Consider the following 67,903-nt stretch of genomic DNA (forward strand, 5'->3'; position numbering starts at 1 on the left):
TCTGCTATCTTTGTCCCAGAAGGATACCTGCCAGATGTCAGTTTGAGCTCTTCTTTATGAGGTGACTCTTTGGATGTACAGGGGTCAGGGAGCTGCTTGAGGAGACAGTCTGTCCTTTATAGGAGCTCAAGTGCTGAGCTGTGAACTCCGTTGTTCATTCAGAGCTGCTGGGAGGTACATTTAAGTCTGCTGCAGCAGAACTCATAACCGCCCCCGGCTTTTTTTCCCAGGTGCTCTGTCCCGGGGAGTTAGGGCTTTATTTATGAGTTTCTGTTGTGCTGCTACCTTTTTTCAGGGCTGCCCTGCCCAGCGAGGAGGCAGCCTCATCACTGTCTGCCTGCAGAGGCTTTGCTGAGCTGCTGTGGGCTCTGCCCAGCTGCCATGTGAACTTCCCTGCAGTTCTGTTTATACGGGTGTAATTAGAACTGCCTCGGCAATGGCGGCCCACCTCTGTAATGGTGGACCACCTCTGTAGTGGTGGACTGCCTCGATAATGGCAGACGCCCCTCCCCCAAAGAGCTGGACCATCCTGGGTTCAGCTGTGCTTGCTGTGAAACTCTCAATCCAGAGCATTTCAGATTGCTGTTTTTTGTGGGGGTGGGACCAGCCAAGCCTGATCACCTGGCTCCCTGCCTCAGAGCCCTTTTTTTGTTGTTGTTGAACAGGCGACTCTGTTTCCCAGGTGTTCCAGTCACCTGTTAAAAAGGCACCGGGATCTGTGTGATTTCCCATGTGGCGACCCACTGTGCTGCGCTGAGATTCGTGGTGCTTTTTTGCCCGGGAATCTCCTGGCCTGGCTCCCTGTTTCAGTCCCCTTTTTTATCAGTTGGGTGGGCAACTCTGTCTCCCAGGAGCTCCAATTGCCAGCTAAAATGACGCCTGGACCCGTGTATTTTGTGCAGAGAACCACCGCACTGGCCAGAACAGCTGTGCTGGTGACTATTGGGGCTCCTCTTCCTGGGAATCTCCTGGTCTGTGGGCAATAAAAATCCATCTGGAAATGTGGCGTCCACTCACCCTCCGCACTTTTGCTGGGAGCTGCAGTACTGAGCTGCTCCTAATTGGCCATCTTAAAAAATATATGTTCTTTAACTTTTATTTCACTGACTTTAAGGGAACAGGTGATTTTTGATTGCATGAATGAATTGTATAGTAGTGAAGTTAGATTTCAGTGTCCAGGCCACTCAAATAGTGTACATTGTACCCTACTACATTATGTAGTTTTAAAAAAATCTCTCACCCCCCCTCCCACCATCCCCCATTCTGAGTCTCCAATGTCCATTATACCTCTCTGCATGCCTTTGCATAACCATAGCTTAGCTCCCAATTATAACTAAGAGCATATGGTATTTGGTTTTCGATTCCTGAATTACTTTACTTAGAATAATGGCCTCCATCTCCATCCACGTTGCTTCAAAAGACATTATTTCATTCTTTTTTATGGCTGAGTAATATTCCTTGGTGTATATATACTACATTTTCTTAATTCATTCTTCAGCTGCTGGGGAATTAGGTTGGTTCTACATCTGGCAATTGTGAATTTTGCTGCAATAAACATACATAATGCAGCTGTTTTTTAAATACAATTTTCCTTTGGGTAGATACCCAGTAGTGAGATTGCTGGATCAAATGGTAGATTTAGTTCTTTAGAAATCTCCATACTATTTCCACTAGAGGTGTTACTAATTTATATTTTCACCAGCAGTATATAAATTTTCCTTTTTTTCACATCTATGCCAATATCTATTGTTTTTTTATTTTTTGATAATAGCCGTTCTTCCTGGGATAAGGTGATATCTCATTGTGGTTTTAATTTGCATGTCCCTGATGATTAGTGATGTTGAGCATTTTTTTCATGTTTGTTGGCCATTGTATACCTTCTTTTGAGAAATGTTTATTGATGTAATTAGCCCACTTTTTAATGGGATTATTTTATTTGTTTCTTGCAGATTAGTTGGAGTTCCTTGTAGCTTCTGGATATCAGTCTTTTGTCAGATGCGTAGCTTGCAAATATTTTCTTCCATTCTGTGGGTTGTCTGTTTACTCTGATTATTTTTTGCTGAGCAGAAGCTTTTTAGTGTAATTAGGTCCCATTTATTTTTTGTTGCATTTGCTTTTGGTGTCTTAGTCATAAATTCTTTGCCTAGACTAATATTCAGAAGAGTTTTTCCTAGGTTTTCTTGTAGCATTTTTATGGTTTCATGCCTTATATTTAAGTCTTAAATTCATCTTGGGTTCATTTTTGTATATGGCAAGGGATAGGGATTCAATTTTATTCTTCTACCTGTGACTATCCAGTTTTCCTGGCACCATTTATTGAATAAGGTGTTCTTTTCCCAATTTTTGTTATATACGCTTTGTCAAAGGTCTGTTGGTTGTATTTGGCTTTACTTCTGGGTTCTCTACTCTGTTTCTTTGCTCTATGTGTGTACTTTTATACCAGTATCATGCTGTTTTGGTTACTATAGTAGCCTTGTAGTATAATTTGAAGTCAAGTAATGTGATGGCTCCAGATTTGTTTTTTTGTTTAAGATTGCTTTGGCTATTTGTACTTTTTTGGTTCCATGTGAATTTTAGGATTCTTTTGTCTAATTCTGTGAAAAATGATGTTGGTATTTTGATATGAATTGCATTGAATCTGTAGACTGATTTTGGCAGCATGGTCATTTTCATGATATCGATTCCTCTAATGCATGAGTGTGGGATGTATTTCTGTTCGTTTGCATTGTCTATGATTTCTTTCAGAAGTGTTTTGCACTTCTCCTTGTAGAGATCTTTTACTTCCTTGGTTAAGTGTATTCCTAGGTATTTTTTTTTTCCAGCTATGGTCAAAGGGATTGAGTTCTTGATTCTTAGTCATTGTTGATGTGTTACTGATTTGTGTACTTTGATTTTGCAACCTGTGACTTTACTGAATGTATATATCAAATCTAGGAATCTTTTGAAGGAGTGTGTAGGATTTTCTAGATATATAATCATATCATTGGCAAACAGAGATAATTTAACTTCCTCTTTTCCAATCTGAATGCCCTTTATTTCATTCTCTTGCCTGAGTGCACTGGATATGGCTTTCCGTATGCTCTTATTTTTAAGAGAGACATTACTCAAAATGAAATATTACTTGGATTGGAAATTGGAAGAAGTACTCTGAAAGTATTATTTTTTACATAGTCAAATTTGGTAGTTTAATTTTATTATTTCTGGATTTTATGGTCATCATTCATAGCATACGTTTGTAAAAGTAAAAAAAAAGTTATTTTCTTCCAACATAAAGTTATTAATTAGTGCATTCATTATTTGCTAGGAGTTCTATAGAAATCATGAGTAACTTTTGGGCTTTTCTGCATATAAAAGTATAAATATCATATTGTATAATAATTCAAGTAATTATCCTTATTTAGGAATGTTTAATGTACTTCTTTTTTCTCTTCACAGATTCTGTCAAATTTTAAGAGCAAATGCACCTTACAGCTCATGGAAGAAAAAACACAAATCAAGACATTTTTGGGTTCCAAGTTGCCAAAGTATGGAACAAAATCTGTAGGAAGTACATTGCAGCCAATGCCAAATGGGACACCTGTTAATTTATTAGGAACTTCCAAGAATAGTAACATCAAAAGTTACATCAAAAATAATGGCTCTGATTGTTTATCATCTCATTCATTTAATTGGAGAAAAGCAAATAAATACCAGCTTTGTGCACAATGTGCCGAAGAGCCTAACAATACTCAAAATTCACATAAAATAATTGATCCCGAAAAACATGTTACTACTCAAAGACTGTTTGATAAAAATGGGATAAAGGAAAGTTTGAAAAGTGCTTCGTTATTCACATCAAAGTTAGCAAAGCCATCCACTATGTTAGTGTCATCTACAGAGGAGTTAAACCAAAAGTCTTTTTCTGGACCATCTAATTTGGGTAAATTTACCAAAGGCACATTATTAGGAAGGACTTCATATTCTTTGGTCAATACTCCAAAATCACAGTTGAATGGATTTTATGGAAACCAGTCAGCTAGCAGCATGCAAAGTCCTAGAGCAAAGTCCTGTGCCACCAGAAGCAGTTCTGGTGAAAGCTTAACTCAATCCCTAGACAGTAGTAAATCTATTAATTGTGAAGAAATGGTAAGTAAGGTCACAAAGTTTTTCACATTCCATTCAGAATTCATTCCTTCCACCTTCATCTATAACCAGATCACATTCCTTTAATAGAGCTGTGGATCTTACAAAGCTTTATCAAAACCAACAGCTATCCATTAGAGTGCCTCTACAGTCAAGTATGCTAATAAGAAATTCCCAGCAGTCAGAAGTACTCAATGGGAATGAACATTTCAGGTATGGATTTAATAGGCTTTATACTGTTGGTGGAAAGAAGTTGGCTTTACCAAATGGTCCAGGTGTAACTTCTACTTTAGGCTATAGAATGGTTCGTGTCTCTCTCCTGAAATCTAGCCGATCTCCATTTTCTGGGACTATCACAGTTGATAGAAATAAAAATTCACTTGCTAACACATATGTAGAGGAAGATGCTACAGTTTTGGCTAGGGACAGAGGTACCAATAAGGACCAAGAAGTGATTGAAAAGGAAAGTTACAGAACAAAAAACCGGACCATGAAACATGATACTAAAATGAGATACCTGAGTGATGATGTGGATGACATTTCCTTGTCTTCTTTGTCATTTTCTGACAAGAATGATTTAAGTGAAGACTTTATTGATGATTTTATAGATACAGAAGACTCTAACAGAACTAGAATAAGTCCAGAGGAAATGTCTCTCAAAGAAGAGAAATGTGAAAGTGTGCCACCACAGGATATATTCCCCCAAGGAAAACGAAAAAGCCCTCAGTAAAACCAATGAATGGATAGATATAAGTGTCTCTGGTAAATATTACTAACTTTAAGTTTCTTTGCTTTCTTTTAGATAATATAACTGAACTTACATTTAGGATTATCTTCAGACAGATTTCAAGATACTCTCAGTTTTATGGAGGGATGGATCTAGACAAAATTGGAGTGGGGTAACATTTATTTTCTTTGTGACCTTTGCTCCATACCCCATTTTTTCGCTGTATCTAAAACAACATTAATAAAACCACTCTTAATCTTTGTTGTTCTTTGGATGTTACACACAGGCTTATTCCTGCTTAGTATAGAGAGTACATCTAAATAACTTTCCCCCTACTTACCTCAACCAGTGGTATGACATTCATCAAACCATCTCTTCTCTTAGGGTAGCATATCATTGCTATTTGTTAAGAGTAAAGCTGTACCAAAGGGTAAAATCAGATAATATAGGTTATGTCTAATCTGATTTTTTTATCCTAAAAAGTTTTTGTTGTTTAGCAATTTTTGTAGATACACATCCAGAGGGAGATTTATTTATTTTTTAAACTGAAGAAAGTGAAATAATATCTGTTAAACATTTCCCCTTATGTTTGGTTATCCTGTTACTAAATGCTGGAGAAAATGTATTTGGTGTTTGTATGCCCATATGCTTGAAAATAGAACAAACTGAAGGGATTGGATATAAACATGTGGTATGTCCAATCCCTTCAGTTTGTCCCCTGGTATAATCAGATCAATGCATAGAGATGCATGTACAAACCCATGATTGTCTGTAGGTCTTCTAAAAGTGACTGCCCAAACAAGTTTATTTCCTTATAGGGATGCAATTATGAGTACCCTACATTATTTAATCTATGAAGTTAAATAGTGTACACAGAGGAAAAGGAGTTTCCTGGCCAGTGTTTAAAAATAAATGTCTTGGGAAACTAGGAACATGAGGCTTTATTTACATTTTTGGAAATATTACAGAAGTGAAAGATGACTTAAATAAATTTTCTTTTTGTCTGTTAGAAAATATTTCAGTAGGGGCCGGGCGCGGTGGCTCACGCCTATAATTCCAGCACTTTAGGAGGCCGAGGCGGGTGGATCACGAGGTCAAGAGATCGAGACCATCCTGGTCAACATGGTGAAACCCCGTCTCTACTAAAACTACAAAAAATCAGCTGGGCATGGTGGCGCGTGCCTGTAATCCCAGCTACTGAGGAGGCTGAGGCAGGAGAATTGCCTGAACCCAGGAGGCGGAGGTTGCTGTGAGCCGAGATCGCGCCATTGCACTCCAGCCTGGGTAACAAGAGCGAAACTCCGTCTCAAAAAAAAAAAAAAGAAAAGAAAATGCTACAGTTATTAGTGCTTTTTTTTGTTTGTTTTTTTGTTTTTTTTGAGACGGAGTTTCGCTCTTGTTACCCAGGCTGGAGTGCAATGGCGTGATCTCGGCTCACCGAAACCTCCGCCTCCTGGGTTCAGGCAATTCTCCTGCCTCAGCCTCCCGAGCAGCTAGGACTACAGGCACGCGCCACCATGCCCAGCTAATTTTTTGTATTTTTACTAGAGACGGGGTTTCACCATGTTGACCAGGATGGTCTCGATCTCTTGACCTCGTGATCCACCCGCCTCGGCCTCCCAAAGTACTGGGATTACAGGCGTGAGCCACCGCGCCCGGCCTAGTGCTTTTTTTTGAGCCAGCTTTTTTGCTATATCAAATTATTCACACTTATATTTTTAGGACATGAGAAACAATTGTATTTTTGTGAATCAATCATTTTTTTCTCTCTCTCTTTAAATGAAATGAAGACAGGAGTGAATGTACAAAACATATTTCCGGGAGTAATTTGGTTTCATCGGATACAGACCATGGAGCTGGTTCTTCATTTGAACTCTCTCCATCTGATAGCTCTGATGGAACATACACATGGGATGAAGAAGGCTTGGAACCCACTGGAAATGTCCATCTGGTTGGGAGCTATTAGACCTCTGAAATGAACAGCATAGTATGTATGGATTTATATACTCTTGGAACTTTTTTTTTTTTTTTTTTTGAGACGGAGTTTCACTCATGTTACCCAGGCTGGAGTGCAATGGCGCGTTCTCGGCTCACCGCAACCTCCGCCTCCTGGGTTCAGGCAATTCTCCTGTCTCAGCCTCCTGAGTAGCTGGGATTACAGGCAGGCACCACCATGCCCAGCTAATTTTTTGTATTTTTAGTAGAGACGGGGTTTCACCATGTTGACCAGGATGGTCTCGATCTCTTGACCTTGTGATCCACCCGCCTCGGCCTCCCAAAGTGCTGGGATTACAGGCTTGAGCCACCGCGCCCGGCTGGAACATTTTGTTTACCCTATTATAGAGATACTTGTGCTATGATTGATTTTTTAAAAAGTTCTTGAGTTAACTTTATTGCTTTGAGAAATGGGAATTCATGTTTCTTAAGAGCCTACAAAATATCTGACCCTAGTAGGAAATAAAGCATGAGAATATACATTTGACTTAAATATACTCAACATGTTTACATATATATTCATCATATGTACATACATATGTACATTCTGTATTAGTAGGTTAATCTATGCCAGTGGTTCTGAAAGATAGTGGGGAGGAAGTCAGTGACTAGAAGTGGTTTTGGTTGTCATATTGATGAGTGCTTCTTGGTATCTAGTGGGTAGATGGCAGGGATGTTGTTTAAAATCCCACAGTGCACAGGACAGAGACCACAGTGAAATATTTATCTAGCCTAAGATGGCAGTAGTGCTGCTGTTGAGAAACCTTGGCCTGTGCTCTACTGAGGTAACACGGAAGTGCCAACTCTCAGTGGGATAACACAATACAGGTTTGTTTTTTACTCTTAGAAGGTCTGTGGTGAGTCTGGACAGCTTTCTAGGGCAGCTGCCTTTAGTGATCTAAGCTGCTTTGATTTTGGGGCTTGATCATCTTTTGAGGTCCCTTCTTGTCACTATGGCAGAGGAAGAGAGTGCCAGAGGGTCTCACACATGTAATTACTTGCATTGGCCTGCAAGTAACACTTGGCACTTACATTCATGATCTGTTGACCAGAACTAATCATGTGGTCCCACCTAAGTACTAAAGGGACAGGAAGTATAATCTTCCTGTGTGCCCGGAAGGCAAGGGAACCAGGTATGGGCAAGTGTTAGAAGACCTACCTTGAATTTATATGTGCATATTTTAAGAAACACAGCAAGTAATGTGGATAATATGCCATATAGGTAAAGTATAATTGTATGTTTAAAGTGACTCATTGCAATTATTCAGCATATAAAATATGATTTTCCAGTAGTTGTATGGGAAAATTGGTAGTCTTGGTGGATATATTAATTTCCAAGTGGATTTCAGGCAGTATAATTTTCTATACTCCTATAAACCTTTTATTAAAAAAAAAAAAATCATTGTTACCAGAGGCTTAAATAGCACAAAGCTTTTTTTTAACCTCGATCAACACCTTGTATACAAACATTTAATTTAGAGAGAGTATCTTCATCTCATTAGATAAAGGAGGTTCAGAAAAGTTAACAGTTTAAGACCTTTATCTTACTAGGACTTTTAGGCAAACATGATTGACGTGCAAATGAACACGGTGTCCAGCAGAGAGCAGCAATAAACCACTTAGTACCCGACAGTTTTTAGAGGCTAACAATCTTGTTTATTGTTTAATCACAAAATAGCTTTCTCTAAAAGAGTTCAGAATGCATCTGGATTGACTGTTAGTCCTTAAGATCCACGAGTCTCCTCCTCGTTCAGTAGGTTTATGTACATGGTATGAGAAACAACAAAAACGTTCATTCTGTGTTTTGGAACAAGACGGTGTTTCTGATCTAAGGAGAAGACAAAGTCTGAGAAGGGGTAGAGAATTCATGGCAAAAGTTGAGAACAGTGTGTTGAATTCTCCTACAGTGATATTGGAGTTACCATTTTTGCTTTGAAGCTCTGTGAATTTTTTGTTTTGTAGAAATTTTAGGCTTATTTTGTTAGGTGTGTACCTGTTCAGAATTTTTTGGTTTTTTTGTAAATTGGACTTTCCATCATTATTTAGTGATCTTCTCTATCTCTAATTACGCTTTTTGTTTTCATACTTTTTTCCCAAATATTAATATACCTTACCAGTTTTATTTGTATTTTTCCCTTCTTTTACTATCAACCTTTTTGATATATAGCAAATAGTTTATTTTGTTAACATTTTCAATTTGTCTTTTTCTTTTGACTAGTGAGTTTAAGTTTTTAATTTTGCATTTATTGATATACTTGGACTTTATTCTGCCATTTTATTATTTTTATTTAAATTGTCCTTTTTTTCTATTTTTTCCCCCTAAAGTAGTTTAAAATAGTATCTCTAACTTAACCCAAAGACCTTTAGCATATTCTCACTTTTCTTCGTCTCTACAACACTGCTTCTTCCAGTCCAGGTCAAGACAAGGAGTTTTCACTAGCATGTACATCAACTGTGTCACTTATGACACAGTTTAGTTCCACCCACTATTTATTTCTGCTGACATTGTTTTTATAATGTCTTCCTTTTTAAAAGAAACAGTGCCTTCCTGTTCCTTTCAGTCATTCTCTTACTCTGCAAGAACTTTATATACATGAAACCATAAACATGTACTAGTTTATGTCTGGCTTCTTTTCATTAATATTATGTATTTGTGAGCTGTAGTTTCTTTATTCTTATTGTATCATATTTCTTTGTGTGAAAATACTACAACTTATCTTATTGTTCATGGGCATTTAGGTTGGTTCCAGTTTCTGGCTATTAGAGTATGCACTATTATGAAGATTTTGATGTATGTTTTTATTGATGAACATTTACTTTATTTTTGTTGGGCAAATGTGTAGGAGAGAGATTCCTAGGTTATAGGCTATGCTGATGTATAAAGATGCTGTCAGTTTTTCAAAGTGATTGTGCCTGTTTAAACTCCTCATTGGCAGTTAATGAACATTCCAGAAATTTCACCACCTTCTCTATACTTGGTGCTTTCTGCCTTTTTGCATTTTTGATATTCTGGAGTGGGCATAATAGTATTGCATTGAGATTTTGTCTTATTTTTTTGATAACTACTCACAGAGCACCTTCACATATGTTTACTGGGCCATATGTCTTCTCTTGGGTTATTTGTATTTTTTCTTAATGATTTGTAAAAATTCTTCATATTTTTGGATATAAATCTTTTATTTTGTGTCAATATGTAGATGTTTGTATGCATGCGTGTATTTACATTTTATGTATGTAGATTATATTCTCTACTGTGAGTTGCTTTTGAAATCTCCTAATAGTGTCTATTGATGATGTAGCTTACCAATTTTGATATCCAATTATATGGGTTTTCCCTTTATTGTTACCAATTTTTTAAACTGTTTGTGAAGCGTTTTCACACCTTAATATCATGAATATATGTTTCAGTGTTTTACTCTAAAAGCATAAAAGCTAGGTGCTGCTGTTACAGAAATGAAAGCAGACATCATCTCCTTTCGAATGACTCACAGAAGCAGCCATTCCTGATTCATAGGCAGGTCTCTTGACTCCAAGAGCTCATTTTTGCAAGCTTTACTTAATGTCGTGTAAATCCCCCTATTCTCCAGGTCTTATTTCTTTCTAGCTCTCCTTAATACATACAGCCTCTCAAGGCAATCAATTCCATGTCCATGGCTTCAGTTGCTTTCTCTATTCTCTGAGGACAATAAAATTTTAAATGTAAAATATTAGCCTTATTTTATGTAAGATCCCTCATTTGCTATAACCACAGATTCAGAGTTACTCCATGAAAGTAATAAAAAAATGGTGATATACTTAGCATGCAAATTTTAGGAAATTTCCCCAGTTACTCTTAATGGTCTGATTTAGTACGTGTGTTATTTTTAAAAACATATGTTGGGATGTCACAAATGGACTTAGCCTACAGAGATTTAAATTCAACTTTGACCAGAGAGTTCCATTTTAATGTGACACTGAGCGTAAAAAACTGTCTTTTCCTCCTTACCTATTTCTCTTCCTACATTCTCTGCCAGGAGAAAGGTATAACTCTGTACCCAGTCTTCCCCAGCAGAGCCCGAGCAGCCCTGTTTTCCCCTCTGCTTCCCTGCTTTCACATCTCATGACCAAGTACTTCCTATTCTGTCTCCCCAATAATCACAATTTTTTTTCCTCCACTTTTGTCACTGCCACTGCCTTTAGCATCAGTCTTCCTTTAGATAGTCTCTTAATTGGTCTTGTTGCTTCCTTCAGTCCTTCCTTATTATACAGACCATTACACAAACATCTGACAGAGACTTCTCACCTTTGTATGGTTCAATGACTAAAATTTTCAGAATAAAATTAAAACCACCCCAGCGTCGAATTTGGGGTCAGGTAGAGGTGGGTTTGTAACTCAGGTTCATACACTGTCCCGTAGTGTGATCTCAGAAAACTGAACTTCTTAAGCCTTTGTTTGTGTATCTGCCTACCTTCATTGAGAGTTGGGACTGTTTAACACATATGGTGTCTGGCATGTAGAAGGGATTTACTTCATCAATGTTGAATGAAGAGGAGGCATTTTAAAATTTACATTTAAAAAAAGTTTTTTAAAAAAATATGCCAATCTATAATGTCACTTCCCCTCCAAGCTTGACTTCTACCTGTACTTTCTGATGTGCTTTGGTCTTGTCCCCACCCAAATCTCATCTTGAATTGTAACCCCCATAATCCCCACATGTTGAGGGAGGGACTCAGTGGGAGGTAATTGGATCATGGGGGCAGTTTCCCCCATGCTGTTCTTGTGATAGTGAGTGAGTTCTCATGAGATCTGATGGTTTTCTATGTGCTTGACCATTGCTTCTTCACATGCTCACATTCTTTGGCCTGCCACCATGTAAGAAGTAACTGCTTCCTTTTCTGCTATGATTCTAAGTTTCCTTAGGCCTCCACAGCCATGTGGAATGTGTCAATTAAACTTCTTTCCTTTATAAATTACCAAACTTCAGGTATTTCTTTATAGCAGTGTGAAAATGGTATAATGCACTTTCTGATAATCATGCCTGAGGAACTGGGGAATTCATACTACCTGAGACCAAGTAATGGCCCCGCCTGGGCAGTCATGTGACCTTGGGGAGATAACTTACTTTCTCTATCTCAATGTCTTCTCTAAAACTTGTGAGATTGTTTCTGAGGGTTAAATGAACATAGCCCACTTGGAACACTATCAGGTACATACTGCTTGCCAGATGTTCAGTGTTCATTTTTATTGAGTTAGGACTGTGGTAACCCACTTTACGGCTCTTGATTTTGTATAAGAAAATCATGCTTAGTGCTTTGTTAGTAAAAGAGAGAAAACCTGAAAGTCCCTGCCATGGAAGGAAGAAACAGGGGAGAAAAGGAAGTTGGTAAGTTTCAGCATTTTAGAGCTTGGGGGGACAAGTTAGCTTTCTATTTTATGGAGAAGGAGGTGGAGGCAGGATGGGTCCTAAGGTGTCATTCAAGACACACAGCTGTAACTCTTTTTTTTTTTGAGACAGAGTCTCACTCCATCACCAGGTGCCAGGCTGGAGTGCAGTGGCACGATCTCAGCTCACTGCAACCTCTGCCTCCTGGGTTCAAGCAATTCTCCTGCCTCAGCCTCCTGAGTAGCTGGGACTACAGGTGCGCGCCACCACGCCGAGCTAATTTTTTTGTATTTTTGGTAGAGACGGGGTTTCACCATGTTGGCCAGGATGGCCTTGGTCTCTTGACCTCGTGATCCGCCCACCTCGGCCTCCTGAAGTGCTGGGATTATAGGCATGAGCCACCACGCCCAGCCCACACAGCCATAACTCTTTAGTGAGAGCAGAGCTAGGGCCCCAGGGATTACTGTGGTCAAGTTGTAGACAAAAACTACCACTCACTGGAAGACAGGAGAGGAGTACTTCATTACAAAAGCAGTGAACAGTTCAGGTGTATCTACATTGAGTCAGCAAATAAAAGTTCAACTTGGTTGCTCATGGTACCCACTCTGTTAACTGAGACTTTGTATAGAACTCATAGAGGAAGATGGCTTCCAGTAATGAACCACCCTGTTTTTAGGACTAAAATGCTTAGGAAGCTGGTGGGTGGTGAATGAAAATCTTAGTCCCACTAGCACTGCAGGAGGGGCCAGGAGAGCTATGACATCATAAGCCACAGGGTGGGGCAGCCCAGGCCACGGGGGAGGGGCGGCAGCCAGGGTGGGCCATTGTGAGGTGTGGGGTGGGGCATTGTGAGTCACATGCCTGGGCTTCCACTTGGGCCAGTGGGTTTCAGTCTGTAGGTGACTGCAGAAGGAGGAATAGCTCCTTTTGTACTCTCTTCAGGCAGTTGTTGTATCTCAGCGTTTGTTGGGTTCACAACCTATTAAATTAGCCAGCTGTTTCTCACCCTCCCAGACAAGTCAACTAAGGGGAGGCGGCAGGGTGCGGGCCTTGGCCCGAGCCCCGGCTGGGGCCGGGCTGTGGGGTGGGCAGGCGAGCAGCAGCAAGACCATCTCTGCAAGTGCAGCATAGCCTCTGCCTAGGGCAGCAGCAGTGTGTGGCCAACATTGTGAGCAGAGGCACAGGAGGCGGCAGACAGGAGTAGAGGTGCCCCATGGGGAACATACTGACCTGTTGTGTGTGCTGTGGGGCCAGCCCCGATTCGGACCAGGACGAGGGGTCAGCATGTACTCCTGAGTTTGAAATCTGTGAGGCAGCAGCTGAGGACACGACGGCAGCAGCACCCATCGCTGCTCCTGTAGAGCCTGCCGAGTTGACTGTTGAAGCTGGTGAGGGCCTTAATGCGCACCACATCTGTGACGGGGAGATGCCTGAAGGTAAGGAGGTGATGATGCCATCTGCCCTGGCCACCCCTCTGGCTGCTGCTGTCTTCAAGGACCCCTGGGAGGTGTCCCCTACCTCAGGTTCCTTTTTGCCTGTAGCCAGCCTCTCCAGGGCTGGTCAGAAACAAAGGCTGGCTCTGCCTTGCGTTCCTTTTTCCACCGCTTAGTCTTTCTCCACGGAGTCCAATTTCTTTTCTCCTCTCCTCCCAAACACCCAGTTCTTGCTCCCCCATCTCTCAGGCTTGCCTGGGACCATTTATTTATGTCTCTTCTTGTCTGTAGCTCTGTTTATTATTCTGTAGGACTTTGTTGAGGCTTTTTTGGAATATTCTCTTCCTTTTTTCAACAAAAACTCAATACCCCAACTTTCCAGTACCCTTCTCATTCTTTTTTTGTACCTATCCTGATGGTACCTAAGTGAAGGAACCAGGTAAGTGCCTTATTATTTCCTTTGTTAAAGTAGCTAAATCTCGGGACAATTCATACTGAAATATTTGGGGATTTCTTCTTTGAAATCAACATGAAGGTTGCCATGGGAGAGATGATAGGATATTCTTAATGGGTTGCTTTAAGTCACCTTGATAGGTGCTTATTATTTTCTAACTGTAATTTGAACACAAAAGGAAAGAAAATGGAGGGTGCTTAAAATAATTGTGAAAGGTACGAAATGTCGTTGCCAGGGCTACAGAAAAATGGGTGGTTTTTTTCCCCACAAGGAGTTTACCCATGAGGCTCTGATGACTTTAAAATTCTTACTTTAACACAAAATGTGTCTCTAGATTTATTCTGGTGACTTAACAGACTTTATTTACCTCCTTGTTCTAAAAGAGAGAGGTAGGGATGGTTCATGGTCAAAACTTTCAAAAGACATGAAATGTCAATGTAGACTTTTAACGTGTAACATAAAGATTGAAGGTTAAATTGCCAGACCTTGTCTGTGGAAGAGTGTTTGCTGCCATGGCTCCCCCTTTGTCCTTCCCCCACCTGACAATAGCATATTGTTCAAAGATAAGAAAGTAAAGCATAAGAAGCTGGAAGTCATCATTCTCAGCAAACTAACACAGGAACGAAAACCAAACTTCACATGTTCTCTCTCATAAGTGGTAGTTGAACAATGAGAACACATGGACACGGGGAGGGGAACATCACACACTAGGGAGTTCAAGGTGGGGTGGAGTGTAAGGGGATGGAGAGCATTAGGACAAATACCTAATGCATGTGGGGTTTAAAACCTAGATGATGTGTTTATGGGTGCCGCAAACCACCATGACACATGTATACGTATGTAAACCTGCACGTTCTGCACATGTATCTCAGAACTTAAAGTGAAAAACAAACAAACAAAAAACAATTTTGGTTGGGCTCTTAGGTTTTTTCAGAGGTAGAATAATTAAGACTCATGATGAGTGTGACTTGCTAACTTGGAGTACTATACTCACTTTTCAAGATGTTTAAGAATTTTGAATAAACAAATATATGAATTGATTAATCCTTTATACACAAAATGTGTAAGTACTTGTGTAAACTAAGCCTGCGAGTGATTTTACACACCAGTTCATAGATGGGTAGTGTTGGAGGAGAACCCAAAAAAGGCTCTTTATTGTTATTCTTTAGGATTACAATGCAGTTTATACATGTCTAATTTGGCTCCTTCCAATACAAAGAAGGCTTGTGTATGTTCTCCATATGTATTGCTAATGAAGAAATGAAGGCAGAGATCTCACATGAGTATGTAAGACAACTGCTTAACAGAACTAAGGTTCTGTGTCTTCAGAATGACATGGAAGTGACAAATATGCTGAATTTACTTTAAAATTTTTTTTCAAACTCCAGAATACATCTTATATTTTGCCTATAAAATAGGCCTCTCTTTTAAAATGTATTGCCATCTTGATTTATTTTATGCAAGGTTGATTTTACACAACTCAAAGGGAACATTTAATCTTTTTTTTTTTTTTTTTTTTTTTTTAAATAAAAAAGAATCTCACTATGTTAATCATGCTGGCCTAAATTCCTGACTTGGGTTGGAGGGATTTTCTTATCTCATCCCCCTGAGTAGCTGAGAGTACAGGCATGCGCCACCTTGTCTGGCTTCATCTTATGTCTATACATTCATTTCAATGGATAAGAATAAAAGTAGAGGTAGTGAAATGGCCTCCTTGTAGAATAAATGAGCTGATAAATTGTTATAATGATCACATCTTTTTTCTTTTCTCTCTATATAGATATGGCTTTGGAGTCTAACCCTTCTGATCATCCAGAATCAAAGAGATCTCAATCAGATGGTGAGACAACATTGTTCTTTCCACCATGAAAAAGAGTGAAAACTCTTGTTTGATGAGGTGTATCATAGAAAGTGTTTAGCAAAACTCATATTGGTTTAAATTTTTAAAATTTTCACATATTCACTTGTGTTATTTTAACATGTGATATACTTTCCTTTAGTTGTTATCATGTTAGTGAAAACATGTAAACTTTTTGTTTATACATTTTACCATCTTTTTATCAACACAATTTGTCATGTAATGGAGGAGTCTTAGATTTATCTTTATGTATAATTCTTTGTCCCTTTTCCCAATGGATAAAAGTGGAGGTAGTGAAATGGCTTCCTTGTCAAATAAATGAGTTGATAAATTGTTATAAGTGATTACATCTTTTTTCTTTTCTCTCGGTATAGATGGGTCATTGGAGTCCAATCCTTCAGAAGCAAATCCTTGCCAAGCAGATGGTGAGACAACACTGTTTTTTCTGCCAAAAAAAAGAGTGAAAACTCTTGTTTGATCAGATGTATTATAAAAAGTGTTTAGAAAAACTCATATTATCCCACATAGGTGGAGGTCTCTTTCCCCTCTTGGATTTCTCCTCTGGGGTCCCTCTTCCACATACTCTGTCTTGTGTAAGCTTTCTCTCTTCTCCTGTTTCTCTCTCTCTAAATAAATAAATCACTTTTCTGCAACAAACAAACAAAAAGAAAACCTCATATTAGTTTAATACCAGAATGACGATTTGCTTCTTACATCGGAATGGCACCACGCCATTCATAAGGAATCCACCGCCATTACCCAAACACCTCTCACTAGGCCCTGTCCTCAACATTAAGGGTCCCATTTTAACATGAAATTTGGAGAGAGAGACATATCCAAACCATATCAGAGTTGTATTTCCCAGTTCCTTCCAGAGACATGGGCTTCTCACACCTGGAGAGCATGGAAGCAGAAAAAAGAAAAGCTATTCCATGTCCCTCACACTTCAGTGATAGGAATGTTTGCCTCCAAGGCCCTTCCAGCATTAAAAGCAGAGGCAGTGTAGGAAACAAAGCATGGCCGAAGGCCCTCTTGGACCTTTTATTATTCTGGCCTTTTTTTTTTTTTTTTTTTTTTTTGCTGTGGTCACCATGTCCAAATTAGGTTTTTCTACTTATTTTAAGATTTAAATTTGGCTGGGTGCGGTGGCTCACACCCGTAATCCCAGCACTTTGGGAGGCGGATGTGGGTGGATCATGAGGTCAGGGGTTTGAGACCAGCCTGACCAAAATGCTGAAACTCCATCTCTTCTGAAAATACAAAAACTAGCCGAGCATGGTGGGGTGCACCTCTAATCCCAACTACTCAGAGGCTGAGGCAGGAGAATCGTTTGAATCCTGAAGGCAGAGGTTGCAGTGAACCAAGGTCATACCATTGCACTCCAGCCTGGGTGACAGAGCGAGACTCCTCCATATCAAAAAAAAAAAAAAAAGAACAAACAAACAAACAAAAGATTAAATTTAAGATAGGTTACTTTTCAGTTGTGTAAAGACCCTGTTTTTGTTTGTTTTGTTTGTAGCGACATATTAGTAGATGACCACTATGTGTGGTTGGAGATGCTTACAGGGATTCTGGTGCATCTAGAGATAGGTGCCTGGCCAGGAAGTAGTTCTTAGAGCTGTTAGCTCTTAGATTTTGGTAATTAAGCCATGTGTAAATGCAGAGTAGGAGAATACTAACGGATCATGGCTCATATATGCAACAAATTTTTTTATTAGCTAAATTTTTCATCTGGGCTAATTTTTGTGCCCTTTTGTACATGAGTATTATTTCACTTGTATGTAATAAAAACAGAAAGTAAACTAGGTCAAAAAGTAAATCTAAGTTTTTACCTTTTACTTTATGAGATTTATCATGCCAGATAGTTTAAATTGTAAATTGTTGAAATTAATTTTTTTAAATGGAATTCTGTGTGATTGTACCTAGGAGTAGTCAGTAAGATGTTAACAACTACTTTTATTTTATATTATTTGTGTCAGAAGTGACCGTTGTTTTTTTTTTCTTTTATTCTTAGCAGAAGAAATAGGAGAAAACAGTGGTATAAACCATGTAAGTAAACAGTCAAAAAGTTGAGAAATTGATAGTTTGATGTAAAAGTATGTCTCTCTTCATTCCTTTAAATTATAATGGGGACCCAGTGGTGTTAGTATGGACCTTGTTTTGTGGATTTTCTGAATCTCTTCTACTTTCCTATCAAATTTATCCCAAAAAGTCTTCAGTTTAGTGTGCCCGCCTTTTAAGGATTGCTGACACTTAAGTTAAATTTCAATAGTCGGTTGTGGTATAAAGATCTGCTTTAAATATTTAATCTTATTTTTAATGAAATAACCAAAATAGGAGAGCTAAGTTAATTGTCAGCATGGTCTATTGACTTTCTGTCAGAGCAGGTGAAAGCATACCTTCCTTGCTACACCATGACCTTATTTTTCTCCCTCTGTTTCTTTCAATTGTAGCACACTTTTTAATTAAGTCAGTAATACTGACAAGATTATGACTATCCAAATATTATTCACTGCTGAGTTGTATGTTGTTTTCACTGTGTCTCTGCATTACATATTCCTTCATCCTTTCTCTGAAACAGTTCTGAAATCTGAGCACTTCTGCACTTCTTCTGGATCATCTTTTTTTTCCTAGCCTATGCTGGTTTATCCAGCCAAATACAGTAAGTAGCCTCTGGATGGTCTGTCACTTTATTTGAAAAATAATTTTAATAGTTATTGTTAAATTATATTTTACATATAATTTACATTTCACATCCATTACTTTTTAGCATGAAGCTAATTTTCTGACTATATTCATTTGCCTGTTTTCTAACAGCTGATCCCTCCCCCAAGCATTGTAGCATTTATCACATGCCTTTCAAAGATATTTTCCGTCTGCTAAAACATATCTGTTCCTCTTTGTTCTTGGCGGGTGGTGGGCAACTTTCTTTGGCCTTTTGTCATACTTCTTCAATATAGAGTGGCTTTCCCTAGATATGCTTGATGTCTTAGACTATCTGTGCTATCTCTTGAAAATCTTTTGGGATCTCACGTAACTGTCACCTTGTGTGGGATCGCCTGAGTCCTAGATTCTGTGTTTCCTTCTGTCCTGTTATCCTCTCTAGTTGTACTTAAGCACACTTTCCTGGGCAGAGATGTTCAGAGATTTGACCAGTCTTAAAATCCTTCTTCCTTGATAGAGAGGAAACTTCTAGGTTGAATCTAAATTTTATTGTTCTGAAGATATTCTGCAATTGTGCTCTCATCACAGTGTTCTTGAATCTATTGCCATTGCGTGGCACATTATTTATAACCTGGTTTTATGTATTTTTGGAAGCTTTTTCGGAGCTTTTCTGTCTCTGAGATTCTGAAATTTCATAATAACAGCTTGGTGGGGGATCTTTTCATTATACTGAGGCTACTAAGTCTGCAGACTATCTCTTTTTGAGAATGTTTTTTATTTTCTCTGTTACTTTTTTTCTGATAGTCTTGTTACTCAGACACTAGACTGCTTAGACCAGTAGACCTGCATTGGTTTCCAATTTTTCTCCTTCAATTTTTTTCAGTTTGTCTTTTTATTCTACTTCTGGGATATGCTATATCTGTTGAACTTTATATATCTTTTAAAATGTTAAACTTTTTAACATTTTTAAAAAGTTTTGCTCTTGATTTTGACTGGTCCCATGAATTTTGTGTGTGTGTGTTGTTTAGATCTCTCTTGTTGGAGGCTTTTCTCTAATGTGTGGTGGTCCCTGGCTTGCTTGCTTTATTTGGAAGCAGGACTTCTGTTAACTGATTACACTCAGTGTGAGGTTGTGGAAGAAACTAGCTTCTCATTTGGAGGACCTCAGTGTATTGTCTGGGGATCTTTATTCGAGACAGTTCAGTTTCTTGAGAAGATTCTCCCAAGTTTCTGCCTGGCTACTTGCTTTCCAAAAGCAGAGTTAGGGAAGAAATTTGGAGTTCCATTTTTGGTGTATAGTTTTCTTCATATCTCAGGTTTAATCTATGGTAGTTGGGAGCCAGAAAATCTCAGATTTGGTATATCCAGGGAACACACATCTAAGTTTCTTATCAGATGGGAGAACAAGTGGACGTGGGTCTCTAACCACAGATTTTCAACTGATCTTACTGGCTTTGTTTAACATTTTGCACTACTTTTCAAAGTGCTATTTGCCTCTAAGTTCACAGCCCGCCTTTAGTTCTGCAAGACAAACTCCTCGCTTCTGTTCCAGTCGCTTTCTCTTTTTATTGAGACGGAGTCTTGGTTTGTCACCTGGGCTGGAGTGCAGTGGTGAGATCTCAGCTCACTGCAACCTCTGCCTCCTGGGTTCAAGCAATTCTCTGCCTCAGCCTCCTGAGTAGCTGGGTTTGCAGGCACCTGCCATCACACCCAGCTGATTGGTGTATTTTCAGTAGTGATGGGGTTTCACCATCTTGGCCAGGCTGGTCTTGAATTCCTCGGCCTCCCAAAGTGGTAGGATTATAGGCGTGAGCTGCCCCGCCCAGCCTCCAGTCACTTTCTGTAGGCATCATAGTTGTGCTTCTGTGTTATTTGCCACTCCTTTATCTACTTTTTATGTCTCAGCATTTATTAAAAATTTTCTCTTGTCAACCTTCTCTCCTGGTCCTGTGTGTAACCTTTATTTTGTGGCTGAGATGTCTAGAGGTAGAGGAAATAAATCTGTGATCAATCTATTATATTTAATCCAAATTTAGGACCTATATTTAAGTGTAAATCAAAGTTTAATTTCAATATCATTAATGATATTAACCCAGACAATTTTTTAGTGATGTATCTGTAATAAGCATATTACAGTTCTCTTCTAAGGTCTTGTTTGATATTTTCATTCAAACTTTATACACTGTCATATTATCCCATTACTTCACAACATAGATGGAGCTGTTTTCATGAATGCTCACATTGTTAGAAATATTTAAGTTAATTAAGATTTGTTTATTTTTAGCCTGGTCAACATAGCAAGACCTCATCTCTACAAAATGGTCAAATAAATTAGCCAGACATGGTGGCATAAGCCTTTAGTTTTACCTACTCAGGCGGCTGAGGCAGAGGATTGCCTGAGCTCAGGAGTTTGAGGCTGCAGTTAACCATCATTGCACCACTGCCCTCCAGCCTGGGCAACAAAGTGAGACCCTGTCTCAGAAAAAGGAAAAAAATTATAAATAGTTTAAAAACATGCCTAGAATTTGTCCTGCCAAATTCATTATTTATAAAGAGAATTCATAAAATCCTTGTTAGGTTTGTTGACAGGTACCATATTAAGAGCAGCATTTTCTAACCCATATCTCAATATCATCTCTGGAAGTTAAGAGCCTCCAGTGGTTTTTCTATAGAGTGCACGTGATACCACACTTAGGCAGTTCATGGAGTGTAAGAAATATCTTAGTGCTTTGTCATTTGACATTTTAACCGAGAAAAAGAAAATACGCTTTGATAAGTTTACCTTACCCTTCCCTTCCTCTTTAGATATCTACTGAGCATTTTGCTTCCAAATTCAATTCATGCTCAACAATTTTTCTGGATGACAGCACAGCCAGCCGCCCTCATTTTACAATGACACTAAAATCGTGAGTACAACTATACTTGCCAAAGGACAAATTAAAATTATTTCAGCCATTTGGTTGTCCTCGTCAATCAGTTTAAGAAATTGGAGTGAACTGTATATTGATACCAGATTCTAAATGTTAAGTATCAATTTCTCTTTTCATCTTCTACATCATGGTGGAAGGAAAAATCTGTTAGCAAATAAGCAATTTCAGAAAAAGTGTTGCTATTTATTTGATGCCTTTATGCCTTAAGACAATGTTGAATGCAATGAGATGGATAGGTTCCCTTTATTGAATGCTTTTTTGTGTGAAAAATTAGTTTTTCAATGCGTTGCAGGCCTAAGTCAATGTGTGCTACTTTGGACATTGGTCTTAGAAGAAGGAACAACTTTTTCTCCTCTGGCACCACAGTGTGTCTGCATTTGAATTTCTCCCATTGTGCATGAGCACCTCATGGGCCACAAAGATGCACTTTGAGAGCACTCTGAGATGAAGTTTATTTTTTAAAAGGGACAACCACCACCACCACCACCACAGGGGCTGTCCAGTGTACATTATTATCATCTCCTTGGTTATCAGTGTTGATTTTTAGAGTGCAGTTTGGAAAGTGCTAATTTAGAATATTAATGTCTTTATATTTAAGTTTACTTTTCATTCCAGAAATGTAACTAGCTAGCTTATAAACAATTTTGTTTTGAATGCACTAGCCTTTTTAGCTAATTCAATTGTCAGTAACTTTTACTTTAATTAAAAATGGCAGGTTTACACTCATAATAATGTCACTTTCCTCCCTCCCTTATAACAATAGTTGAGATGAAATTGTGTTTCAGCAAAAATTGGAATCAAACTCTGTCTCAGGGGCTGAGCTTTGGGACCTATTGAGTAATCGCTACATGTCTGTAGTCAGCCAAGTCTCTTCAATCTTTTTTCTTTTTCTTTTCTTCTTCTTCTTTTTTTTTTTTTTTATGAGACAGAGTTTTGCTCTTGTCTTATTGCCCAGACTGGAGTGCGATGGCACCATCTTGACTCACCACAGCCTCCACCTCCCAGGTTCAAGCAATTCTGCTTTAGCCTTCCAAGTAGCTAAGATTACAGTCATGCACCACCACACCCAGCTGATTTTGTGTATATATATACATATATATATACACATACATACATATATACATATATATATGTGTGTGTGTGTGTATATATATATATATATATATATTTTTTTTTTTTTTTTTGTAGAGTTGAAGTTTCTCCATGTTTGTCAGGCTGGTCTCGAACTCTCAACCTCGGGGTGATCTGCCCACCTCTGCCTCCAAAAGTGCTGGGATTACAGGCATTAGCCACTGCACCTGGCTGTCTCTTAAATCTTTGAGCATAGAAACAAACAAACTACTTTGCCTAGAGTCCCTGGCTGCTTTTGAATTCAAATGATTTTTATGTGTTAGCATAGAATTCAAAAGTAGCTTTGAAGATAGTCTTGTTCAAACAAGTTTCATGCTTTTTTCCTCATTCTTCTAATTTTTAGAAGTCTACTTTCGGAAGTAAAGTAAGTTTTAATTTTCCATCAGCAAGTTGGAGAAATGATCATTTGGTGTATTCACCCTTGGTGAAATAGAGGTTTATTGAGCAAATTAATAGGGCAAATTGGCTTCAAGAAAATATTTTGAAAACTTTTCATCACAAGTTAGTAGTGCACTGTTATCAATGGGATAGGTGGAACTCATTGGGATCACTTTTGCAATGTTTTTCTTCAAAATACATGTCTGCAAATACATGTATCCTCCAATCTCCACTTTCCCTCTATCTCCAGGCACTGAGAAGCCTTTTAGGAAAACATAGCATCTTTATGTGAAGAAAAGCATCCCAGAAGATTCTGATTTTCACCCCAAGGCGATCATTTCAAATTTTGCTGCACATTGAAATCACCTGGGAAACTTTTAACAACAACCCTGATGCCCAAAGTTATACCCAATGTTAATTACTGAAAATGAGGCAGTTATTAAAGGTTCTTAGGTGATTTTAATGTGCAGCAAAATTTGAGAACCACTACCTGATTTGAGTTTAGGGCAAGAAAGTGCTGCTATTTGGTGGGACCTTGGGCAAGTCAGTTTTAAGATTTGTTTCCCTGACCTGTAAAATGAGTGTTGGATTAAATGTCATGTAAGGTCATTGGTCCTTTCCAGCATATAACTTCAAATTCTATGATTTTAAAATTATTTCAGAGATGAAAACTACTTGAAGCACTATAGACGTATCCATCTTAACTGCTAATGTTACAGGCTTTTAAAAAAGTGCTAATATTGTATCAACCTATTACTAAAATTGAGATTTGCCTTCCCTCAGTTATTTCGAGCCTCATTGTAGATACTGAGGGCAAATGGAAGCACATAACTTATGTAAGAGAACCTCTTGTTTTCTGATACACAGCAACAGTGGGTAACTTAGGAATACAGTTACATATATCGGAAGAGTTGTATCTGTTCATAAATATTTCAGTTAAACTAATTGAAGATACCTGCCATTGATATTACACTGCCTTGTTAGCACTGCTTATTTTAGGATTGCTGTAACTATCATTGATGTCATGTGAGCTTATGTTTACCAACACATTTTCTAATAATTATGCAAAAGCAATTTCAAATAATTTTATTTGTTATAAAGCACTTTCATTATGTTATGCATTTTTTGGGAAATAATTTAAAAAATGGGTGAGTAGGAGATAGTGAACTAAACTAAAATGCAGGGCCTAACATCTTAAAAAAGAAACCACTACTGTATGGTGAAATTTAAACATATGTACACATAGATATAAATTGCATGAGGCAGGGTGTGGTGGCTCAAGCTGTAATCCCAGCACTTTGGGAGACTGAGGCAGGCAGATTGCTTGAGGCCAGGAGTTTGAGACCAACCTGACCATCACGGCAAAACACCGTCCCCACTAAAAATACAAAAATTAGCTGGGCATAGTGGCACAAACCTGTAGTCTCAGCTACTTGGGAGGCTGAGGCATGAGAATTGCTTGAACTCGGCAGGTGGAGGTTGTGGTGAGCCAAGATTGCTCTGGACAACAGAGCAAGACTCTGGGTCAAACAATAAATAAATACATAAAATAAATTGCATGTGATGAAGGGTTTTGTGGGTAGAAGAACATATAACAGGGAAATATGTTATTATTTATATATTATAATCATCAACAGAAACACATTTTCTAACAGTGTATTGTATTGTCTTGCATTTTTGTTCTCATATTTTTGCTAAAACCCAAAAAATGAAAACAAGAAAGTGCCCTTATGGTACTGTTCTGAACTAGAAGGTTTAAATTTCAGGACTGTTAGGAGAGTTTCTGCCACATCCTTTTAAAAAGACATCTTCAGACCTAACAAATGATAACATCTATTGTTATGAATGTTTTTCCTTCCACAGTATCGCTTTGGAGATACATTATCATATAAAGACAAGGTGAGCTTTTTAAAAAACTGTCTTGTTATTCTGGCTAATTACTTTGCGAGCTATCAAGCTCTTTAGGTCACAGTTCTAGACATCATGGGCTCCACTGGGCCTAGGAAAATATCCAAGCAAATTATTTGTGTTTTCCTTGGTCCTTAAGACTTTTAATTCTTAAATGATTGGGAATCTCAAAGAGTATGTGTTTATATTGATTATATTGATATTTACTGTCATAGAACTATAAAATTGAGATTTTTTTTTTCAAAATCTATTTTTAGTTTAGATATCTTGATATCTGTTGATATCTTGATCTAGATAACGCTTTGTCATGAGGACTGTCCTGTGCATTGCAGAAAGTTTAGCAGCACTGATGGCCTGTACCAAGTAGATGTCAGTACTAACCCATGACCCAGGTTGTGACAACAGAAAATACTCCTTGAGAACAATATTGTTAACATAATATTTTTAATGAGAAAATACCTTTTCTGCAACAAAAAATTGAATAAAAAGTGTGTCATGTATTTATATTATTGAAAACCTCTAATGTTGTGCTTAATAGAAGACAACTGGATTCTCTAGGTCTTTCTTTGCAATTTGCTTTAAAGAAGCAATAAGATGGCCAGGTGTGGTGGGAGGCACCTGTAATCCCAGCACTTTGTGGGAGGCCAAGGCAGGCAGATCATTTGAGGTCAAACGGTTGAGACCAGCCTGACCACCATGGTGAAACCCATCTCTACTAAAAATACAAAAAAAATAGCTGGGCATGATAGTGCATGCCTGTAGTAAAAAAGGGGGAAGCAATGACATGACCTAATCTCATGCAAATATGTAGTTGGTAAAAGGTGCATTTTTAAAGCTTTGAGACAGTTGTGGGTGTTTAATAATAAGTTAAAACTTCACAAGTGCTACTTTTTAAAATTAGTTGCAGTGGTATTATACATATTAATAAATTTATTTTATCAGTACTCACTAATCTGTCTTGCATAGTAAATGGATCTTTTCCCCCATACTTGCATTTATAATATTATGCATTCGTTATTTGGAATATATTGGTTTATGTTTTATTGTGTCAAAACTTACTTTTAACCACCAATATTATTTTAAAAGTCTTTAAGTGTTGAAAAGCTGTCAAGCCTACAGTAGAAGGAACAAGATTTTCAAAGTCCTCAGGAAAGCTTAATTTATCAATGGGAACAAATGTTTATTTTCCTTGAAGTGACAACCTCAGTTAATTTATTTTTGAGAATGATAGTTGTCCTTTTTTTTTACACTGAGTCTCACTCTGTCAATTGGCTGTAGTACATTGGCATGATCTCAGCTGAAGCAATTCTCTCACTTCAGACTCCTGTGTAGCTGGGACCACGGATGTGTGGCACCACGCCTGGCTAATTTTTGTGTATTTTTGGTAGAGACAGAGTTTCACCATGCTGCCCAGGCTACTGTTGAACTTCTGAAGGAGCTCAAGCGATCTGCCTGCTTTGGCCTCCCAAAGTGTTTGGATTTTACAGGTGTGAGCCATTGCACCAGCACAGTACTTTTTTTTTGAGACAGAGTTTCGCTCTCATTACCCAGGCTGGAGTGCAATGGCACGATCTCTGCTCACTGCAACCTCCGCCTGCTGGGTTCAAGCAATTCTGCTGCCTCAGCCTCTCGAGTAGCTGGGACTACAGGTGTGCGCCACCATGCCCAGCTAATTTTTTGTATTTTTAGTAGAGACAGGGTTTCACCATGTTGACCAGGATGGTCTCGATCTCTTGATCTCGTGATCAACCTGCCTCAGCCTCTCAAAGTGCTGGGATTACAGGCATGAGCCACTGCACGTGGCCCACAGTAGTACTTTTAAATAAAAATGATTTTCTGTGACAAAAGTGATTGTTCAGCTCACAATTAAATCATGATTTTTTAAAAAACACAACTGTACTGCAGCGAGCAGAAGTGCTTCTTGTTAGCTTTCCACTGATTCAGAATATTAAAGAGACATGTCAAGATTCAGTAACACCATTAATTTTTACCGCCTCAACAAAGACATTCTTAAGTACTTTAGGCTGTTTTTTAACTGTAAGGGAGAATAAAGAATAGAATTACTACTAGTGTAATTGGTACCCCTGACTTGATTTAGGCTGAGAAACCAGCAGCTTTATCCACTTTTGCTTTTATACATGGCAAGTGTCTATGAAAAAGCAGTCAGTGTCTTTGCATTACTTTCTTAATTTAAAATCAACTTTCTCAGGTTAAATTAGTATGATTATCAGAACAGTGTCCAACAGACATGGTGGCTCAGGCCTGTAGTCCCAGCACTTTGGGAGGTCAGGCAGGTGGATCACCTGAGGTCAGGAGTTCAAGATCAGCCTTGCTAGCGTAGTGAAACCCCATTTCTACTAAAAATACAAAAATTAGCTGAGCATGGTGGTAGTTGCCTATAATCCCAGCTACTCAGGAGGCTGAGGCAGGAGAATCACCTGAACCTGGGAGGCAGAGGCTGCAGTAAGCCAAGATCCCACCATTGCACTCCAGCCTGGGCAACAAGGGTGAAACTCCATCTCAGAAAAAAAAAAAAACAACAGTGTTGACCTCTTAGGCCTTCTCAGAAAGGGTCTTTGGGACCCCCAAAGGTCCACAGAGCACATTTGGAGAACCACTGGTTTATCACACAGGCACAATACATTAGTTTTACAAAGTTTAAAGTTAATCAAAGACTAGCCTCTTTTAAAATAAAAAGGCAGATGAGTTTTTAATTCAAATAACAGAAAATAAATAAATACTTCATGAAAGCATACTACAGAAGACTAAAAAGAAAGGAAGCTAGGAAATCAGAATCACATTTACATTTATTAAAGTTCTAAAGACTTTATTGTCCACCACTACTGCTTTGTAAAATATTCTTGTGTTTCAATGTGTGGTTAAGAAGAATGAAAATATGTTTGGTTTATTGCCATTGCCTGTTAGGGAGGGTCAATACCTATAGGCAGTTCTGACTGGTTATTGTGAAAAAGACTTCACAGTACAGGACATGATGTGCTGAGGAAGAAGAGGTTGGGAAACCTTCTGTAGGGCAAGATCCGGGAGAAGAATTTGTAAAAACTGTTTGCTTTGGTGAAGTAAACACCAAAGCACATAGGAGGCATTATTATACTAAACAGATATTATACTAAGATATTAACAGTTTTTGAAGTAATGCACATTCTTATTTTATAGAGATGCAGATAGAACTTTGGACATATTTGATGAACGTTTGTATCCATTTACCGTAAGTGACACTTTGATTGAGGTTGTATTTTTATCATAGACTTGTATTTGTTTCATGCTGAAGTCAAAGCCATCTTTAAATCTTCCCCATTTCATGTTGCATTTAGTCATCTTAGGCGTTGTAAAAAAAAATGTGTTGGAATAAGAACTGATCTGCAGCTCTGTTTAGTTAGTGAGCTAGTACGAGTAAATATACTATCCAAATAACAGAAAATGTATCTTTTGAAAGACAGTTATTAGTAGCATCAAGCAATATGAGCATATGTAAAGACTTTTAACACAGAAGCATGACTTTTATGAAGAGAGTTAAAAATAATTTAAGTTTAAATCAATTTACATAGTATAAAAATTTAAAAATGTACTTTCTCAAGTACATAATAGCCACATGTGGCTAGTGACTATTGTATATAACAGTGTAGGCTTAGACCCTTATGGTTACAGGAAGCTGTATTTTCTCAAAGTTTATTGAAGAGAATGACATACAATCAGTAAGACATTAAAGCCTAAGAGTAGCTTACATTTGGATAGAATTATGTGGGGCAAAGAGTAAAAAAGAATTAAAAAGTTCTGAACTTTAGCTCATATTATTTTTAAGTGACTATTGATGAGTATTAAATCATTACAGTATTTTAAGATCCCACAGAAAGACATCTCACCAATCAAAATTATTGTAAATTATACATGGGCATAAATGTGAACACTGCTGTCTTAAGGGCACTTCAGGTTGTCTCTTCAATGGATACTTATATTGCATCCTTTCTTTTTTCAGCAAGAAGAGGTTCTGGAAGAGTACTTTATTTATGATCCTACACCCAAAATGATTTTCGAATTTATGCGGACGCTGTTTAATGCCAAAAGTCTAGGGGCCGACATAGCAATCTTAAGTTTGGTAAGATACTTTCTATTTATAAAGCATCTTTAGAAATTGGTCTTATAGAGCAGCCTGGCCAATATGGTTAAACCCTGTTCTCTACCAAAAATACAAAAATTAGCCAGGCATGTTGGCACGCCCCTGTAGTCCCAGCCACTCTGGAGACTGAGGCAGGAGAATTGCTTGAACTCAGGAGGCAGAGGTTGCAGTGACCTCAGATCAAGTCAGTGTACTCTCCAACCTAGGCAACAGAGCAGGGCTTTACTTTCAAAAAAAAAAAAAAAAAATTGATCTTGTAAACGGAGTAGTATGGTCCTGTTTTTTTTTTTTTTTTTTTTTTTTTTTTTTTGGGGACGGAGTTTCGCTCTTGTTACCCAGGCTGGAGTGCAATGGCGCGATCTCGGCTCACCGCAACCTCCGCCTCCTGGGTTCAGGCAATTCTCCTGCCTCAGCCTCCTGAGTAGCTGGGACTACAGGCACGCGCCACCATGCCCAGCTGATTTTTTTGTATTTTTTTTTAGTAGAGACGGGGTTTCACCATGTTGACCAGGATGGTCTCGATCTCTTGACCTCGTGATCCACCCGCCTCGGCCTCCCAAAGTGCTGGGATTACAGGCTTGAGCCACCGCGCCCGGCTAGTATGGTCCTGTTTTTAAATGAAAGTAGGTTTCTGAAATTATCTCAGAACTTTAAGAGAAACTTATGAAAGCAAATACACACATTTGAGTCGAATTATCATTATGGCTTAAAATGTTGTCTTGCGTTTCTCATTACAGAACAATTGCTATTAAAGGCAGCAGGAGGGATTTCTGATTTCTTCCCCCACACTTCAGTGCACACATGCACACACAGTATGCACAAATCCAAGGCATGTGGAGGGCTTGGAATGGGGAGCAGTAACAAAACCATCTGGTTGATGGGCAGGAATGAGTGCCATTGTAGGTCTAAGCTGAGTCCCAGGGTGTATTCCCAGGCAATTCTCATGTATGTTGTGATTGGGAGCTACTGCCCTCAGTTCATTGTTCCTTGGATGTGTTAATCTACCCTGCTGGGCAGAGTAGGTAGCAGAAATATTTGGGCTATGGTTGTGATATGGCCCCTTGCTTAACCTGATGAAACAAAGTCTCTGCAGAACATAAGAATAAAATGCATTTACTTTCCGGTCAAAACCAGAAGTATTCTGGTTTTTCATAAGAGTTCTTATCACAGCACTTAAACTGAGTTAAATCAAAGACCAGTGCTCTGTTTTGCAGGTATACATAAAAAGACTTGTAAAGTATGCTTATATCAGCATCTGTCCAGCCAACTGGAAGAGGATTATCTTCGGAGCCATTCTTCTTGTCCTCAGGGTTGCGTGCAATGAGGCTGTATGCAATGAGGACTTCTGCAAGCTCTTTGAGAACATTACAGTTGAAGACATGTGAGTTTGTACAGTTTCTGTGAACTTTTGAACCATTTTTGAATACTTTATTTGCTCCCTTAAACTTAAACACTTGAAGAAATACTTTGAAAGATTACATTATGCAGATAATAAGAATGGGCATAAATACGACATACTCTTTCTCCGCAGCTTTAGAAGAACAGTTCATATTTTTCACTATTCATTGGTAGGTCTTGGTAAATTGCTGTTGTAATAATCTCATAAATGGAAAAGTATTTTTCTGGTGAATGTTTTTGGCAAATATCTTACCAGTGTACTATGAGAAACATAATAGTACAGTAAATTTTCTTATGGCTTTTTACAAGCTATCTGCAAGTTCCAGTCTCTTTGTGAGAAGCACATGTCTGGCCTTCGAAATGATTGTTTGCCCATTGACAGATCTGGGGCCTCTGCATTGTGAAGTATAGCTTCACCCTGAGTCATACATTGTGTATTTGTGTTTGCTGGTGTTCTCCCGCTTTTCTCTGAAGATCCATTTTATAGAAACCTTGAGATACAGAATAGCCACAGCTCCCTGTGCCCCTGTCCTCTCCCCATTAGGAGTGTTGCATCACAGGGCTGATGAGTTAGAAGTTCCAGTGTTCCCCTCAGGCAGTCTGAGAAACATTGCTGGGGCATCACCCAGTGCTCACCACACTCAGGAGGTTCCTGGGGCATTAATGCAACCACAGCAGCACTTGGGGGTCCCCGAGTTACCTATGAGAATGCAAGAAATCTTGCTGAGTCATGGGATTGCTCACAAGTGGCAACATGGCACTGAAACAGGAGCTTCATGGGTCTTTCTTTCAGTCTGGCCTCATGACTGCTGTGAAGGAAAGGGTCTTGGGGCTGGCTGGTAGGGTGAGCCAGGGAGGCATTTCCAGCACAGGCTCTCACAGTGTCCACTAAACAGCGAGAATGGCTTTGTGCATGACACTTAGGAAAATCTGAAGGAACACCTCTTGATGACATAGAAGTATATGAAGCATATGAAGATGAAGATCCTCAGGCAATGGCAAGAGGTTTTTGTTTTTTGTTTGTTTGTTTGTTTTTGCATTTGCCTATTACTCCAGATAAGACTGTTTTCAGGGTGTATGCAGTCACAAATAGAAGTCTCTGCCAATTGTGCTCCCCATAGGAATAACAACTTTAGCAACTATCTAAATAAAAAAGCACCTCCATAAGAACTGACAATTATTTAAGTGTTCGTATGACGTGGTTTTATGTCATATCACTGAAAGAGGCACTGAACAGCATAGAAAAGACAGTCTTGAATTGTTGATGCCACCACTGTGAACCTGTGGCAGGGAGAGAGGCTACATGCTTCGGGAAGGGAGAGCCCAGCAGCTGTGGGACTTTGCCTGAGCTCAGTGCTGCCTCGTCATAGCAGAAAGCAAAACAAAGCTGAACCCACCCAGTGCCCAGTCACAGAAAAAACATTTAGACTAGCCCCAACCATAGGGGAATTGTTCATCCCTATGGTTGGAACTTGAGTTGTGAAAGCCTGGCTGCTGTGGGATAAAATAGTCTGGGGTCCTTAATAAACCTGAAAGGCTGTCTAGGTCCCAAGGACCGCAACTCTTAGGCAAGTCCGAGTGCTGTGCTGCTCTTGGAGCCAGCGTGTTTGGGGGCCCACCCCTCCTCCAACCCTGAGCAGTGCAGCTAGTAGTTTTGACAAAGACTTCTTTCTTCCACTTGAGGGGAGGAAATAGGAAAGAGAACTTTGTCTTGCAACTTGGATACTCACTCAGCCACAGTAGGAGAGGGCACTGGTCAGAGTCATGAGACCCCCATTTCAGGTCCCAGCTTCAGGATAACATCTCCAGACAAACTCTGGGCCAGAAGGGAACCTGCTACCTTAGAGGGAAGGACTCAGTAATGGCAGGATTCATCACTTTCTAATGAAAGAGCCCTTGGGCCCTGAAGAATCATCGTTGGTGAGCAGGCAGTACATGCTATGGGCCTGGAGTGAGACTGAGAGATATGTTGGCTTCAGGTGCAACCCAGCACATTCCCAGCTGTAGTGGCTATGAGGAGAGACCCCCTCTGCTTGATAAATGCTGAGGGAAGAGTAAAGAGGATTTTTCTTGAGCTTAGATGCCAGCTCAGCTAAAGTGAGAAGAGCACCAAGTGAGCTGTAGGAGTCCATGATCCAGGCCTTGGCCCTTTGATGGCATCTCTGGACCTACCCTGGGCCAGAGGGGAGCCCACTGCCCTGAAGAGTGAGTTCCAGGGCAGGCAGCACTCACAAGCTCACTGAGAGCCCTTGGGCATTAAATGAACATCAGTGGTGACCTAACACTGATCCCCATGGGACTGCTACGATGTTTTGAGTGGGAACAGACTACTCTGCCTGGGGAAAAGAGAGGGAAGAGTGGAAAGGGATTTGTCTGGTGGATTCAGTACCAGCTCAGCCATGGTAGAACAGAATACCAGGTAGAGACTCCCATTTCAGGTCCCATTCAGACCCCCACCTCAGGTGGAGTCTAAGGTTTATGACTCCACCCCTGGCTCCCAGACAGCACCTCTGAACCCATCCAGGGACCAGGGGAACTTAACTGCACTTAAGGAAAGGTCAGAGGCCTGGCTGGCTTCACTACCTGCTGATTGTAGAGCCCTGGAGCCTTGAGTGACATAGATGGCAGCGGGTAGTTGTAACAGTGGACCTTGTGCAGTCGCAGAGCTGTGTCGCCTTCAGACCTAGTGCCGTCTGGACAGACCTAGTGCTGTCCCAGAGGTCATGGCCACAGGGGTGCTTGTATCAATCCTCTCCCAGCTCCAGGCAGCCTAGCACAGAGAGACAGACTTCATTTGTGGGAAAGTAAGGGAAGAAGCGAGTCTCTGTCCCCTAATCTAGAGAGTTCCTTCAGGTCTGATCTCAGACCACCAATGTGGAACCTCCACAATTCTTCAAAAACCAATGACATTTTTCACAGAAATAGAAATTAAAAAATGAATCCTAAAATGTATAGGCAACACACAAACCTGGAGGAATTACATTATCTAATTTCAAATTACCCTCTACACCTATAGTAACCAGAACAGCATGGCACTGTGATTAAAAACAGACACATAGACCCATGGAACAGAATAGAAAACCCAGAAACCAATTCATACATCTGCAGTGAACTCATTTCTAAGAAGGTGCCGAGCACATGCAATGTGGTAATGACAGTCTCGTCAGTAAGTGGTGCTGGGAAAACTGGACATCCATATGCAGAAGAATGAAACCAGGCCTCTATTTCTTACCTTATACAAAAATCAAATCAAAATGGATTAAAGATGCAAATCTTGGCTGGACGCGGCGTCTCACACTTGTAATCCTGGCACTTTGGGAGGCCAAGATGGGAGAATGGCTTGAGCGCAGGAGTTCGAGGCTACCTGGGCAATGCAGCATCTCTGTCTTTCAAAAAACTAAAAATAGATTTAAATCTAATATCTCAAATAGGAAAATAAAATAAAACATTGGGAAAACTCCACGATATTGGACTGGGCAAATATTTCTTGCATGACATTTTATAAGCACAGGCAACCAAAGCAAAAATGGGCAAACTAGGTCACATCAAGTTAAAAAACTTCTGCACAGCAAAGGAAACAGTGAACAGAGTGAAGCAACAACCCACAGAATCGGGGAAGGTATTTGAAAACTATCTGACAAGGAATTAATTACCAGAATACTTAAGGAGCTCAAATAACTCCATAGAAAAAAAAAATCTGATTTTTAAAATCGGCAAAATATCTGAATAGACATTTCTGAAAAGAGGACACATTAGGCAGGCTTGGTGGCATGTGCCTGTAATTTTAGCTGTTTAGGAGGCTTGGGTGTGAAAATTACCTGAGCCTGCTAGGTCAAGGCTGCAGTGAACTGTGATTCTGCCACTGCACTCCAACCTGATTAACAAAGTGAGACCTGTTTGAAAACTCCTTAATAAATACCAATGGTAAACAGGTATGTGAAAAGATACTCAACATCAATGTCGTTGATCTTCAGAGAAATGCAAATCAAAATTACAATGAGAGATCATCTCACCATACTTAAAATGGCTCTTATTCTAAAAACAGGCAATAACAAATGCCAGCGAGGATTTAGAGAAAAGGTGACCCTTGTACGCTGTCAGTGGGAATGTAATTTAAACACAACCACTATGGAGAACAGTTTGGAGGTCCTCAGAACTAAAAATAGAGCCAACATATGATCCAGGAATCTGGCTGCTGGGTATATACCCAAAAGAAAGGAAATCAGTGTATCAGAGAGGTACCTGCACTCTCATGTATGTTGCAGCACTATTCACAGCAGCCAAGATTTGGAAGCATTCAGAGTATTCATCAACAGATGAGTGGCTAAAGAAAATGGTTCATATACACAATGGAGCACTCTTCAACCATAAAAGAGAATGAGATCCTGTTATTTGCAACAACATGGATGGAAAGTTTAAGTGAAATAAGCCAGACACTAAAAGCCAAAGCACCTATTCTCGCTTATTTGTGGGAACTAAAAATTTAAACAGTTTAACTCATGAAGATAGAGAGCAGGAGAATTGTTTGCGGCTGCTGGTGAAAGTAGTATGGAGGATGAGAGGGGTAAGGGGTGATGGTTAATAGGTGCACACATTTGGTTAGAAAGAATAAATAACATCTAGTATTTTTTTTTTTTTTTTTGGGACGGAGTTTCGCTCTCGTTACCCAGGCTGGAGTGCAATGGCGCGATCTCGGCTCACCGCAACCTCCGCCTCCCGGGTTCAGGCAATTCTCCTGCCTCAGCCTCCTAAGTAGCTGGGATTACAGGCACGTGCCACCATGCCCAGCTGATTTTTTGTATTTTTAGTAGAGACGGGGTTTCACCATGTTGACCAGGATGGTCTCGATCTCTTGACCTCGTGATCCACCCGCCTCGGCCTCCCAAAGTGCTGGGATTACAGGCTTGAGCCACCGCGCCCGGCCACATCTAGTATTTGATAGCACAACAGGGTGACAACAGCCACGAATTATTGAATTGTACATTTTACAGTAACTAAAAGAGTGTAATTGAATGATTTATAAAAAAAATAAATAAATAAAAGGATACATGCTTGAGGTGTGATGGATTTTCCATTTACCCTACTGTGATTATTACACATTATAGACCTGTATCAAATAATTTTATATTCCCCATAAATATGTACACCTACAATATACCCCCCAAAATTTTTTGAAGACTTTCATTTAGAATTAACACAGTCTATATTTACAATTGAAATGAGGCTTCTTGTAACCAAGAAGAGACTAGTGACAGTTGGTTGCTGTTCAAATGGCTGCTAAGTTACCACTTTGCTAATAGTATAAACTGAGTTGTCATGGTGATATTGCTAGTAGCCATTTTAATAAAGGATTTAACAGAAAATAAATGTCATTTGAAAGTTGCAGAAACTAAAGTTCTCTTAATCACTACTGTCATCAATCTGTAAACTGGTTTCTTATCTTTTTGTGTGTGTGTGAGATGGAGTTTGCTCTTGTTGCCTAGGCAACAACGTGCAATGGTGTGATCTTGGCTCACCGCAACCTCTGCCTCCTGGGTTCAAGCATTTCTCCTGCCTCAACCTCCTGAGTAACTGGGATTACAGGCATGTGCCACCACGCCTGGCTAATTTTCTATTATTAGTAGAGATGGGGTGTTACACCATGTTCAGGAGATTGGAGAGACCAATGGGTGAAACAGGAGGATTTTATTACAGAGGCCACCAGCTCGGAGGATTTGCATCCCTAGGCTGAGAGCCTAACAAAGACAGGGCTTGATTTGTTATACACCCGGGATGACATAGCAGCTAACAGGTTTACAGAAGCCAGAGCAAAGAACAGTTAACTTGTGACATGTCTCGTGATGTACGTTACATTTGAAAAACGCATTTTGAGAAACACACTGCACATTCTTTGGGTGTTATATTACCCTGTGACCTTGCAGCTGGTCTGCAAGAAAAATGGGAGTCTTGAGATGCCTAGGAACTTTGCTGAGAAAATGGGGAGAGTAGATAGGGTAGATTTTACAGGGAGTTAGTTAATTTCAAGCAGAGCTGGGCGTTAGGTTTTATATTGAACACAATAGATTAAACTTTATTATGTAGCAATTACAGATTACTATTGTTATTATTTAATTTCCCCCTTCAGGGGTTTCTCCATGTTGTTTCTCCATGGGTCATGCTGGTCTCGAACTCCCGACCTCAGATGATCCACCCATCTTAGCCTCCCAAAGTGCTGGGATTACAGGCATGAGCCACTGCACCCAGCTTGTAAACTGGTTTCTTGAAGGGAGCAAAATTTGTAATTATGGACACTTAGCTCCACTATAGTGGCAGTTAAATTGATCTCAAGACCTGCAGCTAATCTTGTGGGGCTCTAGCTCTAGTTCCAAGGTCAGAGAATGCACAGGGAAATGTGAGGGTTTCCCCAGATATGAGCTCCAGAGGCAGTGAGACAGAGGCCAGCCCCAAGATGACTGGTTCTACATAGTGCCGTTTGTGAACGCAGAAGCATCAGGAGCTATGCTCTGAACAGGAGTTTTGTTCACGATCTTTGGAGATTAAAAAACATTACAACAAAGTGTTTAATGGACATTTATCTTCTCCCCCTGCTGTTGATTATTTATAATGGTCTCTTTTTGACTGTAAATCTAAACTTTTAAAAATTAGTGTCTATCAGATTTTTCTTTAAACTTTCAACATCTGTTAGTCTTGTTAGAATGTATTTTTCTTCAGAAACATCACTAATTATCAGGGAAATGCAAATTAAAACTACAATGTAATACCACCTTATTCCTGCAAGAATGGACCATAATTAAAAAATCAAAATATCATTTATGCTGGTATTGATTGGTAAAAAGGGAACACTGACACTGCTGATGGGAATGTAAACTAGTACAGCTACTGTGGAAAACAGTACTGCCATTCAATCCAGCTATCTCACACTGGGTATCTACCCAAAGGAAAAGAAGTCATATGAAAAAGACAAATGCACATGCATGTTGATAGCAGCACAGTTTGCAGTTGTAAAAATGTGGAACCAGCCTCAATGCCCATCAATTAATGGGCAAAGAAAATGTGGAATATGTATACCATGGAATACTGCTGAGCCATAAAACAGAATGAAATAATGGCCTTTACAGCAACTTGGATGGAGCTGGAGGCCGTTATTCTAAGTGAAGTAACTCAGGAATGGAAAACCAAATATCATGTATTCTCCACAAGGATCCAAAGTCATAAAATGATACAATGGTCTTTGGGGACTAGGGGAGGGTGGTTGGAAGGGATGGATAAAAGATTACATATTGGGTACACTGCTCAAGTGGCAGGTGAACCAGAAGCTCCGATGTCACTCCTAAAGAAATTATCCATGTAACCAAAACCACCTGTTCCTCAAAAACTATTGAAATAAAATTTAAAAACATTATTGATAAACAACTTACATATATACACATATACACACACACACATACATGTTAAGTTAAACTGAGTAGTTTCTGGTCAGAAAATTTGCTGTGCTTGTAAAGGGTATGTTATTCAGCCATTTAAAAAACAAGAAAAACTAAGAAGATATATATCCTGTAGGGATAATTATTTTCTTCAATAACTAGTATTAATAAACAAGACCATTCTATGAAATCCCATATTTTACATAGTTAAAATATGTTTATGGAAATACACAAAAGAGATTATGAAGTGCATATATTCCTATAGTAAATTAAATCCTGGTCAGCTGATTATTCAAATATCTGATTTACATTCCCATCATAGCTTTGTGGTTATATGAATAGGAAATTAATGTTGGAAGTAGTTTCAGCTGGGTTTTCAGTGAAACCAATGAGAAAACCACATATCTGCTTATATCCTAACTGCTTTCCATACTGGAGAACTTCAAGCGTTTCTTGACTTAGCCAGTGGATAAAACATTGAAACTTTAAAAGCAAGAAACCAAATGTGTTGTTGAGCTATTGTTTTTACACAATTAAGTCTTTACATTGATTACTATGGGAGTGGTAAGATTACTCTAGTTTTGTATTTATTTAAACGTTTGACCAAGTGCTGAATACAGTGGCTCATGCCTGTAGTAGCAGCACTTTGGGAGGCCAAGGTGGGAGTATCCACTTGATCACAGGAGTTTAACACCAGCCTGGGCAAAATGTGAGACCCCATCTCTACAAAAAGAATTTTTAAAAATCACCCAGCTAAGTGGCATGAGCCTATAGTTCCAAGCCTTGAAAGGCTTAGGTGCATGGGTTACTTGAGCCTGGGAGGTTGAGTCTACCGTGAGCTAGAATCAAGCCACTTTACTTTAGCCTGGATGACAGAGCAGCAACACCCTGTTTCAAAAAAACAAAAACAAAACCTTTGGCCAGGACAGCTGAATAATCATGTGGCAGAGGGCTGCTTCCAGCCTGTTCCCCTCTCAGTGCATTCAACTCATCCCCACATTCTGTTGTGGCCAGTGGTGACAGATGCTGCGCACCTTGGAGTTTCATTTCTAACTCAAGTCAGGAGAAATATTGTGTAAGGCTGGCGCTCTAACAGAAAGCATCTCATAAAATGAGTTTAGTTTAGCCAAGATGTCTCTCTCTGATCTTTCTACCGTTGGAAGTGTAAAGAGTATTCCTGGCCTGTAATAGTGACAGCTGATAAGTGGCATCCATCATTTCTGTCATCTGATCACTACTGCGGTGCCTTGGGAGTGAGCATGAAGTCTGAGTTGTGCAATGGACACTCAAGAATGAGCCCCAAGTCAGCTGCACAAGTACAGAGGAGGCTGTCACCTTTCTCCTCATCCCAAACTTGGGGTGCTGGATGCAGAATGGACTGCAAGCAGCTGTGTCCTGTTTGGCCATTAGTGTAGGAACCCACCTGCATGTGTTTCAAAACAGAATTTGGAGGCATTCTAGTAGCTCAGTGTGATATTTTTAAATAACTAGAGAAAAGTTTTGTTAACTGACTTAACAAAAAAATACTGCCTATTAAATGCATATAGTATTGTTTAAAGGGTATCTACAAAATTGTAACCTCAGTGTTTTCTTGCAAAAGAAGCGGAAGTAAGTACAGAGACCCTTTCAAATGAAGAATCACTGAGAAACAAAACAGAAGAAGGATAACATTTACTTATGTACATTTTGGAGGTTATATAAGAATCAATTTGCATCAGGCTTTTCAATTTATAAACATTAGTAGGATTTCCCTCTAGGGAAAGTTTTCACATCGATGTTGAAGAAATTCTTAAAACTGTTAACTTTTCTGTATTTGGTAATCTACCAGGGTTCCAACCCAATGTGCTTTCTTATATTTATAAGGCCTATCTACGGTGTGTATTTTCATAGGTCTTGGAGCAAACATCATGTAAATGGAGGCATTTCTACATTCTATACATGCATAGGTTTTATTTCAGAAATGAGTTCTTATCTTCATGTGGAACTGGAACAACTGAAGACCTTACCACATGTTTGTATTTATAAGGAATTTCTCCATTGAATCCTTTCATGTTTTCAAAGAAATAAAAAAGCTGAAGGCTTTACCATGTTTCTTAAGATTAAGTCATTTTTCTCCATATTAAATGTGAATATGTCTTTGAAAGCATAGGGGAAAATCAAGTTTATTAACACATTTTTTACATTCATGTTTCGTTTTCAGTACAAGTTTTTTCTGAGTTTTCAAAGAGGACTGGGAAAGTTGCATGCTTTCTTGTATTTCTTCACTCGATCAGGTTCTGTCCAGTGTGAGTTATTTAATGAATTCTAATAAACTAGAGCACATGATAGCTTTACCACATTCCTTACATAAGAATAATGTTTTTGAAGATAGCCCAGTGAACTAATATCATCCTGTGTTGGTTTTGTTGTGTTTCTGCTTCCCCAGGAATGAGTTGCAAATGTACTTCTCAGAGCTAATTAAATCTAATACCAATGTGTCTGTAAGCGTTTATACCAGATACTACTTCTGTCTTCGTGCCTTGGCATTCAGGCATGGCCTGGGTTTGCCACATTACCTTCTTGACAGAGAAAGAGCATGGGATCTGCAGGTAAGGCTACGAAGTTACTAAGTGGGTTTTCAGTCAAACACCAGTGTCACCATTTATGACTAGGTCATATTAAGTAGTGATTAGAAAAATGGAAAGCTTTGAAATTAACTAACATACTGAAGAGCTTATTAACCTTTTAACATTCTATTTCCTGTATCTTTTATGGTTTTTATAAAGAGTCATGTTTTTTGAAAATTATAGATATTATCTCTTTTGTGGCCATAATTCAGAATGTTTTAATCAAATTAAATTCATTCTTAATGAATTTGAACATTTTGAACTTTTGCCCTTGCAAATAATCATACAGAAATGATTTCTTGCCATTGTACTTCTAACGATGTCTACATACATAATGCACTTACCACTCTTGACTACTTTTTAGTACTCAGTTAGCAAATTTCTGTCATTTTCTACTGTGTGTACCACAGTGCAGTCAGTCCCATGGGTGTGTTAGACAAACCATTAGTGCCTAAGCCGCGTGCCTCAAGTACCGGCTGCAGGAAGTACATGGGATTTTACTGGAAATGATAACTTTTATGGGACAAAGTAATTTTTATGGTTTGTGACTTTTGGTAAGTACACAGCAAAATTACTCACAGCTGACATGGATGAACATTTAACATAGGCATGTTCTGTGGCATCATGGAAGTATTTTAAAATAATACAATTTTCTACCCTAAGCATAAAAGTGGTGCCTTTTGATGATTAATCATTAGACTTTGTTGACATTTCAATACAATCCAGCACATGCCTGCCTGGTTAAAATTTTCTGAGTATATAATAACTTACAGATTGGGTAGAATTTGAATAGATTAATAAACTAACTTTTCGCAAAATTATGCATTCGTTATTTTTAAGGCACAAGTGCACAGGTAACAGATGATACTGTTAGAAGCCTGTGACAATACTGTGACATTTTTGGGAGCCCAAGTTTTAAGTAACTTAATAAAGCAAGTTCCCGTTTGCTCCAGCAATCTAATTCTAGCCCTGAAAGGAGATGACCTAAGTAAGCTGCCAGAAGTTGGCAGTGTAAACCTCAGCCAAAGTAGCTGTAGCTGAACTATCTGAAGGAGTCTGCATGTGTGGCTTACCATCAGTGGTGACTGGTAAAAGGTTGGAACTCTTTTTAAAATTGTACCTCTTTTCTATTTGACATTCTTAGGCTTTATCAAGGATGGAACAAGATGAAGTGTTCTATGCTGTTCACAAGAATTGGTCTTTCAGTGCTGACGATTTAATTCGTCTTCAGCACGCTAAGGCCGTCCTCTCCTGAAGGAAGAAATGAGGGGTAATGTAACATCTGAACCCCTCATCAAAAAAGACAGGAGAATACCACCTCTCCTGCTAAAGAACTAGAAAAATTCGTATTTTCAAAAGAAGAAATACCTCAACACAAGTTAACTCAAGGAGAGCTAAGACTGCACTTTATAGTAAGTGGGACCTTGTCAGGGCAACAACGCAGCCTTACACTCTTCTGTCCCTTTTAATGTAAACAGAGTTATAGAAACCGCTCCAGAATAACCACTTCTACCCACTCACAGATAACTTGCTTAGTGTGTGGGCTGATAGCTGTGAACTATGTAAGGCTTTTTTTGTTTTGTTTTCAGATGAGTCTCACTCTGTTGCCAGGCTAGAGTGCAGTGGCATGATCTCAGCTCAATGCAATTTCCACCTCCTGGGTTCAAGCCAGTCTCCTGCCTCAGCCTCCCTCCTTAATTAAATGTTTTATTTTAAATAGCTGGGATTACAGGGGCACCTGGCCTGTGTAAGGCTTTTAAAACAATAGTTTAAATTTTTTAGATTTTAAAGATAACTTTTCTGTTTTTTAAAAATATTTTTTCTTTTCCCCCAAATTGCAGTATTAGTATTAAAACATGTCCAAGGAGTTAATGAATAGCACAGTCTTTTCTTCCTGGGGGTCCTCCCCTTCAGGTGTCCCAGCCTGCTCGCAGCAGCCATAGACAGAGCCTTTGTACTGAGAGAAGCTACAGAGCTCTGGAAAGCTGGGAATGCACACGCACACATGATCAGATTTGAGAATAGGAGGTAGGTTGTGATGTCCTCTCTGAGGGAATAATTGTGATTTTCCTGAGGCTGTTTCTAGATATTGTCAAATAAATTCAGATGTAGGTAAGACGTGACTTTATTCTAAAGGAGTACTGTATTGCAATGGGGAAAGCACCAAGCATCAGATCTGCAAGCATCTCACAAGAGGCAGAAAAGGGCTGTGTTATTTATGGAGGAGCAAACAAGATTAGAAGGACGGTGGGAGGAAGAGTGGAGAATGGCAAAATCAGATTCAAGCTTAGGGAACGTTTCACCCAAAAGTCAGCCTGTTCTTAGGAGGGGCATAAACGGGGCTTGAATGTTGGCTCAGACTGAAGGCAGAGCAGAGTCCGAGAGCTGGGGCAAGGAGAGAAACTTAAGCAAAGTTGTGGTGGAATTCCTGGAACTCAGGGGGCAAAGGCTGCAGCGAGCCGAGATTGCACCAGTGCACTCCAGGGTGACAGAGTGAGACTCTGTCTGATAAATAAATAAACAAATATTTTAAATAAACTCTTTTACATATTTCAAATAAAATCTTGTTTTAACCAATTACAGTTTGTATTCGTGTAATTTTGTTAATATAAAAACCCACCTCTAGAAAGACTATTATAATTTTCTTCTTACTCATATCCAACTAAATTTTACCACCCTGTTATCTAAAAAAAAAAAAAAAAAAAGTTTCCATTAACTAATCTTATTACAATTCACAACATGCTTAGACTTTCTGTTTTGCCTAAATATTCTCTTTCTTGAACAACCCGGTCATTTTATTTTAGGACAAAAAATTTATCACACAAAATTGCTTCTTATATAAAATTGCTGTTTTTCACCTTTATCAAAAATACCTCTTTATGTCTTTAACTTTCTTCTCTTATTTCCTGGTTCCTATTACCTCATTATATACATAACTTTTATAGAAGCTTTGAATTAGACAAAGATATTTACCTTCTAATAAGAACATTTTAAAAATGTTTTCCTACATTTTTTGGGTTGGAAATTACCCAACTACTTAATATCTATTAATAACCTTAGATACCAAGTCATATGACAAGTCTGTTTACAACCATTTATTCCATTACATTTACAAGATAATTTAATATTTTATCTAGATTATGAAAACTGTGATAGTCATTATTTAAGTAAATTCCCTGTTAACCATTTTTGTAGCTATGAATTTCAGGTGTTTAAGTAATTTTCTTTTCTTTTTTTGTTTGTTTGTTTGAGACAGTTTTGCTTTTATTGCCCAGGCTGGAGTGCAGTGGTGCAATCTCGGCTCACTGCTACCTCCGCCTCCTGGGTTCAACTGATTCTCTTGCCTAAGCCTCCCAAGTAGCTGGGACTACAGGTACCTGCCACCACACAGGCTAATTGTTTTGTACTTTAGGTAGAGACAGGGTTTCACCGTGTTGGCCAGGCTGGTCTTGAACTTCTTCCATCAGGTGATTGGCCCCCACCTCAGCCTCCCGAAGTACTCCCAAATTAGAGGCATGAGCCACTGTGCCCAGCCTATTTAAGTAATTTTCTTAAGGTTAAATATAAGAGTATTTTACCAATAACTCAGAATGTAGATGTTTTCATTAAACCAAATTATTCCATGTCTTTTTTATCAAAAATTACACAAGCAAAGATCATTCTGTCTTGGGCTGGGTTTTATAGTTTTATAACACTTATAACAAATCTTAATAGTATTCTGCAGGAATAAGCATGAAATCACTTGATCAACAAGTACAAATGAAAATGCTAGAAATTTTCACAGCATTTCTAATATTTTCCCAATAATTTGAAAGTCAGCTTATTTATAAAAGATTTTACTTAAGTCACATAAATGTGAAAAAGCATTTGACTAGTCTTTTTATTGATAAAATGGTTGACTTATGTACTTGTATTTTTCTTTAAGTCAGTGAATTAGAGCTTTCTATAGTAGAGAAATATTGTGTACACAACATATAAATACATAAATCTATTTGGCATGCTGTCAGAAATATGACTTACAGATTCATAAGACCTCTTTTTTTTTCTATCGTAGACTTTTAAATTTTTTCATTTTTTTTTAATTTAAAAAGTTTTTGGGGTAACAGGTGTTTGGTTACGCCACAACAAAATCACCACCACAAAAAAAAAGATAGTTCTTTACATTTTATTTCAAAATGAATAATTGAAATAATTTTAATGTTTTTATTTCTAACACTTGGTACTAGTGCTGGCTTGTTTTTGAAGAAATATTGATTGAGCATTTAATATTATTTGGAACATATGCAGAAACGGTTCCTGCTTTCTTGTTCTTCAGTGGTGATTTTTGAGATTTTGGTGGACCCATCCCTGAGCAGTGTACACTACCCAATGTGTAGTCTTTTTCCCTCACCCACCTCCTGCCCTTTCCCCCAAAGCCCCCAAATCCATTGTATCATTCTTATGCCTTTGCATCCTCATAGCTTAGTTCCCACTTTTGAGTGAGAACCTAAGATGTTTGGATTTCTATTCCTCAGTTACTTCACTTAGAACAATGGTCTCCAGTTTCATCCATTATATTGTTCCTTTTCATGGGTGAGTAGCATCCATGGCATAAATGAGGTTTAGGGAACTCCAAGGCTACTGAGAGTAGGTGGGCTAGAGATGGGGTGAGAGTGACGAATTCTTATTCTCTAGACCCTCCCTGCTTCATGAATGCAAGCTGCTTTGGCACCTATGGTTGGTGCCTGCCAAGGTTGCTGGGACTCAGGGATGCAAGGACAGAAGAGGGCAAGAGGACACCCTTCTCTTCCTGACATACCCATGGTATATCTGCTAGGAAGAGAAGGAAACCAGGTGTGCCTGCATCCCTGTTTTTGGATGGGTAGCCATCCATCTTCCATCTGTACGCCTTTGAAATCCATTCGGAACCCCTGGGACTCCTTTGAAAAAACATTTGTTTCTTTCTCCTCTTCTGTCCTCTCTTCACAGACAGGCAATTCTGTCTCTATACTATGGGACACTTTCCTCAGACGCATCCTCCAAACTGAGAAAATTTGTTAATTTTTCAAACCTGGTTGGCTTAGGATTGGGCTCAGGGGAAGGGAACCCAGAAGCACAACATGCTGGCCAAAGGAACAAGTTTCTTTTTACCTGTGGGGCTTTTGGCCTCCCTCTCCCTGTGCAAACCGGTAAAAGGACTTGGGACTTTTTAGCTGTCCTTAGCCCTCCCCTTGTTTTGATTCGCTTTGATTTGTTTTGTTTTGTTTGAGAAAGAGTTTCTCTCTTGTAGCCCAAGCTGGAGTGCAATGGTGAGATCTCGGCTCACCAACCTCCACTTCCCGGGTTCAAGAGATTCTTCTGCCTCAGCCTCCCTAGTAGCTGGGATTATAGGCACCTCACACCATGCCCATGTAGTGGTTTGTATTTTTTGTATTTTTAGTAGAGACAGGGTTTCACTCTGTTGGCCAGACTGGTCTCAAACTCCTGCCTCAGCCTCTAAAAAGTGCTGGGATAATAGGCATGAGCCATCGCGCCCGGCTCACTTTGTTTTGATACATGTCTTCTAATAATCTGGTGTGTGTTGTCTCACCTTCAGCCATCAAAGCTTGAATGGTCAAGCAGCTGGAGCCTCGGACAATAACCTCTCTGCCAGGGACCCTTAGATAGGCCTCTGAGGGGACTCTGAGTGCTGTTTTCCCAAAACCGCCCCTGACAGTTGGAAGCAGCATCCTTATTCTATCGGCAGTTGGATGTACTTCTTTACAGGGAGTTGCAGAGTGGAGAGCCTGACCTCTTCCCTTCCTGTGTGGAATCTGGAATTCAATCTGTGAAGAGAGAAGCCTATGCTAGCGTAACTCTCGCTCTGCTGAGGCTCCCTGGTTCCTCTTTATCCTTTTTGCTTAATGAATTTTATTTTTCTCACCCTTCAAAGTGTCTGTGAGCCTAATATTTCATGACTGTGTGACAAGGACCCCATCTTTAGTCTAGAATGTTTTACATTGGTCATTTATGCAGGCTGTCAGCTCCACAGGGAGGCTTTTGCCTTCCTTCCCTGTGCCTTCTCCCGGGCTGAGACTTAGGGTAGATGGGGATGGGCTGGTCCTTCCCTGAGGTCCTCTCTGGGATGGGGATGGATCCTGGCCTGGTCAGGTCCCCAGCTCTGCCTGGGTTGCCTTACAGTGAGACGGAGCTGCCCCTGTCAGTGCCCTGGAGGTAAAGATAAGAACCTGTGTCTGCTACTTGGGAGGCTTTCCCAGGGACAGGGAAGCAGGGCTGGTCAGTGAGGCAGAGGGGGACAGCCTGTGGGCCGAAGTGGTGGTGACTTAGAGTGACACGCTGTCACTGGAAGAAATGGCAGTTCCTGCTCCACCTGACCCCAAGACTCTATTCCCGATACAAACCCAAACCAAGAATCACAGTCTTGTTCAGAAGTCACTGCCTTCTTCTTGTTCCAGGACCCAAGCTGAAGGCTTAGAAACAACCAAACCCAGGGTTTGTGTGATCTGAGGATGCTGAGTCCTGGCGTGATGAGGCAGGCAGCTGGTGCTTGTTCTATCAGAGGGTCTCAGCCCCCAGGGTCTGTCCTTTCCTGGTTCCTTCCAGTTCCTAGAGCCCAGGACCCAGCATCCATGGGCCACTGGCGAAGGCCTGGCAGCTCCGCCAACTCCATCAATGGCTCATTTGACAGCAAAGACATCAGGAAATAAAATGAACTGAGAAGTGGCTGAAGATGCTTGGAGACTGGCCACAATATAGGAGCAGCAAGAAGGTACCATGCGGAGGGAGTGGCCCCTGTACATAGTGGCCTTCTACAGAGCCAGGAGACAGGCACCTATGGCCGTGACCTGGCACCATCTGTCTCTTAGTGGGTGGGTGGCACCCCGTACCTCACCCAGAGAACAGCAGGCCGGGTTACCAGTGTCCTGCCCGTCCATGCAAGCATCGCCTTTCTGGGAGAAAACCTATTGCCAGGACTTGGGCCACCCATAGCTCAGGGGTAGGGATGCATCCTGGTGACTCAAAAAAAGGAATAGGTCCAGGTTGGAGTGCACAACACTGAGTGCTCATGCACACTTTCAATTGTTGGGGAAAGGCCTACTCCCAGGAAACCCCACCTCTCTTTGGGAACCAAGGAGCCAATGGCTGCAGACTCCCAGAATCCTCACGCTCTGATCCTCCCACGGGTTGCCCCATGTCCTGTCTCACTGGAGCCTTCTTCTGTCTGTTTCTGTCTTGCAAGGTCTTCAAAGGAATTCCCCCCACTGTTGCAGGACTGGGCATGCTCACTACTGCTAGACTTTGAGGAAGTCAAGGCTGAGAACCCAGGAGAATACAAGGTACAGCCCTCACAGACTTGGCCAGGGCAGGACAAACAGGCCAGGCTGTGTCAGGAGCACAGGACTCCAGCTGGACGGAATGTTGAGCCTGGGTTGGGGGCGGGGGCTATGGACAGATGCACATCTAGGTACAGACGGTGACTCAGGCACCACAGGTGCGCTGGACTCTGCTGACCCTTCCTGGCTTCAGAAACAAGGCAAAAAAGGAGCTTTCTGCAGAAGGAAACCTTCCTCCTTTCCTTCCAGAAGTGCTGACTGTGGGATGACTGCCATTTGGGGCAGGGAGTGTTTTGTCTGTTCTGAAGCTGCTTCCTCCCCTTGGCCCTGCCCTACAGGTCATGAAGGAGAAAGGCAAGAGGTCTCCACATGAGGTTTAGAGAACGATATGGAGTCAAGTAGGCACGAGTTATTTAGAGAACAACTTGGTGTCAAGCAAGGCCTTCTGAGTAGGTGGGATTACAGGCGTGTGCCACTACACCTGACTAATTTTTGTACTTTTAGTAGAGAAAGATGGATTTTCACCCTGTTGGCCAGGCCGATCTCGAACTCCTGACCTCAAGTGATCTGCCTGCCTTGGCCTCCCAAAGTGCTGGGATTGTAGGCGCGAACCACTGGCTCCCAGCCAAAAATCTCATAGTGCTTAAAGAAAGTTGACAAATTTGTGTTGGGCTTCATTCAAAGCAGTACTGGACTGTGGGTTGGACAAGCTTGTAAAAGGCAAAGCAAACACTACAAAAAAAATAGGGATAGCAAATTTAGGGAGCTACCACGGCGCTCTCCAGGGCTTCAGGAAAGCACTGCAGGAAGAAACCAGTCTGGAAGAATCCCCCACACACCAGAAGTGAGCGCTAGATCTCCTTGGAAAGAGTGAGGCTGTGGCCTGCTCAACAGCAGAAAATTTTGCTGAGGGGCTACACTGACAAAACATTGGGAAGCTGCTTCGCCAAGCACTGCCCAGGAGCTGCTCTGTCCCCAGAGAGGTGATAGCCACTGTTGGCTGCTGCGCACCACAAGAGCAAGCTAAGAGGATCACTCAGTACCAGGAAGAAGAGCCCCAGCCTTCTCCAGGTCCCTCTAGCAGATGCTGCAGATGAAGTTTCACACTGTGCCGCAGACAAGGCAAAGCCGGCAAGCAGGGCATAGGGGTGAGGTTTCGAACTGATGGTAATCAGCTCAACAGTGTAAGAAAAATGAGTTTTCTTTTGAGAAGACATTCAACATCACTGATCATTAGAGAAATGCAACTCAAAACCACAATGAGATACGATGTCACACCAGTCAGAATGGCTACTACTGAAAAGTCAAAAAATAACAGATGCTGGCAATGTTGTGGCAAAAAAAGCAACACTTACACACTGTTGATGGAAGTGTACATTAAGACCTTGTAGAAGACAGTGGCAATTCCTCAAAGACCTAAGACAGAGATACCATTCAACAAAGCAATCCCATTACTGGGTATATACCCAAAGGAATAGAAATCATTTTTTTATAAAGATGTGTGCATGTGTATGTTCATTCCAGCACTAGTCAACAATACCAAAGCATGAAATCAACCCAAATGCCCATCAGTGATAGACTGGATAATGTGGTGTATATACACTACGGAGTATATGCAGCCATAAAAAAGAATGAGATCATATCGTTTGCAAGGACATGGATGGAGCTGGAGGTCACCATCCTTAGCAAGCTTATAAGTGGGAGCTAAATGATGAGAACACATGGATGCATAGCAAAGAACAACAAACACTTTGGCCTTTTTGGGGGTGGAGGGTGGGAGGAGGGAGGAGAGCGGGAAAATAGCTAATGGGTACTAGGCTTAATAACTGGGTGATGAAATAATCTATACAACAAACCCCCATGACACCAGTGTGCCTATGTAACAAACCTGCACATGTACCCCTGAGCTTAAAAGTTAAATTAAAAAAAAAAAAAAAAGAAATCATGAGTTTTGCCTTCATTTAAAGAATTTGAGCCAAAGGGTGACATTTTAAATGATATTTTTGAAAAATCAGCTAGGTGGCTTCCTGGAAAGACAAAAGAAGCAGCAGAAGGAGTGAAAGGCATCTAGGACAGGTCGCTAGTAGAGACCTGGGATGATAGTGGCTGGCGGGGTGGCAGCAGATAGGCCTGTAGAGACGCTTGGATTTACAACATGTTTTAAAAGAATCACCAGCACGGTTTACTGATGACTTGATTTGGAGTACGAGAGAAAGAAAGCAGTCCCAGAGGATTCCAGATTTCTTACGGAAGAATAGAAGTGACATTTACTAGATGGTAAACTCTGAATAAAGTGAAAAACAGTGAGCTTCTCACTTCAAGGAAAACTAACAATATCCTCTATGTCAGTGATGAAATTAAAAATTTCAATTAAAACTTAGAATTTTGGAAAACTTTTATCAACTACTGTGAGCCAGACTGCTGTCCAAAAACCTAAAGATCTTTCTTGCTAGGCTGGCAATGATTTAACAAAGCTTTTGTTTGTTTATTTGACATTGTATAATGAAATGTGCCAACATTGAAAAGATCTGCTTAACTCAGTGAAACAGTGTCTAATGAGTGATATTATAAAACTGTGCATGTGTAAAACTTAAAGTATCAGATGGAACGACAGATTTTAGAGTAAAATCTAATCTATTTTAAATCTTAAGAGTTTTGTTTGTTTGTTTGTTTTGTTTTGTTTTTTTGAGACAGTTTCGCTTTTGTTACCCAGGCTGGAGTGTAATGGTGTGATCTCGGCTCACCGCAACCTCCGCCTCCTGGGTTCAGGCAATTCCCCTGCCTCAGCCTCCCGAGTAGCAGGGACTACAGGCGCACACTACCACCCCAGGCTAATTTTTGTATTTTTAGTAGAGACAGGGTTTCACCATGTTGACCCGGATGGTCTTGATCTCTTGATCTCATGATCCGCCCGCCTCAGCCTCCCAAATTGCTGGGATTACAGGCATGAGCTGCCTTGCCTGGTCATTTACATTTGATTTGAAGGAGTTCTCACTGAGAAAAGTCAATCTATTCTATTTTTATTCGTTGCAGATTATAGAAACATATTTTGATGGCCGGGCGCGGTGGCTCAAGCCTGTAATCCCAGCACTTTGGGAGGCCGAGGCGGGTGGATCACGAGGTCAAGAGATCGAGACCAGCCTGGTCAACATAGTGAAACCCCGTCTCTACTAAAAATACAAAAAATCAGCTGGGCATGGTGGCACGTGCCTGTAATCCCAGCTACTCAGGAGGCTGAGTGAGGCAGGAGAATTGCCTGAACCCAGGAGGCGGAGGTTGCGGTGAGCCGAGATCGCGCCATTGCACTCCAGCCTGGGTAACATGAGTGAAACTCCATCTCAAAAAAAAAAAAAAAAAGAAAAAGAAAAAAAAAAGAAACATATTTTGATAAGAAGAAATTCTAGATAACCAAAAATAAACTTCATTAAAATGCTTATTCTGGGCCTCTCATCTCTTACACTTATGAAATCCAAATATAATTTTCTTACAACAGGGAATTTGCCTATTTATCTCAAATAACTGAATTGTTGGAGGCTTGGGGCAATTCTATGGCTTAAAGACTATTACATTTAAGTTGTACCTATTACAGTTTTGTTTTAATTAGGTATATGTGACTTCAATTTAGTTAAGGTAGTATGAATAAACATCAGTTATCAATATTTGAGATTACAATATTTGAATTAATTTTATTAATGAAAAATTGTTCTCATGCATGGAGTATATATCTGACTTATTTTTCAAGGTCTTTGGAGCTAAACTTAGGATACTCGGCTTATTTTTAGCTCCCTCTAACTCTGCATTTTGATAGCAGCAGCTGCGCTTATGTGCTAGAAACTTACTATAGTCTACTATTGCATACATAGTAGATGCACAATTAATGTGTACTATAAAAATATGTGAGTCATATGAAACTCTAATTATATATTAGGTTTTAAAGGAGAAGATGCTTCGCAATAGGGATATGGATTAGACTGTGAAACTGCACTAGGTTTACATGCCAAATACGTCACATACAAACAAAGTAACATTAAGAAGATTAGGAGGGGGCCGGGTGCGGTGGCTCACGCCTGTAATCCCAGGAATTTGGGAGGCCGAGCTGGACGGATCACTAGGTCAAGACATCGAGACCAGTCTAACCAACATGGTGAAACCCTGTGTCTCCTAAATATACAAAAATTAGCTGGGCATGGTAGCACATGCCTGTAATCCTAGCTACTCGAGAGGCTGAGGCAGGAGAATTGCTTGAACCTGGGAGGCAGAGGTTGCAGTGAGCCGAGATTGTGCCACTGCACTCCGACCTGGTAGACAGAGGCAGACGCCATATAAAAAAAAAAAAAAAAGAAGTTTAGGTTGGATGTGGTGGCTCATGCCTGTAATCCCAGCACTTTGGACGCCAAGGAAGTTGGATCACCTGAGGTCAGCAGTTCAAGACCAGCCTGGTCAACATGGTGAAACCCCATCTCTACTAAAAATACAAAAAATTAACCAGGTGTGGTGGCACACATCTGTAGTCCCAGCTACTCAAGAGGCTGGGGCAGAAGAATAACTTGAACCTGGGAGATGAAGTTTGCAGTAAGCCAAAATCGTGCCACTGCACTCCAGCCTGGGCAACAGAGCAAGACTCCATCTTAAAAAAAAAAAAAGTGGCCAGGCACAGTGGCTCACGCCTATATTCCCAGCACTTTGGAAGGCCAAGGTGGGCGAATCACGAGGTCAGGAGATCGAGACCATCCTGGCCAACATGGTGAAACGCTGTCTCTACTAAAAATACAAAAAATTAGCTGGGCATGGTGGCGCGTGCCTGTAATCCCAGCTACTCAGGAGGCTGAGGCAGGAGAATTGCCTGAACCCAGGAGGCGGAGGTTGCAGTGAGCCAAGATGCACCATTGCACTCCAGCCTGGGTAACAAGAGCAAAACTCCGTCCCAAAAAAGAAAAAAAAAAAAAAATTAGCTGGGCGTGGTGGCACACAGCTACTCGGGAGGCTGAGGCAGGAGAATAGCTTGAACCCAGGAGGCAGAGATTGCAGTGAGCTGAGATCACGCCACTGCACTACAGCCTGGACAACAGTGCAAGACTCCGTCTCAAAAAAAAAAAAAAAGGTTAGAGATTACCCAATTTGGGCCTCAGTTTCTTCTTTGGCCAAACAGTCCTAATAATCTATGCTGAGGTTAAATAAGTTAACAGGTAATAATATTGCAGAACATACTTTATAACATCTTATAGATTCTAAATAAAAATATGTATTTTGCCTTTTTTAAAAATTATTTTTGTTTTACTTTCAGTACATCATAAAGTCTGTTAGATCCCAAATATTGAGAAGTCTGGGCCGGGCACAGTGGCTCATGCCTGTAATCCCAGCACTTTGGGAGGCTGAGGTGGGCGGATCACGAGGTCGAGATCGAGATCATCCTGGCCAACATGATAAAACCCTGTTTCTACTGAAAATACAAAAATTAGCTGAGCATGGTGGCACGCACCTGTAGTCCCAGCTACCTGGGAGGCTGAAGCAGGAGAATCACTTGAACCCAGGAGGCAGAGGTTACAGTGAGCCGAGAACACGCCACTGCACTCTATCCTGGCAACAGAATAAGACCCCATCTCAAAAAAAGAGAAACATTTTATAACCTCTCTCTGAAGACTGCTACCTGGAGGCTTCATCTGCATGATAAAACTTTGGTCTTCACAACCTCTTATCACAACTCAGACATTCCTTTCTGCTGATTCCAGGTCTTTGGGTAAACTCAACCAACAGTCAACCAGAAAATTTTTAAATCTACCTATGAGCTGGAAGCTCCCCCCGACCCTGCAAGTTGTCCTGCTTTTCTGGACCGAACCAATTTATTTTTTAAATATGTTTGAAGTCTCAAGTCTCTTTGAAATGTATAAAACCAAGCTGCACCATGATCACCTTGGGTACATGTTCTCACCATCTCCTAAGGGCTGTGTCCCGGACCATGGTCACTCATATTTGGCTCAGAATAAATCTCTTCAAATATTTTACAGAGTTTGATTCTTTTTCATTGACAAGACTAGACCATAGAGGATAACTTCTGGGCGCTGCCATGGCATTTGTAAACTATCATGGCCCTGGCGGGAGTCTTTCAGCATGCCAGTGCCTTATAATTAGTGTATAATGAGCAATGAGGACAACCAGAGGTCACTTAACCACCATCTTGGTTTTGGTGGGTTTTGGCCAGCTTTACTGTGTCCTATTTTATCAGCAAGGTCTTTGTGACCTGTATCTTGTGCTGATCTCCTATCTTATCCTACGACTAAGAATGTGTAACCTCCTGCAAATGCAGCCCAGGAAGTATCAGACTTATTTTACCTAGACCTTATTCAAGATGGAGTCACTCTGGTTCAAATGTGTGTGACACATTCAGACGGTCACAGGGGAGGTGGGGGGGCTTCAAATTTTATTTTGGTTCATGGTGTAGACTCTAGTGCTATTGTATTATGACATGGTGTGTATACTTTTCATTTGTAAAATTGCTGTTCTTTTGACAATTTGACTGTTTCGTTGACTATAAGTTTGAAAAGAAAAAGAAAAAAATGTCAATGACTGTGCTGTGGTTGGAGACTTTATTTACCAAGATGTTTACCCTTTCCTTTCCCCTCTCATTACGAGATGTGACTCCTCCTCCTCATCCCCTAAAGCTTTGTAGTCTCCCCTATGTCATAATGAAGACACATTTTCTTCTGAAAACTGGCCAGTTCTTTTATTGACACAAGCAGTCAAAGAGAGGGTGACAGGAGGGAAAACAGCAGCCAGGGCAGACTGGCCTGGATGGGGCTCCCTGGTTGGCAGCAATGCCATGTAGGCTGCTGTGGTGGTGACAGGTAGGGCTGGCAAGTCTATGTCCAGGTAGGGGCTTCCTGCAGTGAAGGCCAACCTCAGCCCCCTCCATGGTGTGGGCCGCCTGCCCACAGGCAGCCAGCTGGTCCTCCTGGGAAATGGCACCAGCCCAGGAATCCATACTAAGTCTCTCAGCAGATGGGGCAATCAGCAGTGGTGAGGTGGATATGCAGCAGGCAGGGTCTCAAAGCCTCCAGGTGGCATATTGGCATATCAAGCCAGGGCACTCAGGGTGCTTTTGGGCTGGGATCCAGAGATCAGACTGCCTGCACTGCAGTGAAAAGGCTGGGAAGAGGCAGCAGTGTTCACAGCTGTTAACCCCCTTGAACCAGCCCTCCACATCCTCGTTCCTGCACAGTCTCCTGGCTTGCCCTGGTTCTCCGATGTGAATCCTTACAGCATCAGGTCTTGCAGTGCCTTGGTCCCCTGTGTGGTCACCCTGGGGGCCCGCGGTGCCTCTGGTGCCCTTCTCCTCCTAGGACTCAGGTTGAAGCCAGGCCCCTCTGGGCCTGGGACCCACACACAGGTGAGGTCAGAGGCTGCAGGGCACACTCCTGGCTGGCGGGGTCTGCAGGAACCCCATGCTCAGCCTTCCCTCTAGAGGCCTTGATGGGACCAAGTCCCCAACTGAATGGCATTTCCCAAGGTCCAGAACCAAGGTCCAGCAGCCATGTGGAGCTGCGAGGCAGCTGCGCAGGTGCCACCTGGGGTCCTTCCACGCCCTGTTCTCCTACTGAGGGGCTTTGCAGACAGGCTCCACCTTCTTGCTGGGGTGTCTCTTGGGCTGTCTCCTCTGTAATAAGCCTGGGCAGGGCCTGATGTCAGGGTCCCAGTGGGCTTGCTGGGCCAGGCCCGTCCTGTGGTTCCAGGGCTGTCCAGGTAAGAGATTGAAGTGACAGGGGCCCAGTAGCCCTGTTCAAAATTGTAGTAGGAAACCATGGATCCCCGGCATCCAGGTCTGTGTGGAGGTGTGGCATAGAGTTCCAGCACAGGTATTTCTGTGTAATACGAGTCCTGGCCTCACCAGGAAACAAGCTTGCCGCATCTTGATCCTCTGGGCTACCCAGAGAGCAGCCCGGCCCTGGGTTCTGGGGAAGCCCCTTCGTGCTGATGGGCCTTGGCCTCAGCCTTGGGGCAGCCCCATCAGGCGAGGCTGGGGGAGGTCAAGGCTTTTGTCACTTGGGGGCTGATGGCATGAGTCCCTGGAACTGAGTAGGTGGGGTGGGGAGGGCCAGACTGTCCCACTCACAGAGGGGCCCAATGCCAGGGGACACCCTCGAGGATCCTCACTCGAGTTCTGCTGAAAAAAAGAAAGACGTGATTAGCATCTTCACCAAGCCCATCTAGTCTCTTCAGGGCTACCTCCCACAGGCCTGGGTCTCTGGAGTCCTCGGGGTCCCTGTGTGGCCCCGTAGCCTGACAATGAGGACGCCCCTGCAGGCAGCTGATCCCAGTGCGAGGGCTGTGTGTAGTCTGAGATGGGGGAGCTTTCGAGGAACCTCAGGTCGCTCCTGGAATGGCCCCCAGCGTTCCGGGTGGCTCAGGGTTTCCTGCCTCATGCCCCCACCTCAGGGCTGTTTGGCAGCCCCAACTTAGAACAAAGGGGGAAGGGACCTACACTGTCACCCAGCTTTCTTGCCACCTCACATGGGGGCCTGTCTCCACAGAGCATGAGAAGGCCCTGGGCACGTGTTCCCCTCTGCCCTCACTCCATGCCAGGGCTGGACCGATCCCATACCTGGCTGAACTCTTGGTTCTGGCTCTGGGTCAGGGCTTCCCCACAATGCCCTCTGCCTAAATCCTCTCTGGGTCAGGGACACCAATTCTCTTGTCCCCCTGTCTTGTTATCTTGACATCCTTGGAGGGGCACTCAAGAATGGGGGGGTCCCTGCTGCGTGGAGGTAGGGGTCGGGGCTTCCACAGCTGGGTCTGACTGCCCCAGTGTCCCTCAGGGCCCTTCGAGGGGGAGAGGGGAGCAACGTGGAAAGTGTGGGAGGGGTGTTGGGAGGTCCTGCCCACAGCCCCTGCCTGCCGGCACAGCATGTCTGGCACACATGGGCTCAGTACCCCGCCCTGAGGACCAGCAGACCCATTTGACTTTCTTAGAGTAGAGGAGGAAGAATAGGTGCAGGAGGAAGGTCAGGTAGGAGGGCTGGTGGGGCCAGGGCCCTCCCCACCACTGACTGCCCAGAGGGTAGTTTTTAATGTCTTATAGAATAAGATTACTCTTTCTTTTTTGTTGTTGTTGTTTTAAGACTGCTCATTACTCTTTTGCATAATGTTTAATCTCCCATGTGGCCCTTTTTGAAGCTCTTCCCCAGTCCCACATCTGTCTCTTTGGTATTTTGATTGGCATTTGTATTATATGTATTAATGAGAAGTAATCTGCCATCTTAAAAATGTCTTATTTTTTCCTGATCATAAAATTATATGTTCATTACAGAAGATTTAGAAAATACAGAAAAGTGTAAAAAAGAAAAGTATTACCTTTAATCTCATCACTTGGAGGAAAAAAATCACAAACACTTTGCTATATGTCCTTTCAGACTTTTTCTTAGTTTATACATATTTGAGCATGCATAAAACTTGCATAGAAATGATTACGATATGCGTGTTGAACAATGAGAACACGTGGACTTAGGGAGAGAAGCATCACACACTGGGGGCAGTTTGGAGGTAGGGGAGAGACAGCAGGGGGTGGGGAGGGTGGGGAGGGATAACATGGGGAGAAATGCCAGATGTAGTATGCACCTAAAGTAAAAAATTAAAAAAAATTAAAATTAAAATAAAAAAAATGATTATGATATTTCATCTTCCTATCCTGAAGAATAGAGTATGTCTGTCCACATTCCAGTTGGATTTATTTATTTGTTTGTTTTAGAAGCAGAAAGTTTAATAGAAAAAGAAGAGAGAGAGAAATGGCTTCCTCATGCTGAGAAAGTGGATTGCTTCAGATTCGTTTATTTATTCCACTGTTAATCTGTTTTTATTAATTCTTTTATTCTACTTTTTGCACATTTCTTTGATTTCTCACTAGTTTCTTGAGTAAAATTCTTTGTTCATTTTACTTTGTTCTTTCTTGATTGATAATGAAAGCATTTAAAGATATGAATTTGAACTTTCTTGTAGCTTTAGCTAAATAGAGACAATAAAATCTAGAAATTCTGAAATAAATTAAACTAAATTTAGAGAAAAAAGGAAAGTGTTCATTTTCTGTAGAATACAGGCACAACATAAAGGTTTAAAATTAAGTGTTATAATATTAGAAGATCAAGTTGTTATTATTCATATATTCCATATCTTATTGCATGCTAGATAGAATTATCAAATATTAACAGCCGGACAAAAAAGTCCTCACTAGTAATTTTAGTTGAGAGTTTGAAGTAAAGATGGGGGCATGATATCACGTAGGGTTTCTTTTATATCTAGCAAGACCCTAGGTCTGTGATTTTGTGCTGTCTTTTTTTTTGGGGGGACGGAGTTTCTCTCTTATTACCCAGGCTGGAGTGCAATGGCGCGATCTCGGCTCACCGCAACCTCCGCCTCCTGGGTTCAGGCAATTCTCCTGCCTCAGCCTCCTGAGTAGCTGGGATTACAGGCACACGCCACCATGCCCAGCTAATTTTTTGTATTTTTAGTAGAGACGGGGTTTCACCGTGTTGGCCAGGCTGGTCTAGAACTCCTGACCTCAGGTGATCCACCCGCCTCGGCCTCCCAAAGTGCTGGGATTACAGGCTTGAGCCACCGCGCCCGGCTTGTGCTGTCTTATATGCACAGAGACTGATTTGTAATTGCAGTGAATTTGTAACATACCTGACCTTTTATATTACCATAGAAAAAGCAAAACCCAGACCTCCTAATCAAACTGATAGCTTATTGTATCTCCACCTCACAATATCAACTAATCCACCAGCAACCACGATGATTTGGTTTGGCTCTGTCTTCCCACCCAAATCTCATCTCGAATTGTGATCCCTGTGTGTCAAAGGAGGGACCTGATGGGAGGTGACTGCACCATGGGGGTGGTTTCCCCATGCTGTTCTTGTGATAGTGAGTTCTCACAAGATCTGTTGATTTTATAAGTGGCAGTTTCCCCTGCTCTCCCTTCTCTCCTGATCCCTTTGAAGAAGTTACTGCTTCCTATGTGCCTTCCAACATGATTCTAAGATTCCCGAGGCCTCCCCAGCCATGCAGAACTGTAAGTCAATTAAACCTCTTCTGTTTACAAATTACCCAGTCTCAGGTATTCTATATAGGAGTGCAAAAATGGACTAACACAGGAAATTAGTACCAAGAGTTCGGAGCACTGCTGTAAAGATACTTGAAAATGTGGAAGCAACTTTGGAACTGGGTAATGGGCAGAGGTTGGAACAGTTTGGAGGGCTCAGAAACAGACAGGAAGATGTTGGAACGTTTGGAGCTTCCTAGAGACTTGAATGGTTTTGACCAAAATGCTCACAGTGATGTGGACAATGAAGTCCAGGCTGAGGTGGTCTCAGATGAAGATGAGGAACTTATTGGGAACTGGAGCAAAGGTCACTCTTGCTATGCTTTAGCAAAGACAGTAGTGGCATTTTGTCCCTGCCCTAGAGATCTGTGAAAATTTGAACTTGAGAGAGATGACTTAGAGTATTTGGCAGAATAAATTTCTAAGCAGTAAAGTATTCAAGAAGTGACAGCATAAAAGTTTGGAAAATTTGCAGCCTGACCATGTGGTAGAAAAGGAAAACCCTTTTCTGGGGAGAAATTCAAGCCAGCTGCAGAAATTTGCATAAGTAACAAGGAGTCAAATGTTAATTGCCAAGACAATGGGGAAATGTCTCCAGGGCATGACAGAGATCTTCATAGCAATCCCTGCCATCACAGGCCCAGAGGCATAGGAGGGAAAAATGGTTTTCCTGGCCAGGCCCAGGGCCCTGCTGCTCTGTGCAGCCTTGGGACATGGTAATTTGCTTCCCAGCTGCTGCAGGTCCAATCATGGTTAAAGAGGCCAAGGTACAACTTGGGCTATTGCTTCAGCAGGTGTAACCCCCAAGCCTTGCCAGCTTCCACGTGGTATTGGGCTTTCAGGTGCACAAAAGACAAGAGTTGAGCTTTGGGAGCCTCTGCCTAGACTTCAGAGGATGTATGAAAACACCTGGATGTCCCGTCAGAAGTCTGCTGCATGAGCAGAGCCCTCATGGAGAACCTCCGCTAGGGGAGTACGGAAGGGAAATGTGGGATTGGAGCCCCCATATAGGATCCTATTGGGGCATTGCCTAGTGGAGCTGTGAGAAGAGGCCCACAGTTCTTCAGACTCCCAAATGGTAGATCCATCAACAGCTTGCACCATGTGCATGGAAAAGATGCAGGCATTCAATGCCAGCCTGTAAAAACAGCCACAGGGGCTGTACTCAGCAGTGCCACAGAGGCAGAGCTGCCCAAGGCCTTGGGAGCCCACCTCTTGCATCAGAATGCCCTGGATGTGAGATATAGGGTCAAAGGAGATCATTTTGGAGCTTTAAGATTTAATGACTCCCCTGCCAGACTTTGGACTTGCACGGGGCCTCTGGCCGCTTTGTTTTGGCCAATTTCTCCCATTTGGAATGGAAACATTTACCTAATGCCTGTACCCTCGTTGTATCTTGGAAGTAACTAACTTGATTTTGATTTTACAGCCTCATAGGCAGAAGAGACTTGCTTTGTCTCAGATGAGACTTTGGACTTGGACTTTTGGGTTAATGCTGGAATGAGTTAAGACTTTGGGCAACTGTTGGGAAGGCATAATTGATTTTGAAATGTGAAAAGGGCATGAGATTTGGGAGGGGTCAGGGGCAGAATAATATGGTTTGGCTCTGTGTTTCTACTCAAATCTCAACTTGAATTGTAATCCCTATGTGTTGAGAGAGGGACCTGGTAGGAGGTGATTGAATTGTGCGGGTGGTTTCTCCCATCCTATTCTCATGATAGTGAGTTTTCATGAAATCTGATGGTTTTCTAGGTGACAATTTCTCCTGCTTGCTCTCCCCTCTCTCCTGCTGCCTTGTGAAGAAATTGCCTGCCTCCCCTTTGCCTTCCGTCATGATTGTAAGTTTCCGAGGCCTTCCCACCCATGCAAAACTGTGAGCCAATTAAACCTCTTTTGTTTGTAAATTACCCAGTCTCAGGTATTCTTTATAGCAGGGTGAAAATCGACTAATGTACATGAATTTGAATGATAATACTTAAGGGACTCATGTCCAAAGGATAACAGGAGCAGTTTTAGTACAAAACTATAATGAAAGATCTAAAGCACTGTACTGGGTTCTCTTGACTTACCCAGTGAGCAATGTTATGACTTTGGGCAGGCCCCTTTACATTGTGCAATGTGGAAGAGAAGTGTGATGGTGGATGGAAACTTGTCTTGAACCTAATTTCATGAGAAGCACTTAATATTTCATCATGACATTATGTTGTAGGCACTTGGTACATACCTTTTATTACCTCATGCAAGTATTTTGCTAAAAGGGATTTGTTTTGTTTGTGGGTTTTGGTTTGTTTATTTGTTTGCTTGTTTTTTAGGGAGACAGGGTCTGGTTCTGTCACCAGGCTGGAATGCATTGGTGCAATCCTCACCCACTGCAGCCTTGAACTCCTGGCTTCAAGCAATCATCCCACCTCAGCCTCCTGAGTAGCTGGGAATACAGTTACATGCCACCATACCTGGTAAATTTTTAAATTTCTTTTCTTTTTAGAGATGGGGGTCTTACTAGATTGCCAAGACTGTCTCAGGTGGGGTTACAGGTGTGACCCACTTTAATCAGGCAAAAGATAACTTTTGAACACCAACTGAGGATGTTACTTATAATGAATCTTATCCTCATTCTCATTTACTTATTTGGATGGAGTTTCTTGAAATTTGTCTCACTACCATCTAGGATCCTTTTTCTTTCTCCAGCTGGGAGATTTTGTCTGGTTTGGAAACTGCAAGCCCTGTTCAGGAAAAGGGAAATGGGACTTCGCTATGTTGGTGACAAAAAGCCATTCCAGAGTTCTATGTGGACACCATATTTTGGAAGGCATGATCAGTACAGGAAGTTCCATATGATTACAAAAGTAGTTGGGAGGGATCAAAGATGTGCTCCCAAGAATAACGAAACATGCTGCATCACAGAACCAATATGAGTTGGCAAAAAATATATTTTTTTTAATTAAAAAAAAAGGCGGAATTGAAGTATCTGAAAAGAAACTGTAAGAGAGACAGTCCTAGGTCTGGGGGATTGTCCTTTAGGTGGAGTTTTGAAGATAAGCCAATGAAAATATAAATTTTTCCCTTTACAAAGAGCAGAGTTTTTACTTGGAAATGGGGATAGAACTACTCCATAAGGGTTAATAAGGTATTCATAAATCCCTGAATCCTAAGATCCATTTGATCCAACAGAAAGATAGCAAGTCACAACAAAACTCTTCTTACCCAGAGAGAGCAGGTTCCTGTAGTTTCCCAGTATCACACCCTTGGGCAGATTCCTTCTTGAGGGGTCAGTCCACTAAGTTCCACTCTTCCCAGACAAAGTCTACCATCTCGTTCTTGAATGTCACTGATTCCGAAGTATTCCACAACACATTGTGATGATACAAATCTATTTATTACCTGCCCAATGGGAGGAAAAATACATGTATTATTGAAAGGAATATTCATGTAAACACAAAATCGTTATGTGGAAGGGAGCTTGCAGGTCATGAGGTCAAATTCCCAAGACAATATTTAAAAATTCTAAGCAAGGAGTCAGCTAATGTCTGCCTGCACTTCTCCAAGAATTCAAATTCATTGTTTCGCAAGGCAGCCTACTCTATCTTCCAAAGAAGTTCATTGTTAGCATAAAGTTTTACAGTCTAAATCAAAATCTACTTTCAAGTAAGTTTTAACCATTGGTTTATTATTTGGAGCCAAAAAGCATTAGTTTCTGCCTTCACAGAATAGTTCTTTAACAGTTTTAAAATTATTAAATATATAATGCACACAAAAATGTCTATAATAAATATCACTACAAGTTGAACAACAGTGTACTCCTCCCAATAAGAAAACATTCCCAATACCTTTGAAGTCACCTGTGTGTCTGTCTTTCCTGGATTTTATCCCTGTAGAAGTAATAATCTACCCTAAATGTTGGGTTAAACGTTTCTTTGTGTGTTTTTTTTTATAGTTTAACCAAATGTGTATGTATCTCTAAACAATATACTGCTTAGTTTTGCCTCAATTTGGATATTATATAAGTAAATTATATTAAATATATTCTTATGCTGGGCACAGTGGCTCATGCCTGTAATTGTTACCACCTTCTAACTGCACTGTTATGGCTTGTTAGTCCACTCTGTGCTGTCACATAATTGCCGGCACTTTGACTCCTGTAGCCTCCTTGGTCTCCATGTGCTTGCTAACACATCCTACATTGTGTACCATAATACATGATTAGGTTTTTATTCAAAACAATTTCAGTCCCATACACTTCTTTATTCTTCCAATATTTCTCTATTCCAGTAACAAATTCTGAATGATAATTTTTCCCTTACATTTTATTTGGTCTTGAATTTCCAAACATTGCTGGAGGACATCATCTAACTGAATTTTTAAGGTCTCTAAACTATGCCTTTCCTTCTTTAGGAGAGTCATTTATTTATTTATTTATTTGAAACTGAGTTTTGCTCTTTTGCCCAGGCTGGAGAGCAGTGGCTCCATCTCGGCGCACTGCAACCTCTGCCTTCTGGTTTGAAGTGATTCTCCTGCCTCAGCCTCCCAAGTGGCTGGGATTACAGGCGCCCGCCACCATGTCGGGCTAAGTTTTGTATTTTTAATAGAGATGGGGTTTCACCGTGTTGGCCAGGCTGGTCTCGAGCTCTTGACCTCATGATCCGTCCGCCTTGGCCTCCCAAAGTACTGGGATTACAGGTGTGAGCCACCACGCCCGGCCTAGCAGAGTCATTTTTTAAAAAATCTTTTGTTTTGAATTCTCTCTGTTCCTTATAACGGGAAACACTATATTTGCACTCTAGGTTTGTTTTTTCGTTGTGGTGGTGGTTTTTTGTTTGTTTGTTTTTGAGACAGAGTTTTGTGCTTGTTGCCCAGGCTGGAGTGTAACGGCGCTATCTCAGCTCACCGCAAGCTCTGCCTTCCAGGTTCACGCGATTCTGCTGCTTCCGCCTCCCGAGTAGCTGGGATTGCAGGCATGGGCCACCACGCCAAACTAATTTTTGTATTTTTAGTAGAGATGGGTTTCTCCATGTTGGTCAGACTAGTCTCAAACTCCTGACCTTAGGTGATTCACCCACCTCGGCCTCCCAAAATGCAGGGATTAGAAGCGTGAGCCACCCCACCCACCTGGATTTTGTTTGTTTGTTTGTTTTTTAATGAAAAAACAACAACAAAAGAAAACCTAGCTCTTAAAGAAGGTATCAGGTGATTTCCTTTAGAAATATAAAAGACAGAAAATCTTTTAAAAAAAATTTAGTAATGTAATCCCAGCTCTTAGAGAGGCAGAGGCGGGAAAATAGCTTGAGCCCAGGAGTTCGAGACCTGCCTGGGCAATATAGCGAGACCCCGTTCTCCACAAAAAGGAAAAAAAAAAAATTAATACACAATTTCCTCATGTGGTATTCAATAAAATTGAACATTTGTTTCATCTATGATATATTAATCTACTCTCTTATTTTATTTCTAAAAGAGCCACATTATTTTTTTGAAACTTTCCCGGTGGCTTATTTTACATTCTGTTGTTTTTTGATGTTTTTCGTTCCATCTAACATGTCTTTAAACATTTAAAATATAGGTAAGGGTTTAAATTGTTAATCAAATGAGCTCTGCATCTGAAGTTTTGGGGGATATATTTCTGCTGTTTATTGTTTGTGCTGATTTGCATTAACAGTGGCTTATTTTATTATTTGTTTTGTGATTTTTAAGTTTTGGACTTCTGTTTGGCTCATCTTCATCTTCAGGGAATGTAAGGGAACTGGGATCTCCAAAAGACGTTTGCTCAGTTTCTAATTTCAGGGTGTATTGAATAAATATTTTGAGCAATCTTTTTTGCTGGAAATTTCTTTTCATTCCAGTCCTCCTGAGAATACCCTGTTTTGATTATGCTTCATTGCCACTCTCCTTGGAAGATGTACCTCATTCCGTGCACATTTCGATATGCGGAAGTGTGTTGGACGGTAGGGTCCTAAATTATTTCATTCTTCCTTTGTTTATTCATTATGCAAGCAGTCTTCTAAGTAGGCACTGTGAGTAAAAAACTCCACGAGACCTAGTTTCCATCCTCAAAAAATATTGTCTTTGGTAGGGAAGAAAGTAAATAAACCTTAATATAGCTCTTGGAGGAGCAGTCCTTGAGTAAGTGGTCAAATAAATTTGTTGCAAATAAATACTTTCAGTCACTATGTTTCAAGAATTATCATTTGTATGCATTGAAGATAACTTCCACAGCTATTTGTCTTCAAAAAAGTTTGTTTCTTGTATTTTGAAGAATTTTGGCCTTAAAATTTCCAGTTTATTTTCAGGCATTCATATCCATTCTACTTGATTGGCGTTATGGTCCTCAATTGTTGTCTCTTCCAACTCTGAGGGAATTGTCATAAAGTGAATTGCTCAGAAAAAAGTGTTTCCAAGCACTTTTTCACACACTTGTCTGGATCACATCTATCTGTTCTCTCAAGGGCTTTCTTTAGTCGCACCTAATGTTCCAAGGCAGGGGTGTGTCATTACTTGTATCTCTAGTGCTATTGCTTTTGACACATAGCCAAGGCTTCTCAATAGAAGTGTACCAATTATTATTATTATTATTTTGAGACGGAGTCTAGCTCTGTCGCCAGGCTAGAGTGCAGTGGCGCAATCTCAGCTCACTGCAACCTCCAACTCCCTGGTTCAAGCGATTATCTAGCCTCAGCCTTGCGAGTAGCTGGGATTACAGGCACTCGCCACCACGCCCAGGTAGTTTTTGTATTTTTAGTAGAGACGGGGTTTCATCATGTTGGCCAGGATGGTCTCGATCTTCTGACCTCGTAATCCGCCCGCCTCGGCCTCCCAAAGTGCTGGGATTACAGAAGTGAGCCACCTCACCCATCCGTGTGTCCAATTTGAATTTCTTCGCACCCCCAAAGAGCAAATTCCTTCACTAACAGACAAAAGGGGCGGGGGCTCAGGCGTTGAGGATTCTGGGCATTGTAGTTCCAACGCTCCGGCTGCGCAGGCGCAATGCCCTGCCTGGAGGCCAGCCCCGCTGAGCCGCCGCCATTGCTGGAAGCGTTCCCGCCCTGCTCTGCGAGTGCCCTCAGTTGTCCTCAGTTCGGCCGCCAGGTACTCGATGTCCCAGGCGCCTGGCCTCGATAGCCCGCCGCCCCTCCCTTGGCGCTTGGCTCTCGACGGCGTCCGGGGCGTGGCCGTTCCCTCGAGAGCCCCGTCCCTGAGCGGACCCGCCCACCTCTGAGAGGTGATTGGGGCTGGGCCTCCTTCCCGAGTGTGGGCTCCATCTCCAGCCGGTCTCCCTCATAGTTCGGGCCCAGTGCCCTCTGCGGCCTCCTAGCCCGGGTCCGAACCCGGGAACCTCCTTCCTGGCGGACCTGTAGGCCCTGGGGTTAAAGAGAGCCAGGCGCGGGATGTGAGCTGGGATTCGAGTAGGGCGGGCGGGCCCCTTACCTGACTTTTCCTGTCTTCCCAGCCCCGCGCCTTGCTGGCCGTGGAGGGGATCCTCGGAGTGGGTAGAGGAGAACAGTCAGGAAAAGAAGGCGAGGTTGGCAGAAGCATGTCCCTCCTGGCTTCTGAACTGGCAGGGATGGAACTAGGTTTCACATCAGGGGATCTGCGCTACACTCTCGGTTATCGACGCAGCTTCTGAAATGTAGCATTTCACATACTGTAATCACCTTTTAATCACTTGTCACTCCCTGACATAAGGATGGTATTATTGCATTGGTTGGGAAATGCTGGACTAGTACATTGTGCTGAGGTTCTTAACAAAAACATAGACCTTTCATTATTTGTAAATACACTGGCCAAGGAAGCAAAACAAGTAAAGTTTCTCCCTAAGTCTCTGGATACTTTTGCAATAGTCCGAAAGACGGAGCTTGTAAATATCTAGGGAAATTATAACTGGGGAAATATGGGCCTAGATACCTTCCGCATAATGACAAAGGGGACAGAAGAAACATAGTGTGGTTACTGTCAAGTACTAATAGCTGATTCATAGTGCTCAAGTGACTTGCCTGTAGTCACAGTTCTACAGTAGCCAAACCAGGGTTAAAACCTGGAGATGTGGCCAGCTACTCTGGGATTTTATTCCTATTCCAGACTCCTATGTATATGTAGATACTTACTTTTGTCTACTTGGAAAGTACAGAAAAGCAGAAAGAATGGTAAACATCACAGCCCCAGGTCTCAGAGGTGTCAGTAGAGTTTTGGCTTACTCACTTGCCGTCTTTTTTTCTCTGCATTATATTTACATGATTGAGATCAAGCTGAATATATTAAATGTTAAATATTATTCATTCTAATTATAAAATAAAACAACGTGTTTATTGCAGTTTGGTTGTTAAACTTATGTTACTAGCATAATCTACATGAAGTATTACCAAGGAGTTTATTAATATTTACAAATATTTTTTAAATGATGACTCAGGTCATTCTTGACAAATGTTAAAGATGAAGAAAATCATTACTCTAGACCCTTGGAATTGAGAATGCCTCATGTTGCTCTTTGTAGGTCTGCTTTAATGTTTGGGGGTTTGAGGAGGGACAATATTATTATTCTTGGCTCATTTTTTTTTCTTTGCAACCTTGTAAAACTGGATATCTTAACTTGTGATTCAGTGTATGGGCTTGGGAGGAAGAGTAACTTTTCAAGCTCCCTGAAATAACATGCAACATCATATATGCATGTGCATTATTCTGTGGACAAGGTCAGATTCTCAGATGGGTCCATACCCCGCAAAAAGTTAAGATTTACTGATATGCATAGATTGTGTAGTGGTGAAATCAGGGCTTTCAGGGTATCCATCCCCAGAATAATGTACATTGTACCCATTAAGAATTCCTCATTCTCCACTCCCCTCCCACTCCTTCACCTTTCAGAATCCCTATTGAGTATCAGGACAATATTTCTTTTTTTTTTTTTTTTTTTAGAGGGGGTTTCGCCCTCGTTACCCCGGCTGGGGGGCAATGGGGCGGTCTCGGCTCACCCCAACCTCCTCCTCCCGGCTTGA

General features: G+C 41.0%; 2 protein-coding genes, 3 long non-coding RNA genes and 1 pseudogene across 9 annotated transcripts in view; 5 read left to right on the plus strand and 1 right to left on the minus strand.

The window, feature by feature from the left end:
• Positions 1 to 453: 453 nt before the first annotated feature.
• Positions 454 to 8,975, plus strand: LOC116543290 (annotated as a pseudogene).
• A 6,439-nt stretch (positions 8,976 to 15,414) lies between these two features.
• LOC116543294 lies at positions 15,415 to 28,158 on the plus strand. Its single transcript, XR_004265532.1, has 3 exons — positions 15,415 to 16,320; positions 21,775 to 21,782; positions 28,146 to 28,158. It is a non-coding gene; the product is annotated as an uncharacterized LOC116543294 (long non-coding RNA).
• Positions 18,484 to 37,941, minus strand: LOC116543295. 2 transcript variants are annotated; one of them, XR_004265533.1, is made up of 3 exons: positions 37,931 to 37,941; positions 21,404 to 21,409; positions 18,484 to 18,776 (listed from the first exon to the last, which is right to left on the minus strand). It is a non-coding gene; the product is annotated as an uncharacterized LOC116543295 (long non-coding RNA). The 2 variants fall into 2 exon arrangements; XR_004265534.1 differs by lacking the exon at positions 21,404 to 21,409 and adding an exon at positions 32,116 to 32,120.
• Positions 37,942 to 39,847: 1,906 nt separating this feature from the next.
• On the plus strand, positions 39,848 to 41,835 carry LOC116543312 (cyclin-Y-like protein 2). The gene is made up of 2 exons (XM_032268768.1): positions 39,848 to 40,508; positions 41,671 to 41,835. The coding sequence occupies exons 1-2, from the start codon at positions 40,359 to 40,361 to the stop codon at positions 41,779 to 41,781; spliced, it is 261 nt and encodes an 86-aa protein (XP_032124659.1). The 5' UTR covers positions 39,848 to 40,358; the 3' UTR covers positions 41,782 to 41,835.
• Positions 41,836 to 43,253: 1,418 nt separating this feature from the next.
• Positions 43,254 to 59,363, plus strand: LOC116543343. The gene is made up of 3 exons (XR_004265547.1): positions 43,254 to 43,742; positions 51,414 to 51,415; positions 59,352 to 59,363. It is a non-coding gene; the product is annotated as an uncharacterized LOC116543343 (long non-coding RNA).
• Positions 59,364 to 65,912: 6,549 nt separating this feature from the next.
• ZNF594 (zinc finger protein 594) overlaps positions 65,913 to 67,903 on the plus strand; it is a 35,775-nt gene continuing 33,784 nt past the window's right edge. For 2 of the 4 annotated variants that reach the window (XM_032268805.1, XM_032268806.1), the window contains exon 1: positions 65,914 to 66,002. The gene's annotated coding sequence lies outside the window, so the exon portion shown is untranslated. The other 2 variants (XM_032268803.1, XM_032268804.1) reach the window with 2 other exon arrangements.

Source organism: Sapajus apella, unplaced genomic scaffold (genome assembly GCF_009761245.1).
Source record: "Sapajus apella isolate SASKATOON/1434 unplaced genomic scaffold, GSC_monkey_1.0 scaffold186, whole genome shotgun sequence".
Taxonomy (NCBI): Eukaryota; Metazoa; Chordata; class Mammalia; order Primates; family Cebidae; genus Sapajus; species Sapajus apella.

What these genes read in the sequence shown, in the direction of transcription:
- LOC116543312 (XM_032268768.1), top strand. Translation starts at nt 40,359, where the DNA reads ATGTACTTCTCAGAGCTAATTAAATCTAATACCAATGTGTCTGTAAGC. An exon ending in AAAGAGCATGGGATCTGCAG is followed by an intron (nt 40,509 to 41,670) that starts GTAAGGCTACGA and finishes TGACATTCTTAG; the next exon opens with GCTTTATCAAGGATGGAACA.